This window comes from Salvelinus sp. IW2-2015, linkage group LG4q.2 (genome assembly GCF_002910315.2).
Source record: "Salvelinus sp. IW2-2015 linkage group LG4q.2, ASM291031v2, whole genome shotgun sequence".
Taxonomy (NCBI): Eukaryota; Metazoa; Chordata; class Actinopteri; order Salmoniformes; family Salmonidae; genus Salvelinus; species Salvelinus sp. IW2-2015.
The window spans coordinates 6,799,040-6,857,903 of NC_036843.1; the positions used below are offsets into that span (position 1 = coordinate 6,799,040).

General features: G+C 42.3%; 1 long non-coding RNA gene across 1 annotated transcript; it reads left to right on the top strand.

Moving 5' to 3' along the window:
- The first annotated feature begins 21,518 nt into the window (after window positions 1–21,518).
- On the top strand, window positions 21,519–24,344 carry LOC111963015 (uncharacterized). The gene is made up of 5 exons (XR_002877198.2): window positions 21,519–21,598; window positions 21,714–21,896; window positions 23,534–23,757; window positions 23,838–23,971; window positions 24,254–24,344. It is a non-coding gene; the product is annotated as an uncharacterized lncRNA (long non-coding RNA).
- The last annotated feature ends 34,520 nt before the right edge of the window (window positions 24,345–58,864 follow it).

The following is a 58,864-nucleotide window of genomic DNA, read 5'->3' on the forward strand; positions in this document are numbered from 1 at the left end:
GACGACCGCCGAGCGCCGCCCGAACAGGAAGAGGAACCGCCTTCGGTGTGATTCGTGACACTCTCTTTACTTTCTATTTTCCACTCCCTTTCTCCCGCCTCCCTATGAAGGTGTTAACATAATGAACATATTGAATTTGTTACTGAGGCCAAGTCTTATTTCCCTCCACTCCGTGTAAATAAAATGATACCCCTTTTATTAAAACATATTTAGAAAAATGATATGATAATTAAACCAATTAGGAGTTGTTTATGGGGCTTGGGTTATGGTCACGTTTGAAGTGGTTTGGCTGTTTGGAGGGTCCTGTTAACCGAGATTTTTAAAAAGCTGAGTTTTGAAGCTCTGTCATTTGCCATGCACTCGAGCCCAATCCTCGGGCTCCTGGAAGGCTGAGGGGGACATGATCAAATTTAGCAGAAAAACATACATTCTCTTCTATATTTTGTCAACCAAACTCCCCTCATAAATAGATAGACACAGAGTTCCTTTTTTTCCTGAAGCTTCACTTTTCACTTATTCAACCCACTTGAACATCACCCAAATGTGTTTATCATGTGCATGGTTATATGTAGCTCTGCTGGCAGCAGTGGAGAGGTGTAGTTTATGGTTTTTAATGTATGCCCATTTATGAACCTGAATCAGTCCTTGGAATAATACAGGTTGAATAAAACCAGTATATATGAAACAATTATGAAATAAAACCAGTATATATGAAAGCATTATGAAATAAAACCAGTATATATGAAACCATTATGAAATACAACCAGTAAATATGAAACCATTATGAAATATAACCAGTATATATGAAACCATTATGAAATAAAACCAGTATATATGAAACCATTATGAAATATAACCAGTATATAAGGCAATAGTGCCAAAAAGTTTTGATGAGGAAGTTTGTGTGTCATGACGTTTTCTTTGACATACAGTTTTAATCCTATTATGAACCTTTTATTCTGCACATCTTCAATATTTCCATTTATTTCCAGTTATTTCCTAAATTCAAAAAATCGGAAAGAAATAAACGTAAGTGTAAAAATAAAATAATTGGTGTTCTTTTTGTATCTATCCATATGTCTGCCATAGGTGAACAACCAATCAAAATTATTATCTGTCCCCAGGGCCCTAAGTGAGAACAGTAAGTTGAGACACCGACTGAGTACCTAAAAATAAAACAAAGCGTCCGCTTATGTCGCTTATGGCTGGAGCCGGCCCTGTCTGGCCCAGCTGTCACTCAGTGGCTAAATAGCATACTCCAGATGCATCAATTTTTTATATTTTTATTTCACCTTTATTTAACCAGGTAGGCCAGTTGAAAACAAGTTCTCATATACAACTGCGACCTGGCCAAGATAAAGCAAAGCAGTGCGACAAAAACAACACAGAGTTACACAAGGGATAAACAAACGTACAGTCAATAACACATTAGAAAAATCTGTATACAGTGTGTGCAAATTAAGTAAGGGGGTAAGGCAATAAATAGGCCATAGTGGTGAAGTAATTACAATTTAGCAATTAACACTGGAGTGATAGATGTGCAGATGAGGATGTGCAAGTAGAAATACTGGTATAAATACTGATATGCAAAAGAGCAGAAAAAACTAAAAACAAATATGGGGATGAGGTAGTTTGTTGGATGGGCTATTTACTGATGGGCTGTGTACAGCTGCAGCGATCGGTAAGCTGCTCTGACAGCCGATGCTTGAAGTTAGTGAGGGAGATAAGTCTCCAACTTAAATTAATTCCAGTCATTGGCAGCAGAGAACTGGAAGGAAAGGCAGCCAAAGAGGTGTTGGCTTTGGGGATGACCAGTGAAATATACCTCCAGTGAGCTGAGATAAGGTGGAGCTTTACCTAGCAAAGATTTATAGATGACCTGTAGCCAGTGGGTTTGGCGGCGAATATGTAGCGAGGACCAGCCAACGAGAGCATACAGGTCGCAATGGTGGGTAGTATATGGGGTTTTGGTGACAAAACGGATGGCACTGTGATAGACTGCATCCAATTTGCTGAGTAGAGTGTTGAAGGCTATTTTGTAAATTAGGTCACCGAAGTCAAGGATCGGCACGATAGTCAGTTTTACAAGGTTATGTTTGGCAGCATGAGTGAAGGAGGTTTTGTTGTGAAATAGGAAGCCGATTCTAGATTTAATTTTGGATTGGAGATGCTTAATATGAGTATGGAAAGAGAGTTCAGTCTAGCCAGACACCTAGTTATTTGTAGTTGTCCACATATTCTAAGTCAGAACCGTCCAGATTAGTGATGCTAGTCGGGCGGGTGCGGGCAGCAATCGGTTGAAAGCATGCACTTAGTTTTACTAGCATTTAAYAGCAGTTGGAGGCCATGTAAGGAGTGGTGTATGGCATCGAAGCTCGTTTGGAGGTTTGTTAACACCGTGTCCAAAGAAGGGCCAGATGTATACAGTATGGTGTCGTCCACGTAGAGGTGGATCGAAGAATCACCAGCAGCAAGAGCCACATCATTGATATATACAGAGAAATTATAACAGTGTGTGAAAACTGGGAACTTGACCATTCAGGCCCTCGACAACTTAACTTTTTATGGATTGAATATGAACTATGAGCTGGAATGATGCATGACGAGCAGCTCCTGTCCAGTATCATTCCTTTTACCCCTGTCAATTTCAGAGAATGATTTCACTGACCACTGCTGTAAAGGTGTCTCAAGTTAATGGGCTTCTATTCACACTTGAGACTGAACATAACGAACAAAAAGCACTTATCTCAAAACATCCTTCATTACATCCAAGAGAGACTGGTTTAATAACAGCAAATAACTCCCACACGTCATAAAGTTGTAGATCACAGTAATGTTATCATAAGCGAGTGGAAACAGATTTATACAGTATAATAAACAGACTAACAGCTTTCTACTGGCATCAGATAGAAATAGTTTCACACTACATTATACAGTTTCGTAATGTTTATCAATATTCAGAACAGAGAAAGCACATTGAAACGACAGAATGGGGGAATACAGAACAGCCTAAATAATTACAACCAACAGTCATGTACTGCTAACATTGGCATCCTAATTGAGTGACGAGTGATGACAGCCAAACATTTGTATGAATTTTGTGGTTTTTGTAACAGAAAAAAATCTGTGCTCTTTATTAATTTCTTTGGCATTTTTCTCAAGGGTTTATCGTCGGTGTCATTACTTTGATATCTCATTGCTCCTTAATCTCACTTAAACACGTTTGCTCGACCCCTTTGTTGAGGTCAAGCAATGCACATACATATCCATTAGTTTCTGTGTAGTAGCAGCAATAAGTTGGTACACAAATTTTTTTCAGGGAATTAAAAACGTTCTGTTTACCTTTATTTATGTCATTATGAAAAATATGGTCGAAGACTACTGCAGAATATTTTACTTTACTTATTAAAAAGAAAACCTCCTGCAGTAGTGTGATGATGTTGAAATCATGGTTGTTGTCCAGGCATTTAGAAGTACAAGGACTGTTGTGTGTGTAGAGTATCAAACACTTTTTATTAGACGCTGTGTTAAAATTTAATTTCAGTTGATTCAGTACGCGATATTCTGAATGTTCCTCTTCTTTTTGAGCTGCTATACCATCATCTATATATGTGAATAGAGGAATAGCTGCAGTGACCCCACCGCTGTTGAACACATCATCATTTGCTATGGCTTTCACAACAGCCATCCACAAGTTAACGTTGCTTTTCTCCATCTTCCCATTTTCACATTCATTTTGTGTTAGATGGAGTGCAATTGTGAACTGGCCGCCCCTGTATTAGAAACCCAAACATACAGTAAATCAANAATGTACAGCTGTGTATCGTCCACATAGCAGTTAAAGTTAACATTATGTTTCCGAATGACATCACAAAGAGGTAAAATATATAGTGAAAACAATAGCGGTTCTAAAACAGAACCTTGAGGAACACCGAAATTTACAATTGATTTGACAGAAGACCAACCATCCACAGAGACAAACTGATATCTTTCCGACAGATAAGATCTAAACCAGGCCAGAACTTGTCCGTGTAGACCAATTTGGGTTTCCAACCTCTCCAAAAGAATGTGGTGATCTATGGTATCAAAAGCAGCACTAAGGCCTAGGAGCACGAGGACAGATGCAGAGCCTTGGTCTAACGCCATTAAAAGGTAATTTACCAACTTCACGCGTGCAGTCTCAGTGCTATGATGGGGTCTAAAACCAAACTGAAGCGTTTCGTGTACATTGTTTGTCTTCAGGAAGGCAGTGAGTTGCTGCACAACAGCTTTTTCTAAAATCTTTGGGAGATTCGATATAAGTTTTTTATATTTTCTCGGTCAAGGTTTGGCTTTTTCAATAGAGGCTTTATTACTGCCACTTTTCGTGAGTTTGGTACACATCTGGTGGATAAGGAGACGTTTATTATATTCAACATAAGAAGGCCAAGCACAGGAAGCAGCTCTTTCAGAAATTTAGTTGGAATAGGGTCCAGTATGCAGCTTGAAGGTTTAGAGGCCAAGACTATTTTCATCAATGTGTCAGGAGATATAGTATTAAAAAACTTGAGTGTCTCCCTTGATCCTAGGTCCTGGCAGTGTTGTGCAGACTCAGGACAACAGAGCTTTGGAGAAATACAGAGATTTAAGTTGGAAAAATAGGATGATCGAGCAGCAGTGAGGGCTCTTCGATACTGCACGGTACTGTCTTTCCAAGCTAGACGGAAGACTTCCAGTTTGGTCTAGCGCCATTTCCGTTCCAATTTTCTGGATGCTTGCTTCAGGGCCCGGGTATTTTCTGTATACCAGGGAACTAGTTTATGACAAATGTTTTTTGTTTTAGGGGTGCGACTGCATCTAGGGTATTACGCAAGGTTAAATTGAGTTCCTCAGTTAGGTGGTTAACCGATTTTTGTACTCTGACGTCCTTGGGTAGGTGGAGAGAGTCTGGAAGGGTATTTAGGAATCTTTGGGTTGTCCGATAATTTATAGCACGGCTTTTGATGATCCTTGGTTGGGGTCTGAACAGATTATTTGTTGCGAATGCAAACGTAATAAACTGGTGGTCTGATAGTCCAGGATTATGAGGAAAAACATTAAGATCCACAATATTTATTCCACAGGACAAAACTAGGTCCAGAGTATGACTGTGGCAGTGAGTAGGTCCAGGGACATGTTGGACAAAACCCACTGAGTCAATGATGGCTCCGAAAGCCTTTTGGAGTGGGTCTGTGGACTTTTGCATGTGAATATTAAAGTCACCAAAAATGTGAATATTATCTGCCATGACTACAAGGTCCGATAGGAATTCAGGGAACTCAGTGAGGAACGCTGTATATGGCCCAGGAGGTCTGTAAACAGTAGCTATAAAAAGTGATTGAGTAGGCTGCATAGATTTCATGACTAGAAGCTCAAAAGACAAAAACGCAGTAATTAAAAAATATATATATATTGAAATTTGCTATCGGAATTGTTAGCAACACCTCCACCTTTGTGGGATATGGTCACTAGTGTAACCAGGAGGAGAGGCCTCATTTAACACAGTAAATTCATCAGGCTTAATCCATGATTCAGTCAGGCCAATCATATCAAGATTGTGATAAGTGATTGGTTCGTTGACTATAAGTGGAAGTGAGAGATCTAACATTAATTAGCCCTATTTTGAGATGTGAGATATCACAATCTCTTCAATAATGACAGGAATGGAGTAGGTCTTTATTCCAGTGAGATTTCTGTGGCGAACACCGCCATGTTTAGTTTTGCCCAACCTAGATCGAGGCACAGACACGGTCTCAATGGGGATAGCTGAGTTGACTACACTGACTATGCTAGTGGCAGACTCCACTAAGCTGGCAGAGTGGCTAACAGCCTGCTGCCTGGCCTGCACCCTATCTCATTGTGGAGCTAGAGGAGTTAGACCCCTGTCTATGTTCATAGATAAGATGAGAGCACCCCTCCAGCTAGGATGGAATCCATCACTTCTCAGTAGGCCAGGCTTGGTCCTGTTTGTGGGTGAGTCCCAGAAAGAGGGCCAATTATCTACAAATTCTATKTTTTGGGAGGGGCAGAAAACAGTTTTCAACCAGCGATTGAGTTGTGAGACTGCTGTAGAGCTCATCACTCCCCCTAGCTGGGAGGGGGCCAGAGACAATTACTCGATGCCGACACATCTTTCTAGCTGATTTACACGCTGAAGCTATGTTGCGCTTGGTGACCTCTGACTGTTTCATCCTAAAATCGTTGGTGCCGACGTGGACAACAATACTCCTATACTCTCTGCACTCGCCAGTTTTAGCCTCAGCCAGCACCATCTTCAGATTAGCCTTAACGTCGGTAGCCCTGCCCCCTGGTAAACAGTGTATGATCGCTGGATGATTCGTTTTAAGTCTAATATTGCAGGTAAGGGAGTCCCCATGACTAGGGTGTTCAATTTGTCAGAGCTAATGGTGGGAGGCTTCGGCATCGTAACGGAGGAGGAGAGACCAGCGAAGACTCGGTCTCTGACTCTGACTCACTGCTTAATGTTCTCTGCTGCCAATGACTGGAACGAACACAAAAATCTCTGAAACTGGAAACACTTATCTCCCTCACTAGCTTTAAGCACAGCTGTCAGAGCAGCTCATAGATTACTGCACTGTACATAGCCCATCTATAATTAGCCCAAACAACTACCTCTTTACCTACTGTATTTATTTATTTATTTTGCTCCTTTGCACCCATTATTTCTATCTCTACTTTACACTTTCTTCCACTGCAAACCAACCATTCCAGTGTTTAAAAAAATATATATATATTTTACTTGCTATATGTATTTACTTCGCCACCATGGCCTTTTTATATTTTTATTTATTTATATATATATTTGTTTGCCTTCACCTCCCTTATCTCACCTCACTTGCTCACATTGTATATAGACTTATTTTTCACTGTATTATTGACTGTATGTTTGTTTTACTCTATGTGGAACTATGTGTTGTTATATGTGTCGAACTGCTTTGCTTTATCTTGGCCAGGTCGCAATTGTAAATGAGAACGTGTTCTCAATTTGCCTACCTGGTTAAATAAAGTGAAATAAATAAATAAATAAATTAAAATGGGGAGAACCGGTTGAACGTTTGTCGGCTGAATGAGCGACACTGGTTGAGCATTCCTCAGCATTTCCTTCCAGAAGCCATGAAGAAATTGTCCGCTGCAGGGACTGTGCAAGGGAATTTATACTACTATCTGTACTTATTGGTGGCACATTACGTTGTTTCATCCTGTCCTACTCTTAAATTAACCCTGCCTAACGATTGCGTCTGAACTGGGCTTGCAGCACGGCTATCCTGCCATAAGGCGATCGTTCTCCTGTATATTATAGTGCAGCAACTGCAATAGAAGGCATAATGTTAATGTTACTACTTAGCTTCGGCTGGTGGAGGTGAACCATGTCCAGATAAAGCATCCGGGGGGGGGGGTTAATAAAAAAAAGTCGAGTAGGGAAAAATATAAAACGGTAATTTAAACAAATGTAAGGTTGGCAGGTATTAAAGAAACGTAGCAACAAACCGCACAGCAAACCGCCCCCTTTTTTTATTTATTTTACCATTATTTTACCAGGTAAGTTGACTGAGAACACATTCTCATTTGCAGCAACGACCTGGGGATAGTTACAGGGGAGAGGAGGGGGATGAATGCGCCAATTGTAAACTGGGGATTATTAGGTGACCATGATGGTTTGAGGGCCAGATTGGGAATTTAGCCAGGACACCGGGGTTAACACCCCTACTCTTACAATAAGTGCCATGGGATCTTTAATGACCTCAGAGAGTCAGGACACCCGTTTAACGTCCATCCGAAAGACGGCACTCTACACAGGGCAGTGGCCCTGGGATCCTGGGATGCCAATGCCCTGGGGCATTGGGATATTTTTTTTTTAGACCAGAGGAAAGAGTGCCCTACTGGCCCTCCAACACCACTTCCAGCAGCATCTGGTCTCCCATCCAGGACTGACTAGGTCCAACCCTGCTTAGCTTCAGAAGCAAGCCAGCAGTGGTATGCAGGGTGGTATGCTGCTGCTACTCTGTTATTATCTATGCATAGTCACTTTAATAACTCTACCTACATGTACATATTACCTCAATTACCTCGACACCGGTGCCCCCGCACATTGACTCTGTACCGTACCCCTGTATATAGCCCCGCTATTGTTATTTACTGCTGCTCTCTCTTTTTTGGGGGTATTTTCTTACTGCATTGTTGGTTAAGGGCTTGTAAGTAAGCATTTCACTGTATTCGGCGCATGTGACAAAACAAATTTGATTTGATTTGATCATGACAAACCCAAAACAGGTTTGTAGAAATTGTTGAAAATAAAAACAGAAAACCTTATTTACATAAGTATCAGACCCTTTGCTATAAGACTCGAAATTGAGCTCAGGTGCGTTCGTTGTCCATTCATCATCCTTAAGATGTTTCTACAACTTGATTGGAGTCCATCTGTGGTAAATTCAATTGATTGGACATGATTTGGAAATGCACACAACTGACTATATAATGTCCCACAGCAGAGCAAAAAACAAGCTATGAGGTCGAAGGAATTGTCCGTAGAGCTCGGAGACAGGATTGTGTCGAGGCACAGATCTGGGGAAGGGTACCAAAGCAGCATTGAAGGTCCCCAAGAACACAGTGGTCTCCATCATTCTTAAATGGAAGAAGCTTGGAACCACCAAGACCCTTCCTAGAGCTGTCTGCCCGGCCAAACTGAGCAATCAGAGGAGAAGGGCCTTGGTCAGGGAGGTGACCAAGAACCGGATTCCTAGAGTCCCTCTGTTGAGATGGGAGAACCTTCCTGAAGTATACCCATCTCTGCAACACTCCACCAATCAGGCCTTTATGGTAGAGTGGCCAGACGGAAGCCACTCCTCAGTAAAAGGCACATGACAGCCAGCTTGGAGTTTGCCAAAAGGCACCTAAAGACTCTCAGACCATGAGAAACAAGATTCTCTGGTCTGATGAAACCAAGATTGAACTCTTTGGCCTGAATGCCAAACGCCACGTCTGGAGGATACCTGGCACCATCCCTACGGTGAAGCATGGTGGTGGCAGTATCATGCTGTGGGGATGCTTTTCAACGGCAGGGATTGGGAGACTAGTCAGGATCGAGGGTAAGATGAACAGAGCAAAGTACAGAGAGATCCTTGATGAAAACCTGCTCCAGAGCGTTCAGGACCTCAGACTGGGTTCATCTTCCAACAGGACAACGACCCTAAGCACACAGCCAAGACAACGCAGGAGTGGCTTCGGGACAAGGCTTCTGAATGTCTTTGAGTGGCGCAGCCAGAGCCCGGACTTGAACCCAATCTATCATCTCTGGAGAGACCTGAAAATAGCAACGCTCCCCTTGAGAGGATCTGCAGAGAAGAATGGGAGAAACTCCCGAAATACAGATACCCAAGAAGACTCCATGCTGTAATCGCTGTCAAAGGTGCTTCAACAGGATCTGATACTTATGTAAATGTAATATTTTCGGGTTTTTTAAAATTATAAATTAGTAAAAACCTGTTTTCGCCTTATCATTATTGGCTATTGTGTCGATTGATGAGGGGAAAAAACTATTTAATCTGTTTTAGAATAAGTCTAAGGTAACAAAATGTGGAAAAAGTCAAGGGGTCTGAATACTTTCCGAAGGCACTGTATACTGTTGAATAAAACTGACAGCAGTGGAGAGGTATAGATTATGGTTTTTAATGTATGCCCATTCATAAACCTGAAATGTAATCAGTCCTTGGAATAGTAAAGGTTGAATAAAACCAGTCTATATGAAATTCAACTCAATCTAAGGCAATACTGGCAATTTGTTTTGATGAGGCAGTTTGGGTTTCATTACATTTTCTTTGACATAATTTTAACCCTATTATTAACCATATTAAGCTTGTATTCTGCACATCTTCAATATTTATTTTTTCCAGTTATTTCTCAAATTAAAATAAATGTAAAGAAGTAAACGTAGGTGTAAAAAATTAAATAATTTGTGTTCTATTTGTAGCTGTCCATATGTCTGCCATGGGTTTGTTGATGTTTTGACATTTTCCTGAAGGTGAATAACCAATGCAAATTATTCTCTGGCCCCAGGGCCAGCTCTAGCTTTCTGGGGGCCCTAAGCGAGAACAGTAAGTTGAGACACCGACTGAGTACAAAAAATAAATAAAAAATAAATGGCCTGGGGCCCTAAGCTACCGCTTATGCCTGGAGCCGGGCCTATCTGGCCCAGCTGTCTCTCAGTGACTAAATAGCATACTCCAGATGCATCAATTATGACAGTGTGAAAACTGGGAACTTGACCATTCAGCCCCTCGACAAATAAACTTTTTATGGATTGATTATGAACTACCAGCTGGAATGATGCATGACGAGCAGCTCCTGTCCAGTATCATTCCTTTTACCCCTGTCAATTTCAGAGAATGATTTCACTGACCACTGCTGTAAAGGTGTCTCAAGTTAATGGGCTTCTATTCACACTTGAGACTGAACATAACGAACAAAAAGCACTTATCTCAAAACATCCTTCATTACATCCAAGAGAGACTGGTTTAATAACAGCAAATAACTCCCACACGTCATAAAGTTGTAGATCACAGTAATGTTATCATAAGCGAGTGGAAACAGATTTATACAGTATAATAAACAGACTAACAGCTTTCTACTGGCATCAGATAGAAATAGTTTCACACTACATTATACAGTTTCGTAATGTTTATCAATATTCAGAACAGAGAAAGCACATTGAAACGACAGAATGGGGGAATACAGAACAGCCTAAATAATTACAACCAACAGTCATGTACTGCTAACATTGGCATCCTAATTGAGTGACGAGTGATGACAGCCAAACATTTGTATGAATTTTGTGGTTTTTGTAACAGAAAAAAATCTGTGCTCTTTATTAATTTCTTTGGCATTTTTCTCAAGGGTTTATCGTCGGTGTCATTACTTTGATATCTCATTGCTCCTTAATCTCACTTAAACACGTTTGCTCGACCCCTTTGTTGAGGTCAAGCAATGCACATACATATCCATTAGTTTCTGTGTAGTAGCAGCAATAAGTTGGTACACAAATTTTTTTCAGGGAATTAAAAACGTTCTGTTTACCTTTATTTATGTCATTATGAAAAATATGGTCGAAGACTACTGCAGAATATTTTACTTTACTTATTAAAAAGAAAACCTCCTGCAGTAGTGTGATGATGTTGAAATCATGGTTGTTGTCCAGGCATTTAGAAGTACAAGGACTGTTGTGTGTGTAGAGTATCAAACACTTTTTATTAGACGCTGTGTTAAAATTTAATTTCAGTTGATTCAGTACGCGATATTCTGAATGTTCCTCTTCTTTTTGAGCTGCTATACCATCATCTATATATGTGAATAGAGGAATAGCTGCAGTGACCCCACCGCTGTTGAACACATCATCATTTGCTATGGCTTTCACAACAGCCATCCACAAGTTAACGTTGCTTTTCTCCATCTTCCCATTTTCACATTCATTTTGTGTTAGATGGAGTGCAATTGTGAACTGGCCGCCCCTGTATTAGAAACCCAAACATACAGTAAATCAAGTGCGCTCGAAATGGAAACATTTAAATAGCATTAAATACATAATACAGTCCATGAGAGACCAAGATCATTTAAATATATTTGAGCTACACTGTACATTGTTTTATGAAGACTCAAAGATAGAAGAGCGATAAATGTAGATCCATGCAGAATTGTCGTTTTCCTAATACTGGATGAGTTGTCGTTTTCCTAATACTGGGTTGTAAACCATGGAGTCAGGTCAAATAAATCTAAGTTTATTTGTCAGTGCGCCGAATACAACAGGTGTAGACCTTACAGTGAAATGCTTACTTACAGCTCTAACCAATAGTGCAAAAAAAGGTATTAGGTGAACAATAGGTAAGTAAAGAAATAAAACAACAGTAAAAAGACAGTGAAAAATAACAGTAGCGAGGCTATAACAGTAGTGAGGCTACATACAGGCACCGGTTAGTCAGGCTGATTGAGGTAGTATGTACATGTAGATATTAAAGTGACTATGCATATATGAGAACAAGGAGTAGCAGTGCGTAAAAGAGGGGTTGGGGGATTGCACAATATGAGGATACCGATTGCTCAGCCACAAGAAAAGTCGTTGAAAAAAACATTGTCAGATAATGAGATAGAAGCTCATGGTTGCTAAAAGTAGAAACAAACAAAATGATCTTACGTGGGCTGTCTTGCTGCGTTTGCCTCCTGGTTCTTTGCCGCTATAATTGTTTTCAACTCTTCAGGTTTGAACCTGAATAGGCAATATGGTTATTATCACCACACAGCAGTAGCAGACTATGTGTACTTCGCAGTAAAGTACTGTGTTGGCACTACACGAATCAACATGCAAACATTAAATAAATACATCACTTAAATGTTACCAACCTTGTGTGTATTACGTCTTCAATAACTCTTTTCACATTCTCTATTGTTAAGTCTGACTGCCCTTCTCTCACAAAGACGCTGATGAACACCAGTACGAGAACGTAGATCTTGGCTTCTTTGATAAACATGATAGTATACATCTCTGCTGAATGACACCATTAGAAAATAGACATTAGCAGTTCAAGCAGGGTTGACAAATTACATTAAAACACTGTTCATTCAACCAGTTTGTGCCCAGTGGGCAAGCACTGAGTTTGAGAAAAATTTCTGACAGGAAAGTACTAGCTATATGGGCTCCCGAGGGGTGCAGCGGTCTAAGGCACTGCACTCAGTGTAACACAGTCTCTGGTTCAAATCCAGGCTGTATCACATCCGGCCATGATTGGAGCACAGTGCGTCCGGTTTGGCCGGGGTAGGCCGTCAGTGTAAATAAGAATTGTTTTTAACTGACTTGCCTAGTTAAATAAAGGTTAAATATATATATCATTTTTTTTAAATTCAAGCGACATAGCTATAATGCTAAATCATTTGATTACTGAACTGTAGTTTACTGTATCTGTAATTTGCAATGCATGAAAATAAATTAAAACTACTGTCAGGTATCAGTTACAGTAGGTATTTGAGCTCTCTGAAGAGGTTGACTGGGTTGTGTTTTCAGTTTAAAAAAAGAGTTAAACTCACCAGCTGCAGCTCCTACTTCAATTGAATCTCAGTACAGTTGGTTAGACATCAAGACACCTGTCTGTCTCCTGAGTGAGGCACAGCTTTTATTCCTAACAGTGACGTGTTCCCACCAACAAGGGCAGAATGTTAGCCCAAACATGGACAGCGCATGTCATATTTCATCACTCAGTTATCTTTAATGGTACCCTACCATCTGAGACTGTAAAATATTTGCATAAGGAAAGACACGTACATTCTCTCCCTATTATTACCTTACACAAAACTACTGCCTCTACTTTCTTCATGTGTACATAAGTATAGTTCACAGAGGTCACAAAGGGTAGAAAAGGAAGAAGAAAATGTAATCAGGGAAAGAGAATGCTAAATTATCTTCCTACAGGTGTAGGATCTTCATTTGATCACCCTGTTGCAGAATAACTTTCCTACAATGAAACATTTCAAACTTGTAGTGTATTGAGTTTAAAGGCTTCTGAAGTTATAAATTCCACTTAATTTTCCCTTACTAAAAATGTCACATTTCTGTCATTGAGCAACATGGCATCATATGAATTGCTGTTTAGTTTAGAATAACAAAAGTCCGTCTGTAACATAGTGAACCCAGAAGTCGTCTTGTGTGGAAGGATGCTTTTCTCGCCTCATCTCATACATTTGGTTAACCTTTATCTTACATCAGGTTTGTTGTTGCAGGCAACAGCCCAGATCAGGCCTGAAATAAGTGGTTCATGGGAAATGAGTGCYGCGAGCTGGTTTGGTTGGCTCCAGTCAGATGGCATTASCTGAAACAGCCCCACTAGCACAGCTTGGGGGTATTTTAACTGTCTCCTGTAAATGCCCCATTCAGGTCAGTATCCCCCCACCATTCTAGTAACATCAGCCAGAATACCTTCACTTCTYTGTACACAGGAGGACCACAGTCAAGCCTGCCAGCTGTTAACACACAAGCACAAAGCACACCCACACAATTCTATATACAGACATTCTTCACTCAGTTTGAAGAATATAAATATACGAGAACACACACATATCACATGATTTGGCACAGGGGTGTCTGTGTGTTGGCAGATGAGAGGAACGGAATGTGTRAGCATGGTGCCCACACGTAACGCTGCCGCCCAGGCTGGCACTCCTCTCAGCCGGGAAGTGTACCCAGTGAACAGCAGGAAAGGAATGCAGACAAATATCTGTCTTTATTAAACAATACTGCTGCAATTAAAGTCTCTCTGTCTCAGACCGCTCTTTATACATCTCCCTCTAACACTCCTCCCCGTCCTCGTCCGATGCTGGGCTGATCTGGGAGATAAATGCTCAACAGTGGCAAGATCTGACGAGACAATGATTATCACACTGTTTCACAGGGGAATTAATCATAGTGAGGAGGCAGCTCTCTATATCTCTCTCTTTCTCTCTGGCAATGAATTTCGCACATGCAGTGCGCCATCACCAAGACTAACACAGAGTATTTAAGCAAAACCCCTATCCGGATGTTTCTGGGATAGGACAAAACAACAATAAAATATTTTTGGAGCAGTGTTTGTTTTGTGGAACATAAGGAACTTCACTGGAAATAGCCGCGGGAAGATAATTGGGGGTGGGGATGCTGTGATTCTTTTTGCGGTTGGGGGAGTGCAGAGGCTATGTCTATTCGCTAATACAGGACTAGTAAAGACCCTGTTTACTACTTTTGTGGGAAACATTTTTCTCAATTTTTCTTTAAATGTAGAATTTTTTTTAGGGGGTGCGTCTACATCCTCAGCAACCTTTCTTCCCGTGGCTATGCAACTGGACCTGTAATTCAGACACGTTGTCTTCCTTCCCCCAGAAACTTCCAGATAACCTTTTCTATTGAACAGTGTTGAATGTCAGCCAGTCTATTAGGAGATATGCTCTGTCTCTGTTATTTTTCCTTGTCTATTTAATCTTAATTAATTAATTAAGCTGTGGCTAAGTTGGCCTGTATTTTTAGAGAGGGTGAAAGAGTTGAATGGAGAGAGAAAGGTTTCCCTCCAACCTTTTTATGCAAGCAAAGTACGTCAGATAAAAAATGGCATGACAGTCCTGATGGAAACAGAACATTTGTTGGTACACTTTCCAAATGTTGACAAAACAAAAAACGCACAAAATATTTTATGAGCAATATTAATATAATAACCATATTGAAGTAAACATGGAGTCACGCAATGAAATCTTGTGTGGTCCTCCTACTACGACTCATCAGGAAAGCATGCAGTTTATTAGGCTACAGATGAAATAAGTTGTGATGAACTTCACAGGGGGGTGAAAGTGCAAGGTGATGAGCTTGATGCTCCTTTCCAATAAATATCGAGGGTCTTATTCTGGTGACATGATGATCGATGCTTGGCTGCCGTTTGACAAATACAAATAATCTCGCTCTTTTGTCCATAATAATCTCATCATGTAGACTATATCTGTATCTGCTAGCTGTTGGCTAGAGTGCACTTGCCAATACCAGAGTAGGCACACTCGCTATATATCGCTGAGAAAACCATCAGTAGAGTTGAAWATGCGCTGGAGACCCATTTAACTTGTCTTTTTTATGCGGTACATGTGAATTTAATTGCTAAATAATTTGATTTTTAAACCCCTTTTTCTCTCCAAATTAGTGATATCCAGTTGCGATCTTGTCTCATCTCTGCAACTCTTCAACGGGAGATGCGAAGGTCGAGTCATGCGACCTCTGAAACATTACTCGCCAAACTGCACTTCTTAATACCCGCCCGCTTAACCCGGAAGCCAGCCGCACCAAGATGTCAGAGGAAACACTGTTCAACTGGGGACTGAAGTCAGCCTGCAGGAGCCCGGCCCGCCTCAAGAAATTACTAGAGTGCGATGAACCAAGTTAAGCCCCCCCGGCCGAACCCTCCCCTAGCCCGGACGACGCTTGGCCAATTGTGCGCCACCCTTTGGGACTCCAGGTCACAGCCGGTTAAAACATAGCCTGGGATCAAACCGGGGTCTGTAGTGATGCCTGAAGCACTGCGATGCAGTGCCTTAGATCGCTCCGCCACTCGGGGGCCGCAAAAGGTATTTTTATGTGACCTACGTCATCACGCACAGCCTTTTATCAGCAACAAGTCCATTTGATGGAAACACATATCTGGTAGGAAAATGCACATATTGTTTTTATGCAGATTTTTTTATATTTGCATGAAAATCTGTTGCTAATTGGATAGAAACCTAGCTAGTGACATACTTTCTGTGCATTAGCTCAAATGCTTTTTCAAGCTAAAGTTTGGAGCCATCAGGTTTGGAAAGGTTTGGAGCTATCAGAAAAACAAGATGCACCATTACACCCAACCATTCTTTAATTAATATTGCCTACTTTCTCACTCTGGACCAGTACCACTCCAGATGTGAAAGTTTGATATAGGAGGTTGGCACCCTGACCCTGGCGTTGACCCCTACATATGAGCATTCTTCAAGATAGATCCCTCTCAAGGTCATGTATGCATGATGGCATGAATGAAGCAATAACCATGAGCTGTTCCTGTTTTGTACAGTAATATAGATAAATCGTCATAATTGTACAGTTGTTATATTATTTTCCTCTTACTRCTGCGAATTTGTTGTATTAATAGTAATTATATCAATGATGACAAGTAATTTTTGTCCAACTATCCTGTTTCTATTTCAGTTACCTCACTGATTGGAGCGATTTGCATGTTCCATGTAACAGGGATACAGCTTTCAGGYTATAATTCRTCCATTAATATTTAATTGCCATCAAAGTGTGTTTTCAAAGTCTAGGGTGACGTTCCAGCCTTCCAGCCCAGTCACCGTAGAGCCAATTCCAGACCAGGACGAGGAACGTGGTGTGGTTCCAAAGAGCTGTGTTTTTAGTCATCTTATACCTCTCTCCTCCCATGCTGGCACCTGTAGCGCCTCTCCAGCAACAGTAAATCACGTGACCATTTCCTTGCGAGGAAATKCTAATCCCCGGGTAGATCCGCGGGGCGAGGGCCGCTGCACCAACTCAAGACATGTTGTAACCCGAGGCGACGGTATTAGGAAGGAAAAACGCTAGAAAGTGGTCCCTGTGCGCAATTTGTTTTGTCATCAATGCTCCATTAGTGTCACTTTATTCCGCGCTGCCCCTCCTTCTCCCCTCATTGTGTTTGAGTCAATATCGGGAAAGCCTGCCCGTTTCTGCCCAAATGGTTACAATATACCTTCTTCACACCTAAAGAGCTGACAAAGGTTATTAGGCTGACCTGCGCTGCAGGAGTAAGAGCCATACAGATAAATCGTYTCTGCACCAGCTATGTAATGTCGAGCCRCAAGCCCAGGGAATAGGATGGGGGGTTATCAGATGGGGCAGGAAGTTAGGGAGCAGCCATCTTGACGTACATGTATCACTCATAATAGACCATACACGCAAATAAGATAAATGCAACATCTTCGTAATTATTGGGACAGTAAAGCATTTTTCTTCTTTTGGTGCTATTCTTCAAAAGTTTGGATTTGAAATCAAACAATGAATATGAGGTTAAAGTGCAGACTGTCAGCTTTAATTTCAGGGTATTTTCATCCACAGAAATTACCGCACTTTTTGTAAAAAGTCCACCATTTTAGGGGAGCAAAAGCATTGGGACAAATTCACTTATACTGTATGTATATCAATGTCTTGGGGGTAGAATATTTGTGCATCTGTAACTTTCTCACTCATCATTATTCACGATTCATTCAGTATGATCCATAATCATGGTAGCATCCACATTAATGTAGAAGTGTTTAGAAACATATTATTTTCTATTCCTATTTACAATAAAAGTGACTCCATTAATTTCTATTGGGCACAAAATAATCTGAAACACAACCAAAACAAACAGCAAATGCATCCAACAAATTTGTGGAGTCAAAGCTTGATGTAGTCATTGCGTGCTATGAATACTACTTTAATACACATAAGTGAATTTGTCCCAACAATTTTGCTCCCCTTAAATGGGGGACTATGTACAAAAGTGCTGTAATTTCTAAATGGTTCACCCGATATGGATGAAAATACCCTCAAATGAAAGTTGACAGTCTGCACTTTAACCTCATAGCCATTGTTTGATTTAAAATCAAAACTTCTGGATAGTATAGAGCCAAAAGAAGAAAGATAAATCCCTGTCCCAATAATTACGGAGGGAACTGTATGTCACAGGAGGTTGGTGGCACCTTAATTGGGGAGGACGGGCTCATAGTAATGGCTGGAACTGAATAAATGAAACTCATCAAACACATGGTTTACATGTGAGCTGTCCTCCCCTCAGCAGCTCCCTGTGATCTATAAACACCACACACACACACAACAGGGGCAGTAATAGATCTCTATAATACCCAGCCCTAGAGTCATCTCAGTAGGTCAATAAATAAAGCAAATAGCATTAACAATAACTCAAACTATATGATTSGGGCTCTAATATGATGAAATTAGTATCAGTGTTTTAAGGTTTGGCTATTTAGGTGAAATCCTAAGCCAGAGAGGGAGTAATTTGGACGTAGGGAAATTGATTTTGACCATCAGCACTCTCTCATTTTCAAACAGTGCCTGCGGCTAACCAGGTTTATTTATGCTAAACACATTACACAGGTAGCTTCTCCTTTCCTCCACAATGATTATGTGTCTCGGTTGAGGAATTGATATTTCTTGCAAATAAGAAAATTATCATATTGCATGACTGGACGGAGGAAATTAAGACTGGCAGGAGTCTTAAGACTGGCAGGAGGCAAGGAGTGAAACCTAGAAGTAGTTATTGTATTTTCATTTTTGTGAAAGGTGACGTGCAGGGATCATATTTCTCCTGCTATATTGGAGAATGGCTCTCAGGACTCATCAATAAGAATACAGTGATACAGGCCCACAGTAAGTGGTGCAGGAGGGACCTGGAGCAAGAGGGAGTGGGCCATCCGTTTCAAAGTGATAAAAAGTGCATGCCATTTTCTGAATATATTTACGATTCTATAAGAGAACCAAGAGGACCATTTTTGTTGCTCATTTGACCTTCTCTCATTCAGATATACTTTTCCAGAGCCTATTTGAATTGGAATTGGCCCTTTGCCTGCCGTTAAAGCGTGAGATAACCTGCACTGACCATTAGGTACTATCTTCACAATGAATGCTATATCTTAGCTGGGACTTTTATCTGCTTTTCTAGGCAAACAAGTCAATTTATGAGTAACTGTGATGTTGGGCTAATCAAAGCAGGCTATGTAGCTTTTAAAATGTGTCATACCACCTTACAAGTAATTTACTGACTTGATTGTACCTGCAGGGAAACTTTATTTGCAGTATCATGTATACATTTCAACCGTGTTTAAAAGGGACAAGAAAAGACATATACATTAGAAAAGGTATTTTTTATGATGATATAAATTCATCAGTATATACAGTACGAGGATCAGCCTGCTGTTCTTGATGAGTGGGCAGAGCCATTCAAATAAAGGATATCATACATGGAACAAATGATAGTCTAGGTTTTCCTGCAAGCTGATGTCTACTTTGGCCCTGATGGGAGTAGGTCAAATTCATGGGGATGGCTTGGGTGAGAAAATAATTTCTGGGCTTTGCTAAGGGCCCTAACCTTAAAGCTCTTATCCAAGCCTGTCTGTCAGACTCCCAGTACCTTTCCTGCTGTGGTGATCATTCTTCTCAGCATGTTCTTTTGAGTGAAAATTGCATTACCAAATCACCAGACAATGCAAAGGGATAACCCATTCATCAACCGTCTCTCTTATCAGGCTTAGCCAGCCGACACACCACTGGAGAACAGTAATCGTAACAGCAAGCCACCACGCCACTGGAGAACAGTAATCGTAACAGCAGCCGCCACACCACTGGAAGAACAGTAATGGTAACAGCCAGCGCCACGCCACTGGAGAACAGTAATGGTAACAGCCAGCCGCCACGCCACTGGAGACAGTAATGGTAACAGCCAGCCGCCACGCCACTGAGAACAGTAATGGTAACAGCCAGCCGCCAGCCACTGGAGAACAGTAATGTACAGCCAGCCGCACGCCACTGGGAACAGTAATGGTACAGCAGCCGCCACGCCACTTGGAGAACAGTAATGGTAACAGCCAGCCGCCACGCCACTGGAGAACAGTAATGGTAAAAGCCAGCCCACGCCACTGAGAACAGTATGGTAACAGCAAGCCACCACCACACTGGAGAACAGTATGGTAACAGCCAGCCCCACGCCACTGGAGAACAGTAATGGTAACAGCCAGCCCCCCACTGGAGAACAGTAATGAACAGCCAGCCACCACACACCTGGAGACAGTAATGGTAACAGCAAGCCACCACGCCACTGGAGAACAGTAATGGTAACAGCCAGCCACCACACACTGGAGAACAGTAATGGTAAAGCAGCCACCACGCACTGGAGAACAGTAAGGTAACAGCAAGCCACCACGCCACTGGAGAACAGTAATGGTAACAGCAAGCACCACGCCACTGGAGAACAGTAATGGTAACAGCCAGCCACCACCCCACTGGAGAACAGTAATGGTAACAGCAGCCACCACATCACTGGAGAACAGTAATGTAACAGCAGCCGCCACGCCACTGGAGAACAGTAATGGTAACAGCCAGCCACCACGCCACTGGAGAACAGTAATGGTAACAGCCAGCCGCCACACCACTGGGAAACAGTAATGGTAACAGCTAGCGCGCCACACTACTGGAGACAGTAATGGTAACAGCCAGCCACACACCACTGAAGAACAGTAATGGTAAAGCCAGCCGTCACACCACTGGAGAACGTTAATGTAACAGCCAGCCGTCACACCACTGGAGAACAGTAATGGTAACAGCCAGCCGTCACACCACTGGAGAACAGTAATGGTAACAGCCAGCCGCCACGCCACTGGAGAACAGTAATGGTAACTGGGATCTCCTTTTCATCCTCGTATTATATTGACAAAATAATACTATAATAACAGACATGAAGGGGTATCTGTGCAAAAGTAATGTCCTCATGGTGAGTAACTATAACTTCTTACCATACTATTACCATGTTATTACCACTTTATTCCGTGCTGTAATGTAAAGTGCTTACAGTTTGTTATTCAGAATTTAAGTTGAAGTTGCTGTAGGCTACAACTTTCCAATTACATGAAGAAATATTTTTATTTACAATGATTCGCTACATTATATTCATGCCTTGGGATCCTTTTGAGCCACTCAACCCATACGGAAAAGGACATAACTTCATATCCGAAGTTGTACTCAAATATAATGCAAACATACTTACTTACATCAGATTTCAAATGAGCTGATCTACTTACACAAAATAAGCAGCCAATAGAGTTGAATTGATTAAAATACTTAAAGCTCATTGGTCAGTGTGTGATTTGAAGGCGAGATGTGTTTTGAATAACTGTTGAGGTGTCAAGGAATGAAAGGAACAAAAAGGAAGAAGAGTGCCATCAGGACGACAAGTCATTATGAGGGGATGTGTTCTTCTGTTCATTTTACTCTTGGCTGGTAAGGATTTACTTATTTGAAATGTTTTGCGTTATTGTAGTTCAAAGAACCTTTGCCTTTCCAACGCATACTGTACATTCTTTACCCCTCCTTCCATTCTCTTCTTCTCTCCCAGGTCTTACCTCAGGTGATTCTCACAAGAGAATCCTTGGAGGGGAACCTTGCAATGACAATTATGCTAAGCACTATGTGAAACTCAAGGTCACTAGATGGATGGACGCTTTAGAAAATTGCTGTCACGAGAATGTGGTGGCTGTCTTATTCATCTTACAGCTGAGCACTGCACTAGCTTTGGGAGGTAAAGTGACTGCTAAATGTGACCTACAGGAAGATGAATGTTATATATTGGCATAGCGTGATATGGGTTAATTATGTCGTCTTTTATGTCATTTGTTTTCATGGCAACTAGTTTTGATTTGGTATTCTGCCGATTACCTTGCAAGCTGTTTATGGATTCCTTAATTCATTTGTTTTCATGGCAACTAGTTTTGATTTGGTATTCTGCCGATTACCTTGCAAGCTGTTTATGGATTCCTTAATTCATTTGTTTTTCTCAATCGCATACAAACGTTTTTTGGAACGTCCCTACTGCAGAAAACAATGATCAAATGCTTAAATACATTTGCAGAATATCTGATAATTTATTGCATTTGTACCTTGATTGAATATCTTAGACTCCCTTGTTAAATAAAATTGTCATAAATGAATACAAAATTCAATGTAAAGTGTTCTGTTCACAGAATATGAACACATTGCTTTCATCAGAAGAGAAATGGTTACAAATGTGTTCACCGTTTCCGACAGTCAGTAAATACTGGTGCACAACATTTGAAATGGCTCTATCAGTGTGACATCAGGTACAATATAGGGAACGATCTAGGCAAAGAGGACTGTCAAAGTTTTACGATTTTTTTACAATATTGTGGACATGCAGAGAATGAAGTTGGGTTACTTCTACTTCTAAATAACTTTGGGAACTCCTATGTCATCCTCTCCAACATTGTGACCATCCATTTCAGAGCTATGCTTTAGTGTGGATTGAGACCTACATTCATATCAGTTGTGTTCTTCCAGTGTACTCACCTTTCCTTATTTCTATATTGGATTGTGTTTCACTTGCACATGGAAAGTCTTCCAACCTATGAACAGACTTTGTACTGAATACATGTAACGAAATTGGATTGTGATGATACTGATGAATGAATCCTGCCTTTTTTCCGTTTTCTTTTTGATCAGGAAAAATATTTGTTTTGATGTGTATTCAATTGTTTGGTGAAATAAGCTTAAAAGGAGAGTCATTTCTAATTTCCTATACATGCTGGCATCTTTTGATGAATATAATTTATTGTTTTGAGAAAGCACCTACATTTTAAAAATGCGTTTACTGTTTTGCAAAAGACCAGAGTTCTGTGCCTTAAGAACAGGGTTTTGAAAATCAACATTGTTCCAAGAAATGCTTGTACACGATTGATAAAAACTGTAACTCATCATCTTCGACATTGTGCCCTTCCATTACGAGCTTTGCTTTGGTGTTGGTTGAGGCCTATCCATTCATATCAGCAGTTCTCCACTGTACTCACCTGTCCTCATTTCTACTGGGGATTGGCTTTCTTGCTGTGGTCTACAAACCTGTCAGCAGAGCAGCCTACATATTGAATACATTGGATTGTGATCATACCAATGAATGAATGCTGGATGAATGTATTTGCAATTTTGGCAGTATAGTTTTGATTAAGTATTTGGCTTTTTGAAGAAGGCAACTACATTTTAAATATGCATTTACTGTTTTGCTAAAGGCTACAGAGTTCTGTGTGTTTTGAAAATGGGCAACATTGTTCCAAAKAATGCTTGWACATGATTGAGAAACTCTAACTGATCTTTTATAACCCAAGGTAACAGTGATACACAAACTCTCTTTATACGTCTTCCCTTTAGTACTATAACAGCGACACTGGGTGCACATCCAGGTGGAACACCTAAACCAGAAGAGGTCCAGATTCCTGATGAAACATTATATAGAAAGACCAGTCATGACATCATGCTGCTGAAGCTGCCTAAGGCATACCCTCAGTTCACTACCATTCAGCTTCCTCCCTCTACATGCAAGACACCTGAGTTGAAGGAGAATGTGAGAATTGCAGGCTGGAGTTACACAGAAGGTGAATTACACACAGAGTTGAGTGATGCACAAGAACCTATTTGCAGGTATTATATCATTTTCTCTAATCTAACTCCACAGATGATACAAAGCCAGAGAAACTACAGTGTTAAAAATCAAGAGACCTCCAAGTCACTGAGTGTGACACCACAACGGATGCTGAGATTAATATTCAAATGTGATTCTGAGCAGCATGGAAGATAGACGCCTGCCATGTTAGACTGATTTCAATTGACACGCTTACAATTCCCTGCCTAGTTCCATATCATTTCTGCCCCAAAAATAACAGTGGCGGGTGACTAACTTATTACATTTCCTTTACAGTAAAAGTCAATCGAACAACCTTCATAAGCTTTTATCATTACTTTACCAAATGAAGAGTCTATTACTGAATAATGTGATTAGTGCTGTTGGCATACAAACTGTTTTATTTCTTAATGTAGGCACATCGCATTAAATAGACATTATTTGTGTTTATTCTTCTGTAACTCACACAGGGGGACTCTGGAGGAAGTCTGATGAACAAAGATGACCTCCTGTATGGTGTGAGCTCACGGGGTAGTAAAACAGAGTGTAAAGTTCCAATCACCTTCATGGATGTTTGCAAGTACCGAGAATGGATAATAGAACTCAATAAAGATAATTAATTGGATAGTGAATAAACAAATGATGTACTCCAATTAAAAGGTGTTCTCAGATCTCCTTAAGAATGAGTGAATCCTGGAATATTCTTTGCCTCTTTGTATGTACACAGTCTAGCAGGATTGTAGTGTTTGGGCAGAAAGCCAGTAGTGATGCGTGGGTTAAAAAAAGTCATATTCCAACCTATGTGTAACGGATGTGAAATGGCTAGCTAGTTAGCGGGTACGCGCTAGTAGCGTTTCAATCAGTTACGTCACTTGCTCTGAAACCTAGAAGTAGTGTTGCCCCTTGCTCTGCAAGGGCCGCYGCCTTTGTGGAGCGATGGGTAACGATGCTTCGTGGGCGACCGTTGTTGATGTGTGCAGAGGGTCCCTGGTTCGCGCCCGTGTCGGGGCGAGGGGACGGTCTAAAGTTATACTGTTACATTGATGCTGTTGACCCGGATCACTGGTTGCTGCGGAAAAGGAGGAGGTTGAAAGGGGGGTGAGTGTAACGGATGTGAAATGGCTAGCTAGTTAGCGGGTACGCGCTAGTAGCGTTTCAATCAGTTACGTCACTTGCTCTGAAACCTAGAAGTAGTGTTGCCCCTTGCTCTGCAAGGGCCGCGGCTTTTGTGGAGCGATGGGTAACGATGCTTCGTGGGCGACCGTTGTTGATGTGTGCAGAGGGTCCTTGGTTCGCGCCCGGGTCGGGGTGAGGGGACGCACTAAAGTTATACTGTTACATATGTGTTGTGATAATTGCGTTGTTTGCTCTATAACCTGTTAGTTCATATGCTTTCCGACCGTGATATATAAGCCTAAAGGCCGAGACAATAAGAAGACACAGTGGCATTATAAATTCAACCACACCTTTGTTTCATCACAAAACCGGAGAGCAACCTCTGTCTGGGGAACTCCACAAAGCATTTTGCATGTAACAAACGGTTACATGACCTACAGCATGGTCAAGCAAGTTAATGTTTCCAACATTTTCACTAAACAACTATTGATTTGGAACCACGGAGAGTTACTGCAAGTCGCAAAGAAAACAGGAGCTGCCTCCAATGTTCCAGCACCACCAACTTCAACATTTCAACATAATCAAATCACCTCTGCTTAGTCTACTACAGTGACAACTAAAAGATAACAAAAACTATTTAGTCCAGTCAACGTAAGCTAAATATGATGTGTCTGTTAATGRTTGATTTGGATTTGTGGGTGTGTGCGTTTGAGCAAGTAGAAAAAACATGTTGACTCACCCTACCTGTAGAGAAACGCCAATGCCATCCTCCGCTCTTTCAAGTAGAAGAAACACTGACATACAGTACACACGTTCATATTTTGTTGTCCTAGGCTACTTGACAAAAAATCTTGCTTGCTAGCCTAACTTCCTTTCATGGGTGTTACAAATCCCTTTTGCCCGGCAGTCTAGGGGGGATGGTAACGAGARCCGTAACATGACTCATGCAAAGTATAATAGTGAAAACGTAACAGTGAGAACGAAAAACCACAGACAACTAAATGACCGTCAATCACTCATGGTTTATTTGTAAACACACGATAATGGGGGAGCGGGAAAAGGGGCTGAGCTGGACCCAAGGAAAGAAATAATAAGCATTCAAAAACACCCCTAAGCTAGTCTACCTGCTTCAACAACAGCTAACTAACTAACTAACCAGAAATARAGTGGGTGGTCCACCCAGTTCTAAKTAGTGTATTTAGACAAAGTTTACCTACGGGTAGTGTAGGGCAACTTGTCTTGGTACCCCCTTTCCCACCATCAAACAAACATTCAAACACCATAACAAAACCAATACTCACAGGATAACGGACAAAGTGACATGTAGTTGCAAAAATGGCTCCCAATCAGAGACAACGAAAGGGATCATTTTAGCTAGCTAGCCACCAGAGGACAACACAACCAGTTTAGAGGAGTAATGCCAAATCAATCAATCAAATGTATTTATAAAGCCCTTATTACATCAGCTGATGTCACAAAGTGCTGTACAGAAACCCAGCCTAATACCCCAAACAGCAAGTAATGTAGGTGTAGAAGCACGGTGGCAAGGAAAAACACCCTGGAAAGGCCGGAATCTAGGAAGAAACCTAGAGAGGAACCAGGCTAGGAGGAGTGGCCAGTCCTCTTCTGGCTGTGCCGGGGGAAGATTATAACAGAACATGGCTAAGATGTTCAAATGTTCACAGATGACCAGCAGGGTCAAGTAATAATCACAGTYGTTGTAGAGGGTGCAACAGGTCAGCACCTCAGGAGTAAATGTCAGTTGGCTTTTCATAGCCGATCACTCAGAATATCTCTACCGCTCCTGTTGTCTCTATAGAGTTCAAAACAGCAGGTCTGGGACAGGTAGCAAGTCCGGTGAACAGGTCAGGGTTCCATAGCCGCAGGCAGAACAATTGAACCTGGTGTCACGGTTCTCTAAAGTAGAACCCAGAAGCAGACCAGGACAAGGAGAGTAAGACGAAGGTGAGTATTTATTTACAAGTTTAAATGTAGTGATAGAAAAATCCAAGTAGCYGAGCGGGCAGCGGAGGTGAGTTGATGGAATTGAGTAAGCAGATCCAAGGAAGTAACTGAAGTCACCGACGACCAGGTAGGGATGGGATGAGTGTTCCGGGTGAATGACTGTAGACAGAAAAAARGGAGGTAAGTTCAAGGCAAGCAAGACGTACAAAACAACAAAACAAACTCTATCAAACTGGAGGCTGATACGCTGGCACAACATACTGTTCATGGCTAACGATCCGGCAGGGAATGGATGTCAGGTCAGCGCTTATGAAGTGGAGGGGTGATGATCAGGACCAGGTGTGCAGATAGCTGATGGGATACAGGTGCGGGTACTCAGAGATCCTCCAACTAGCTACGTCGCCCGGCAACCAGACAGGGTGCGTTCCAGGACACCGGAAAAAACACTCCAGGACAGAACACAGGCAAAAACAGACTCAGGAAGCGGYATTCGTGACAGCGTCTCTCACATGGATAGGCAGACCGTTGCATAAAAATGGAGCTCTATAGGAGAAAGCCCTGCCTTTTATCAATGTTACGTAGATGGAAAAAAAGCTGTCCTTGAAACAGTCTTGATATGTTCGTCAGAAGAGAGATCAGGGTCCAGAGTAACGCCGAGGTCCTTCACAGTTTTATTTGAGACGACTGCACAACCATCAAGATTAATTGTCAGATTCAACAGAAGATCTCTTTGTTTCTTGGGACCTAGAACAAGCATCTCTGTTTTGTCCGAGTTTAAAAGTAAAACATTTGCCGCCATCCACTTCCTTATGTCTGAAACACAGGCTTCCAGGGAGGGCAATTTTGGGGCTTCACCATGTTTCATCGAAATGTACAGCTGTGTGTCATCCGCATAGCAGTGAAAGTTAACATTATGTTTCCGATTGACATCACCAAGAGTTAAAATATTTAGTGAAAATAGTGGTCCTAAAACGGAGCCTTAAGGAACACCGAAAGTTACAGTTGATTTGTCAGAGGACAAACCATCTACAGAGACAAACTGATATCTTTCTGACAGATAAGATCTAAACCAGGCCAGAACATGTCCGTGTAGACCATTTTGGGATTCCAATCTCTCCAAAAGAATGTGGTGATCGATGGTATTAAAAAGCAGCACTAAGGTCTAAGAGCACGAGGACAYATGCAGAGCCTCGGTCTGATGCCATTAAAAGGTKATTTACGACCTTCACAAGTGCAGTCTCAGTGCTATGATGGGGTCTAAAACCAGACTGAAGCGTTTCATGTACAGTTTAAGTCGGAAGTTTACATACACTTAGGTTGGAGTCATTAAAGGTTGGAGTCATTAAAACTTGTTTTTTAACTATTCCACAAATTTTGGGTTAACAAACMSTAGGTAAGTCATTATTCCAACAATTGTTTACAGACAGATTATTTCACTTATCACAGTATCACAATTCCAGTGGGTCAGAAGTTTATATACACTAAGTTGACTGTGCCTTTAAACAGCTCAGAAAATTCCAGAAAATGATGTCATAGCTTTAGAAGCTTCATATAGGCTAATTGACATAATTTGAGTCAATTGGAGGTGTACCTGTGGATGTATTTCAAGGCCTACCTTCAAACTCAGTGCCTCTTTGCTTGACATCATGGGAAAATCAAAAGAAATCAGCCAAGACCTTCGAAAAATTATTAGACCTCCACAAGTCTGGTCCATCCTTTGGAGCAATTTCCAAACGCCTGAATGTACCACGTTCATCTGTACAAACAATAGTACGCAAGTATAAACACCATGGGACCACGCAGCCGTCATACGCTCAGAAAGGAGATGCGTTCTGTTTCCTGGAGATGAACGTACTTTGGTGCGAAAAGTGCAAATCAATCCCAGAACAACAGCAAAGGACCTTGTGAAGATGCTGGAGGAAACAGGTACAAAGGTATCTATATCCACAGTAAAACGAGTCCTATATCAACATAACCTGACAGGCCTCTCAGCAAGGAAGAAGCCACTGCCCAAAACCGCAAATAAAAGCCAGACTACGGATTGCAACTGCACATGGGGACAAAGATCGTACATTTTGGAGAAATGTCCTTGTTCTGATGAAACAAAAATAGCCATAAAGAGCATCGTTATGTTTGGAGGAAAAAGGGGGAAGCTTGCAAGCCGAAGAACACCATCCCAACCGTGAAGCACGGGGGTGGCAAGCATCATGTTGTGGGGTGCTTTCCTGCGGAGGGACTGGTGCACTTCACAAAATAGATGGCATCATGAGGGAGAAAAATTATGTGGATATATTGAAGCAACATCTCAAGACATCAGTCAGGAAGCTAAAGCTTGGGCGCAAATGGGTCTTCCGAATGGACAATGACCACAAGCATACTTCCAAAGTTGTGGCAAAATGGCTTGAGGACAACAAAGTCAAAGTATTGGAGTGGCCATCAAAAAGCCCTGACCTCAATCCTATAGAACATTTGTGGGCAGAACTGAAAAAGTGTGTGCGAGCAAGGAAGCCTACAACCTGACTCAGTTACACCAGCTCTGTCAGGAGGAATGGGCCAACATTCAGCCAACTTATTGTGGGAAGCTTGTGGAAGACTACCTGAAAGTTTTCACCCAAGTTAAACAATTTAAAGGAAATGCTACCAAATACTAATTGAGTGTATGTAAACTTCTGACCCACTGGGAATGTGATGAAAGAAATAAAAGCTGAAATAACTATTTCTCTCTACTATTATTCTGACATTTCACGTTCTTAAAACAAATTGGTGAGCCTAACTGACCTAAGACAGGGAACTATTTCAGTAGTTTAGTTGGAATATGGTCCAGTATGCAGCTTGAATGTTTCGAGGCCATGATTATTTTKATCTTGAGTGTCTCCCTTGATCCTAGGTCCTGGCAGAGTTGTGCAGACTCAGGACAACTGAGCTTTGGAGGAAAATGCAGATTTAAAGAGGAGTCCGTAATTTGCTTTCTAATGATCATGAWCTTTTCGTCAAAGAAGATCATGAATTTATTACTGCTGAAGTGAAAGCCATCCTCTCTTGGGGAATGCTGCTTTTTAGTCAGCTTTGCGACAGTATCAAAAATAAATTTTGGATTGTTCTTATTTTCCTCAATTAAGTTGGAAAATAGGATGATCGAGCAGCAGTGAGTGTTCTTCGATACTGCACGGTACTGTCTTTCCAAGCTAGTTGGAAGACATCCAGTTAGGTGTAGCGCCATTTCCATTCCAATTTTCTGGAAGCTTGCTTCAGAGCTCTGGTATTTTCTGTATACCAGGGTGTCACGCCCTGACCTTAGAGAGCCTTTTTATTTCTCCATTTGGTTAGGTCAGGGTGTGATTTGGGTGGGCATTCAAGTTTTCTATTTCTTTGTTGGCCGGGTATGGTTCCCAATCAGAGGCACCTGTCTATCGTTGTCTCTGATTGGGAATCATACTTAGGCAGCCTGTTTTCCACCCTAGTTTGTGGGATCTTGTTTTTGCACAGTTACTAGTTAGCCTGCAGAACGTTACGTTCCTTTATATTTTGTTGTTTTGTCGGTATTTTCAGTATTAAATGTCATGAGCACTTTCCACGCTGCGCTTTGGTCTCATTCATTCAACGGCGGACGTAACACAGGGAGCTAGTTTCTTATGACAAACGTTTTTGGTTTTTAGGGGTGTGACTGCATCTAGGGTATTACACAAGGTTAAATTGAGTTTCTCAGTTAGGTGGTTAACTGTACTCTGACGTCCATGGGTAGGTGGAGGGAGTCTGGAAGGGCATCTAGGAATCTTTGTATTGTACAAGAATTTATAACTCTTTTGATGATCCTTGATTGGGGTCTGAGCAGATTATTTGTTGCGATTGCAAACGTAATAAAATGGTGGTCCGATTGTTCAGGATTATGAGGAAAAACATTAAGATCCACAATATTTATTCTAAGGGACAAAACTAGGTCCAGAGTATGACTGTGGCAGTGAGTAGGTCCGGAGACATGTTGGACAAAACCCACTGAGTCGATGATGGCTCCGAAAGCTTTTTGGAGTGAGTCTGTGGACTTTTCCATGTGAATGTTAAAGTCACCAAAAATGTGAATATTATCTGCCATGACTACAAGGTACGATTGGAATTCAGGGAACTCAGTGAGGAAAGCTGTATTTTGCCAAGGAGGCCTGTAAACAGTAGCTATAAAAAGTGATTGAGTAGGCTGCATAGATTTCATGACTAGAAGCTCTAAAGATGAAAACGCAGCCTTTTTCTTTTTTGGAAATTGAAATGTGCTATGGTAAATGTTAGCAACACCTTCGCCTTTGCGGGATGCGCGGGGGATATGGTCACTAGTGTAACCTGGAGGTGAAGCCTCATTTAAAGCAGTAAATACATCAGGCTTAAGACATGTTTCAGTCAGGCCAATCACATCAAGATTGTGATCAGTGATTAGTTAATTGACTATAACTGCTTTGGAAGTGAGGGATCTAACATTAAGTAGCCCTATTTTGAGATGTGAGATATCACAATCTCTTTCAATAATGACAGGAATGGAGGAGGTCTTTATTCCAGTGAGATTGCTAAGGTGAACACCGCCATGTTGAGTTTTGCCCAARCTAGATCGAGACACAGACACAGTCTCAATGGGAATATCTGAGCTGACTACACTGACTATGCTAGTGGCAGACTCCACTAAGCTTGCAGGGTGGCTAACAGCCTGCTGCCTGGCATGCACCCTATCTCATTGTGGAGCTAGGGGAGTTAGAGCCCTGTCTATGTTSGTAGATAAYATGAGAGRACCCCTCCAGCTAGCATGGAGTCCGTCACTCCTCAGCAGGCCAGGCTTGGTCCTATTTGTGGGTGAGTCCCAGATAGAGGGCCAATTATCTACAAATTATATATTTTGGGAGGGGCAGAAAACTGTTTTCAACCAGCGATTGAGTTGTGAGACTCTGCTGTAGAGCTCATCACTCCCCCTAGCTGGAAGGGGGCCAGAGACAATTACTCGATGCCGACACATCTTTCTAGCTGATTTACACGCTGAAGCTATGTTGCGCTTGGTGACCTCTGACTGTTTCATCCTYACATCGTTGGTGCTTTCCCTTGGCGCTGCTTGAAACTGCTTTTTTTTTTGGTGCCTCAGGACCATTCATAGTTGAGCTCACTCAGTTTAGCTCAACGCTGATTGGCTATTATTTTATGAATTTTTTTATCAAGGGAGGCCAAATGCTTGCTGGCTTCCCTTGCATTCAATGCTACGGGTGGCAACAATGTCATGCTCTTTTGGACCAGAAAGCATCAGATAGATGGCCTACACATACAGAGACCATACAGAGACAGAGGGGCGCTGTTTCACTCGCTCGGATGCCTTCTCTGGTGAGATACATTCAGCCTCTTGTGAATTGAAGGAAAATTATGAAAACAGAGAGACGAAAGATAAAATAATGTATGTATTTTATGGGGGGGTTTTGTCCATTTTTGGGGAAGCCTGGCTTCCCTTGGCATCCATGAATACACGCCACTGAGGCAAGGAACAGATTTTTGAAATAAATTCCACATTTTTGCAAGTGTCTAAACCCTACAACCTATTGATCGGTAGTKATTTTGTGGTTTAAGGGATTTACAGAATGGTAACAGGATGACACACAATGACAGAGTGAACAGAGATGGATTCATATAATTTCGTTTATTTTATGTTTAAAAAATACATATACAGCCAAGAACAATCAGTGTATTAAAGAAAACTATACAGGTTAAAAACAATAGTCTTTTAGTTATACTATTTTCATTTTTGTGAAGGGTGACGTGCAGGGATCAGATTTCTCCTGCTATATTGGAGAATGGCTCTCAGGACTCATCAATAAGAATACAGTGATACAGGCCAACAGTAAGTGGTGCAGGAGGGACCTGGAGGCCAGAGGGAGTGGGCCATCTGTTTCAAACGGAKGAAAACAGAAGTAATGTGCTGTGCATATTTGTGACTCTACGAAAGCTATGATCTTTTTAATATAATTTACTGCTACGTTGACTTGCTCTCATTCAGAGTTGTTTCTCCTGAGCCCATTTGAATTGTCTATTGCCTTGTCGTTAACAATGAGATTGTACATATTAAGTGTTGTTGTCAATTAGTTTACTCCAATTAGGGGAGAGGTGGTAGGGTTAGGGTAAAAATAATAAAGGACATTTTTTTTTTTTTTTACTACAGTACCAGTCAAAAGTTTGAATACAAGTTTTTTTTTTTTTTACTATTTTCTACATTGTAGAATAAGAGTGAAGCCATCAAAACTATGAAATAACACATATGGAATCATGTAGTAACCAAAAAAGTGTTAAACAAATCTAAATATATTCTTCAAAGTAGCCACCCTTTGCCTTYATGACAGCTTTGCACACTCTTGGCATTCTCTCAACCAGCTTCATGAGGTAGTCACTTGGACTGAATTTCAATTAACAGGTGTGCCTTGTTAAAAGTTCATTTGTGGAATGCCTTTCTTAATGCGTTTGAGCCAATCAGTTGTGTTGTGACAAGGTATTTAAAAAATATACTGTATATATAACCTTAATTTAACTAGGCAAGTCAACAAATTATTTTTTTACAATGACGGCCTACCCCGACCAAACCAGGACGATGCTGGACCAATTGTGCACCGCCCTATGGGACTCCCAATCACGGCCGGATGTGATACAGCCTAGATTCGAACCAGGGACTGTAGTACCTCGACTAACCGGTACCCGCGCACATTGACTTTGTACCAATACCCCCTGTATACAGGCTCACTATTGTTATTTTACTGATGCTCTTTAATAATTTATTACTTAATTTTTTTTCTTATCTAATTTTTACTTAACACTTATTTTATCTTAAATATGCATTGTTGGTTAAGGACTTGTAAGTAAGCATTTCACTGTAAGGTCTACACCTGTTGTATTCGGCGCATGTGACAAATACAATTTCATTTTGATTTGATTTGATTTGGAATTCAAGGCACACTTAACTAGCATGGCTACCACAGTATTCTGCAGCGATATGACATCCCATCTGGTTTGCGCTTAGTGAGACTACTGCAGCTCCATCAAAGTTGCCCAACCCTGGTCTAGGTCCMATTCATCCCAGCTGTGGCCTGTCTGCCCGTCTGTGGCCCAGCCAACAGTAGACAGATTGTAGCCGAAGCCCTGGCGGTATAAGTGGAACCACATGGAGGAGAGTGATACTGGTGATGCTGGACCAGAGAAGGAGTTAACCTGGCCAGCCAGCTATTGGCCTTATATGGATGGTGGTTACTGCCACTGATCCTAACCCTCCGCATACCACACAACACACACACACACACACACACACACACACACACACACACACACACACACACACACACACACACACACACACACACACACACAACACACACACACACACACACACACACACACACACACACACACACACACACACACACACACACACACACACACACACACACACATAATATCTCAGGGGTTTCTGTGGCCACAGTGCCTTCCAGAGTGGCTGACCAACGACAAGCATTTACCGTAGGCCAATCGGCATGCTAACAACCAAACACTAATGGGGGAAAGCGAAAGCCACAACCCACAGATATTCAGTAAATGCTTCCTGCTCCATTTGATAGTACAGGTACCCCTCACACAAACCAGGGTTGTGACTTTCTCAAGTCTTTGTGTATTACTGGCTGTGTGGCCGGCTGGCTGCTGTAACTTGAGTGTCTACAGAGCATCCAGGAGGAGAGCATCAGCTACTGTAGGATGATAACACAGTGACATTAACCTGGCTTCTCTGTAACACCCCTCTACCATGATGCATTGGGGCAACAGAGTGAGTTTTAGGGTTGGCCAACCTGTCATCTTCCATTAGGCTGTATGAATATTTGCCCGGCCCCCACCCCCCTTCTCTTTCTCTGTGGTGGTGTGGCCGGAGGCCCCCTGTCGGCTCTGAGAGAGATGGATCTGCTGAGGGTGGAGCCGGTGGCAGCAGGCGAAGCGGCCTCTCATATGTACACTGGGCCATGTGCTACCAGTTAAGGCAGCAGTCGGTCCTGAACAGGGGTTAAGTGAAACTACCTGCTCCTCTGTGTCTGCCGATTACTTGCTTTGTTCACTGTGGTACCAGATCATAAAACACTTGTGTCCACTTCTCCCCCTCTCTCCTAGTCCCTCAGGTCATTAGTGTGAGCAACAGGACATGCTTCTCTGTCATTCTGCATGACAGGGGAAAAGATTGTTTTCACTCACCTCCATCACCAACAATACATACTGTATATAAACAATATTTCAACAAAATATTGTCACATCTTTAAAGATCATTCCAAAATATCTGATGATGGATGGGCTTTTCTTCTTCTACGATGGACACAATATTGATGAAGTTAGTTAGCTTTTATGAAGATAGTAAATAAAGAAAAATMAGGTTACTCTTGGAAAATGAAATGAGACATGAAAGCAGTCCTGAGCTCTGGTTCTAGTTTCCTGTCTGAATCGTTGATAATTCATTTCGCAGACAGAGCTCATAATCATTCACTGGCCTGCTGCTGCCGCCACTCAGCSATCCTACAGGACTACTCATCATGGCCTTGGTTTGCCACTCCACCACTTCTTATGCCCTCTCTCTGTTTCTCTGTCTCTCTCATCTCTCTCACTCACTCAGTTCGCAGGGAAGGTACATCTCAGATCAAGCCATTTTCACCCCRTATCAGTTTTGAAAGCCAGTCGTTCTAAAAAGAAATTCTAAACCAGATGTGATTTATTTTTTCTTCCTCCTTATTTCATTTGTAGGATCTGAACATCAAAAGGGCATTGAGATCTTTTGAGATGAGCCCTAATCGCTTGAGCTCCAGTGCAGTCATTAAATGCAGTATAGTATGCGTGTCTCACCCTGGTGCAAACTCAAAAGGACCTCTCTGCATTTCTGCTCTCTTTAACAGACGCCACTCATGGGGAAACATTGGCGCCTCCCATAGACTGTGATTAAAGTAAATGAATGAAATAAGATACAAGGAAATTAAAATGATTCGTTTTTATAGTAACCACGACTACTGGCAAGGCCCCACTGCCACAGAACAGTGAAGGCTGGGCCAATAAACCAACTGCATTCAACTGTAAAGAAGAATGAAAAAAGAGGAGGATAAGAGCAGGATAGTAGAATAAGACAAAAATTACATTGTTATATATCTATGTATTTATCTTGGAAATATGGTAGGTTTTCAAACATGGTTGAATTTCAGCGGTAAAGTCAAAAATCTCCTAAACAATGTCTGGTTTATATCATTGACAGACACTGACATTTCTGTCATGCAAGAATGTTATTTACTGCAGAACTGTACTTTGACGTCTCCTATTTCTGTCTAAATGTTTAGAAATGTAGAACCTAAAATGTTTAATGAAGGAGGGAGAAAAAAAACTGTGAATTAATGTTCTGAAAATGTTGTAGCTCAATTGAATACTATTACAATACAATTTGAAATGCACCGTGTACTCCTAAAATAATSTATGTACTTTCAAGATCCTTGATTATACACAAGAGAGGATACATACTCAATACACAATTATTCCTATTCATTTCTCGTTCCTCCCTTATCCAACTGTATGTCATACTTATAAAGATATAATGATATCCATTCTCATGTGACTCAACTCTTCATAACTCAAATTACGTTCAAGCCATTTCATAAAAATGTATTTCATGCCATTCAATTTTTGCCATGCCATCATTTTGGGACAGTGCCCTCTGTAAAAGTGAGATGTGCATTCTCTCTCCCATCTCATCCTCTCGACTCAATCCTCTCCCTCTTTCTCTCTGTCCCTCCCTCTGCCCCCCCCCCTTCCCTCACTCCTCCCTCCCTCTACTTTCCTCACTCTCTCTCCAGGCGTGGGTGGAAGGGGACGGTGTTCAGAGTGAGATCGTCACATAAGGAAGCGATCGGACTCTAAACTCCAAATCATCACCTTGTTCTCCTGCTTCCGGTATCTGACCCACTGAGAGGCTGGCAGTTTCTCCCAGTTTGACCACCTTTCTGGGGTTTGGTTTCCAACCCAGAAGCCACAGCCATGGCTGGGAGGCCTGTATKATCACACACTACTGAAGACAACAGGGGCATCTGCATCCTCTCTCCATCCCAGAGATGTGCATCATGTACCAACAATGGCCGCAAGCGAAAACCCCAACTTTAGATATTGAAAACACTATTTCTGAATCCCACCTGCACTCGCTATATCATCTGCAGGCTCACAGGAGCATGTTGTGTAGGGTGGTGTTTAATGACGATCAAAACCTATGTCATTAATGAGATTCATATCATGGGAGGAAATTAAACACAGCAGCTAACAGCTTCAGAAATCAAACATTAATGACTTCAATAACCCTGCCCAGGCAGAGAACTGAGCACTGAGCAGCCCACAGTGGCAGTGGGTGGAAATACCTATAAAGAGAGAGGACAGCACAGGGGAATGGAATGGAGGGGGGTTTCTGGCATGATTCATCTGATCTGATTTAAAACTGTCCACTCAATTTACCCCCCCACCAGCAGCACTCCTCATTGCCTCTGCACTGTTTGATCCCAACCCTGTGTCCACCCACCCCCGGCACAGGAAGAAAGGCTGTCTTAACAGAACCCAGAGTGACCCGGGCCAAGTGGGCCGCGTGCCACCTGTACATTTCCACATTCTCTCATCGCCAGCGCTGCATTTCCTCTCCAGAAGCCATCCATCACCCGCCACACGCCCACAGAGCGCCTGCCCCGCTCCGCCTCGCAACACAACGATAAAGTCCTGGACTAAATTAGAGGGAAGGAGGAGGAGACGTGGGATGAAAGGTAGGAGGAGAGAGAGGAGGAGGAACAGCAATTAACTGAAACTGGGCATACATAATTCCGGACATACGGTATAAAGCTGCCCTCTGAAACGGAAATCATTGGGACGTGGGTTCCTTTGTGGACTGTAGTAGTTTCTGCAGTGGGCAGGGTGGTGGGTGGGGTTGGGGTGTAGATGCCTGGGCTGTGGTGGCTGGATGCCAGGCTGGCAGAAACCAGGCTTGCCAGAAGGGCACAAATTGTCATAGCCATCGCTGGCAAAGCCGAAACCACCATGAACGGGAGGAAGTGACATCATGCGCCATGGCTTGGTAAGCAGTGGTGGTGGTCTTATAATGGGGATGGTGTAGCAGAGGAGGAGAGAGTCAAGAGCCAGTTAACCACAGGGGGAAAGCCATGGGGGTGTACTACAAGCGAGGGAACGGCAGATTGCTCTTTTCTGTCGAGGCGTGTGCCAGAGAAACAATCTACACATCCCCACCCCCAGCAGGATAAACAGTATAGTACTCTGCAGTTTGTTTCTCCAGATAAGGACACAGACCCAACTGATTCAGTCGATACAACCATCACTGTGCAGGATGTAGTGAGATTTTTCGGGGTCACTGTGGCGTACAACCTCACACTATGTACTATACATATTGCTTGTTAAAAAAGATAGATGGGCTGAGAGGCCCGCTTTAGGCCCTGTTTTCAGAACACTGAAGCTCTGCACAGAAAGCTGACACGTGTACATAGATTATACTCCCCAACATCCTGAATGTGTGTTTAGAAACAAGGCTCAATAATATTGTGATCTCTGAGCTGAATCCGATAAATTCTTCCTCTGTCAGTTTAGCTTCCGCTGCAATATAATCTGAAATTACCTCCAGCAGCAAGAGGAGACGAGCACGTCTCTCTCTTTAGTTCACTTACTCTCCCTGTAACTTCATCATAAGAGCTGGACTGGGCTCACAAGGGGATGTGAGTCTGGAAACACCCCAGCCCATTATTCACTCCCAGTCTGGTCTGGAGAGAGTCTAGCCAGCCCGCTAGTTAGAACATGAAGCACGCACCTCCATAGTATAGAATACCCGCATGACCAACACAAGCCTCTCCCTCTGAGGCCTTAGGCTTTAAAGGACTCTGCTAAACACATTCTCTTCCTATATTACCTTGTGATTGGGGGGGATATCTGGTTTCTATGCACTGTTTACACAGTTCTCTCTCTCCTTCTCTCTCTCATTCTCTTTCCCTCTCTCTCTCACATTCTTTGATGGCACTTTCCCCTCATGTATCAGGGGTTAAGAAAGAATTCACACAGACTACTTTACGTAGCGCTCCTTGAGCTCTCCCTAAAGGGCTGGGTTGTAACCCACTGTAGAGGAAACACCTCATACATGCACACACTGAACCAACAACCTCTACATCATGGGAGTGCTCAGAGAGGTGAGACAGTCAGTCCAACAGACCAGGTCAGTTACTCTGGGATGTCAGTCATTGTTCCCCCTGTCCTGCCCCACATGAATGGTAACATTTGGTAGTCATCAAAGACAAGAGTTCAGAGGGGCAGCTGCTTGTTGCACATTAAACAAGCGGTCATGAGCCTCCTCAACGTGTGAAAAACTCAGTCAATAATTGATACCGTTCTTCTCAAAGAAAGATCTAATTTGCCACTTAAACATCAAAGAAGCACCCTGGCAGTAGCTTGTACATCACCAGATTCTATATTAGATCATTGGTGGTGGTGTGTCCTGGAGATAAAAGGACCCATATGTTTTTTACGCGTAGAGAGGTTTGTTAGTGCTCCAAAAGATCTGATGGAAGGAAGCTGGTTTGTGTGCCGCGGTCTGTTGGTTTGATGTTGGGCCTGATTTGCTGCATTGACCAAGGGACAGATAGGAAGGACTTTTCCCCACAAAGCTGTATATCCAGGGACTGTTGGCAAGGCCAGGTCCCTATGCAGCCGTCCACAACAGAGGATTGTGTGGCCAGGTGAGAACTCTACTATCTAGTTAAGGTTGTGGGGAAGTAGGATGGAAACTGAGATGTGGAAGCGCATGACACTCTTGGCCAAGCCAACGGGGGACTCCCTTATTGAACTTGTGTATTTATGATTTTGTTTATTGCCATTATCAATGCAGAGCCTTCAGATTTATCCGTGATTAAGCTTTGATGAGTTTGACACATAAAAGTGGATTTGGGGGCTTATTTCCATGGAGCCCCACTACATGTCATATTTATGGTATACTGTATTTATTGACAATTGCTCTTTACAAGGGAGTCACGATAGGCATTGTTTTTCACCTTGTGTGATATCAACTCTGTACAGGTTTTTTTCCCATTACAAAGTGTTACTCATAAATTGTGTTATTTGTCACCCTCTTGTGGTCATAGGCATCCCCCTACCCACCAAGGCCAATATGACAACTTCGCAACAGAAAAAACTAATGCCCACTCTCTGAGGACAACAATTACAGTGAGCACAGTACCCATCATTTCGTCCTTCGGAAGGATATATCTCCCGAACACTTATAACTCTCAAAGTCCATTTACTGGAAATACCCTAACTGTATTGCTGTCCTCAATATAAGCTGCTCTCTCACTTTAATTTTGATCAGTAATTATGATCATAAAGTTTGTGGATTAGTCTGAGTTTCTTTGGATAACAGCACAGGAGATATCTGTTTACACACAATGATGAGCCTGTGGTGCTGCTTGTGGTTGTTTCTAGTGGAACACCCATAATGGGCCTTAATTGGGACTTTAATTGTGTGTGGTGTGGAAAGAGCATTGATTACAAAACCAGTGGTATTTGAGTGTATACATTCATCTTTGTGTATGTATTACTCTCTAAATCCTCTTATATCGCACACTAAATCATTTTCCACTCGTGGATAATAAAATGCTTCAAGAAGAATCAGAACAGTCATTTCCATGTCAAATCATACATACATAATGTGAGGGTTAGTGTAGGTTTGGCTGAAATTAAGTTGTGTAAAGCATTCATCACCATGTACGTATGCAGATACAAAGATACAAACTTGTGACACATTTTACAAGGAGAGTCAGCTACGTATCCATGTGCAGCCTCCATTCATCGGTGCCCTTTGAATATGTCTGAAGGCAGTGGGAGCCGTGAAATCAATGGGACTGCTAAAGTTGATAATAACGTCCTGTAAGAGCTCATTTCAGTTGATAATTCTGTTTGTGACGTACAGTGCCTTCGGAAAGTATTCAGACCCCTTGACTTTGTCCACATTTTAGTACGTTCCAGCCTTATTCTATTTTAGCACATTTATTAAAAACAAAATACAGAAATACCATATTTACATAAGTATTCAGACCATTTGCTATGAGACTCGAAATTGAGCTCAAGTGCATCCTGTTTCCATTGATCCTTGAAATGTTTCTACAACTTGATTGGAGTCCACCTGTGGTAAATTCAATTGATTGGACATGATTTCGAAAGGCACATAGCATTGTCAACTGTGGGACCTTATATAGACAGAGCAAAAACCAAAACATGAGGTCGAAGGAAGTGTACGTAGAGCTCCGTGACAGGATTGCATCGAGGCACAGATATGGGGAAGGGTACCAAAAAATGTCTGCAGCATTAAATGTCCCCATGTCACCCTGACCATAGAGAGCCCTCAGTGTTCTCTATGGTGTTTAGATCAGGGCATGACTAGGGGGTTTTCTAGTTTTTATTTTCTATGTTGGTGTGAGTYTGGTTCCCAATTGGAGGCAGCTGATGATCGTTGCCTCTAAATGGGGATCATACTTAGTGTGGTCCTTTTCCCACCTGCGTTGTGGGATCGTTTAGTGTTTCGTTTAGTGCTTATGTGCGTTACGTACTGCACGTTTGTTAATTCTTTGTTGTTTTGAAGGTTCACTTTAATAAATATGTGGAACTCTACACACGCTGCGCCTTGGTCCGCTCATTTCTACAATGAACGTGACACACCAAGAACACAGTGGCGTCCAGTTTGGAACCACCAAGACTCTTTCTAGAGCTGACCGCCCGGCCAAACTGAGCAATCGGGGGAGAAGCCGATGGTCACTCTAACAGAGCTCCAGAGTTCCTCTGTGGAGATGGGAGAACCTTCCAGAAAGACAACCATCTCTGCAGCACTCTACCAATTAGACCTTTATGGTAGTGTGGCCAGACGGAAGCCACTCCTCAGTAAAAGACGCATGACAGCCCACTTGGAGTTTGCCAAAAGGCACCTAAAGACTCTCAAACCATGAGAAACGAGATTCTCTGGTCTGATGAAACCAAGATTGAACTCTTTGGCTGGGAATGCCAAGCGTCCTTTTTACAACCGGAAAACGACTCTAAGCACACAGCCAAGAAAACGCAGGAGTGGCTTCGGGACAAGTCTCTGATTGTCCTAGAGTGGCCCAGCCAAAGTCCGGACTTGAACCTGATCGAACATCTCTGGAGAGACCTGAAAACAGCTGTGCAGCAACTCTCCCTATCCAACCTGACAGAGCTTCAGAGAATCTGCAGAGAAAAATGGGAGAAACTCCCTAAATACAGGTGTGCCAAGCTTGTAGCGTCATACCCGTGCTCCTAGACCTTAGTGCTGCTTTTGATACCATCGATCACCACATTCTTTTGGAGAGATTGGAAACCCAAATTGGTCTACACGGACAAGTTCTGGCCTGGTTTAGATCTTATCTGTCGGAAAGATATCAGTTTGTCTCTGTGGATGGTTTGTCCTCTGACAAATCAACTGTAAATGTCGGTGTTCCTCAAGGTTCCGTTTTAGGACCACTATTGTTTTCACTATATATTTTACCTCTTGGGGATGTCATTCGAAAACATAATGTTAACTTTCACTGCTATGCGGATGACACACAGCTGTACATTTCGAGGAAACATGGTGAAGCTCCAAAATTGCTCTCGCTGGAAGCCTGTGTTTGGCTGCAAGTGTTCTACTTCTAAACTCGTACAAAACAGAGATGCTTGTTCTAGGTCCCAAGAAACAATGAGGTCTTCTCTTGAATCTGACAATTAATCTTGATGGTTGTAAAGTCTTCTCAAATAAAACTGTGAAGGACCTCGGCGTTACTCTGGACCCTGATCTCTCTTTTGACGGGTTAGGGTTAGGGTTAGGGTCTCTCTTTTGACGAACATATCAAGACTGTTTCAAGGACAGCTTTTTTCCATCTACGTAACATTGCAAAAATCTGAAATTTTCTGTCCAAAAATGAGAAAGAAAAATTWATCCATGGTTTTGTCACTTCTAGGTTAGACTACTGCAATGCTCTACTACCTGGATAAAGCACTAAATAAACTTCAGTTAGTGCTAAATACGGCTGCTAGAATCCTGACTAAAACCAAAAACTTTGATCATATTACTCCAGTGCTAGCCTCCCTACACTGGCTTCCTGTTAAGGCAAGGGCTGATTTCAAGGTTTTATTGCTAACCTACAAAGCATTACATGGGCTTGCTCCTACCTATCTTTCCGATTTGGTTCTGCAGTACATACCTACACGTACGCTATGGTCACAAGACGCAGGCCTCCTAATTGTCAAAGCAAACAGCTGGAGGCAGGGCTTTCTCCTATAGAGCTCCATTTTTATGGAATGGTCTGCCTACCCATGTGAGAGACGCAGACTCGGTCTCAACCTTTAAGTCTTTACTGAAGATTCATCTCTTCAGTAGGTCCTATGATTGAGTGTAGTCTGGCCCAGGAGTGTGAAGGTGAACGGAAAGGGACTGGTGCAACGAACCGCCCTTGCTGTCTCTGCCTGGCTGGTTCCCCTCTCTCCACTGGGATTATCTGCCTATAACTCTATTACAGGGGCTGAGTCACTGGCTTACTGGTGCTCTTCCATGCCGTCCCTAGGAGGGGTGCGTCACTTGAGTGGGTTGAGTCACTGACGTGYTCTTCCTGTCTGGGTTGGCTTCCCCCCTTGGGTTGTGCCGTGGCGGAGATCTTTGTGGGCTATACTCGGCCTTGTCTCAGGATGGTAAGTTGGTGGTTGAAGATATCCCTCTAGTGGTGTGGGGGCTGTGCTTTGGCGAAGTGGGTGGGTTATATCCTGCCTGTTTGGCCCTGTCCGGGGTATCATCGGATGGGGCCACAGTGTCCTGACCCCTCCTGTCTCAGCCTCCAGTATTTATGCTGCAGTAGTTTATGTGGGGGGCTAGGATCAGTCTGTTATATCTGTAGTCCTGTGTGAATTTAAGTATGCTCTCTCTAATTCTCTCTTTCTCCTTTCTTACTTTCTCTCTCTTGGAGGACCTGAGCCTAGGACCATGCCTCGGGACTACCTGGATGATGACTCCTTGCTGTCCCCAGTCCACCTGGCCGTGCTGCTGCTCCAGTTTCAACTGTTCTGCCTGCGGCTATGGAACCCTGACCTGTTCACCAGACGTGCTACCTGCCAGCCTGCTTTTTTTCAACTCTCTAGAGACAGCAGAGCGGTAGAGATACTCTCAATGATTGGCTATGAAAAGCCAACTGACATTTACTCCTGAGGTGCTGACCTGTTGCACCCTCGACAACTACTGTGATTATTATTATTTGACCATGCTGGTCATTTATGAACATTTGAACATCTTGGCCATGTTCTGTTATAATCTCCACCAGGCAGAAGAGGACTGGCCACCCCTCATAGCCTGGTTCCTCTCTAGGTTTCTTCCAAGGTTTTGGCCTTTCTAGGGAGTTTTTCCTAGCCACCGTGCTTCTAKACCTGCATTGCTTGCTGTTTGGGGTTTTAGGCTTGGTTTCTGTACAGCACTTTGAGATATCAGCTGATCTAAGAAGAGCTATATAAATACATTTATTTGATACCCAAGAAGACGCTGCCAAAGGTGCTTCAAAAAGTACTGAGTAAAGGTTTTGAATATTTAATATTTAAGTTTTATATTTTTTATCAATTTCTTCTAACCCGTTTTTGCTTTGTCATTATGGGGTATTGTGTGTAGATTATGGGATATTGTGTGTAGATGAATACATTTTAGAATAAGGCTGTCACCTAACAAAATGTGGAGAAAGTCAAGGGGTCTAAATACTTTCCGAAGGCACTATATGATAGTATGAGGGTATGTGCTGTGAGAAAATCACATACTCTCACACTATCATACAATTCCTTTGGCCACCAGGCTGGCCACCAGGCAGGACTCCAGGCAGGATATCACCAGGCTGGTCACCACCAGGGCCCTGGCTGTCATCAACACATAGAATCTCAGGCATAGGAGAAACACAGACAGTCAGAGTGTGTGAAAGAAATGAGTGAAAAAAATGTATTGAAGAAAAGCGAGCGGTACTGGGCTGGAGAGAGAAAAACGGCAGGGCAGTCATTAAAGGCATGTGTTGAACATACTGAGAAGCAGTGAAAGAACAAGAGAGAGAGAGAGAGAGAGAGAGAGAGAGAGACAAAACGAGTGGTTGCGCCTGTCATGGTTTTACTGGCTTCAGTGGTGGATTTGGAGGGGATGGAAAACAAGACGCCATTTCGTGTTCTATTAAAATATGCTGCACTATGCCCCCACCCCACCCCACCCACAGGGGGGGAAGAAACCTTGTTCCCTACATGTGGGGTTTCCAGCCCAGTGACAACGCCCTGTAGTCGGGGTGGCGCAGCTTCAGCTTCAGGAGTAGCTCCTCATATTGGAGGAACGTGTTTGTGTTGGCCCAGAATTAATAACTTTTCATTTAGTGCGGAAATGACAGGAATAGTAATTAAGGAAATGGAATGATTTTATTGGACATGATGTTTATATTAAATTCCAGATGTGAGGCAGCTGCTCATGCAGAGAGGCCCTGCCCACAGAGCGATATCACTGGGGTAGAGGAACAGGGGGTGGGTTATTAAAGGAAGATAACACAAGCCAAATGCATTTCCCCATGTAAAAAACATACAGTGCATTCGGAAAGTATTCAGACCCCTTGACTTTTTCCACATTTTGTTYCGTTACAGCCTTATTCRAAAATGGATTTAAAAAAAAAATCCTGATCAATCTACACACAATACCTCATAATGACAAAGCAAAAACAGGTTTTTATACATTTTTGCAAATGTATAAAAAGGAAAGTAAACTGATATCACATTTACATAAGTATTCAGACCCTTTACTCAGTACTTTGTTGAAGCACCTTTGGCAATGATTACAGCCTTGAGTCTTCTTGGGGATGACGCTACAAGCTTGGCACACCTGTATTTGGGGAGTTTCTCCCATTCTTCTCTGCAGATCCCCTCAAGAGCTGTCAGGTTGGATGGGGAGTGTTGCTGCACAGCTATTTTRAGGTTTCTCCAGAGATGTTCGATCAGGTTCAAGTCTGGGCTCTGGCTGGGCCACTCTAGGACATTCAGAGACTTGTCCCGAAGCCACTCCTGCGTTGTCTTGGCTGTGTGCTTAGGGTCGTTGTCCTGTTGGAAGGTGAACCTTCGCCTCAGTCTGAGGTCCTGAGCACTCTGYAGCAGGTTTTCATCAAGGATCTCTCTGTACTTTGCTCCGTTCATCTTTCCCTCGATCCTGACTAGTCTCCCAGTCCTTGCAGCAGAAAAACATCCCCACAGCATGATGCTGCCACCACCATGCTTCACCGTAGGGATGGTGCCAGGTTTCCTCCAGACGTGACGCTTGGCATTCTGGCCAAAGAGTTCAATCTTGGTTTAATCTTACCAGATAATCTTGCTTCTCATGGTCTGAGAGTCCTTTACTTTCCTTTTGGCAAACTCCAAGCTGCCTGTCATGTACCTTTTACTGAGGAGTAGCCATCTGGCCACTCTACCATAAGGGCCTGATTGGTGAAGTTCTGCAAAGATGGTTGTCAATCTGGAAGGTTCTCCCATCTCCACAGAGAAACTCTGGAGCTCTGTCAGAGTGACCATCGGGTTCTTGGTCACCTCCCTGACCAAGGCCCATCTCCCCCCGATTGCTCAGTTTGGCTGGGTGGCCAGCTCTAGGAAGAGTCTTGGTGGTTCCAAACTTTTTCCATTTAAGAATGATGGAGGCCACTGTGTTCTTGGGGACCTTAAATGCTGCAGATATTTTTTGGTACCCTTCCCCAGATCTGTGCCTCAACACAATCCTGTCTCGGCGCTCTACGGACAATTCCTTCAACCTCACAGCTTTTGGTTTTWGCTCTTTTGGTTTTTGCTCTGCTTCTGCACTGTTAACTGTGTTACCTTATATAGACAGGTGTGTGCCTTTCCAAATCATGTCCAATCAATTGAGTTTACCACAGGTGGACTCCAATCAAGTTGTAGAAACAGCTCAAGGATGATCAATGGAAACAGGATGCATCTGAGCTCAATTTCAAATACTTATGTAAATAAGGTAGTTCTATTTTAGTTTTTTWAAATAAATTTGCAACCATTTCTAAATACCTGTTTTCACTTTGTAGTTATGGGGTATTGTGTGTAGATTAATTAGGATTTTTTTTTWWATCYTTTAAAAAATACGACTGTAATGAAACAAKATGTGGAAGAAGGGGTCTGAATAATTTTCCAAATGTACTGTATAACAGTGGTGGATAGCAAATTGGACCAATATCAAGTGCATTTTGATGAATGAGGAAAGATTCTAAAGTACTCTGAAGCCATATGACATATTCATAAACGTGCCCCTGTAGCATAACGTATTTGCACATATCACATTACCCTATTTCAGGCCTGATTTGCCTGACTGGAAAAGTTAATATTGAAGAGTGTTGGTMCAGCATTTTTTGGGTGGCCCAAACCATGGTCGTCCCATCTCCTACTGTTATGGGGGCTCAAAATCCCTTAACAGGCAGTGACAGAACTGCTGATTCTTACTATTGGAGGGCTGTGGGGTACAGGGCCAGCCAGGGTTCCTAATTTAAAGCCCATCAAATGTGAACCCTACTGGGCCCTATTCTCCTGTAAGGCCATAGAAATGACTGACACTGTTGGTTCTAGAATAAGCCATCTTTGTCCACCCTAACCCAGGCCTATTGGAGGTAGCATGCCTGGTAACTGCAACAGCCAGTATGCGTCAACGTGCCTTTTGTCCAGATGGATACTTGGAGTAAACACAATATGGGTGTCCTCCTGGCTCCTGGAGTAATTGTGTCTGATATGTTTTTTCTAAAGCTGATCTCCAAACAGTGTGATTAGAGTAATGGTCCTGAATGTGCTGCTTTAATCAGCCTTTAAAGCTCTGGAAGAGACAGTGATTTATTCAAGAAGGGCTGGAGGAGAAGCAGTCCAAAACATTGGAACATCTAAGGACTCTCTTTTTCTTCCATTGATTTGGGGTGTTCAWGTAATGATGGGGCGGTGAGTCAGAAGCAGGTGTAGGTGAAACTTTTTAATAAAACAACAAAACCAAGAACACGACACTAACATATGGCAGAAGGCCGATACACAAGAACAATACCAACTGGTGAGTGAACCTGGGAGAGTGACATAAAGGGGAGGAAATGATGAGGGTAATGGAGTCCAGGTGTGAATCATAATGATTCACAGGTCCGCGTAATGATGAGTGCCAGGTGTGTGTAATGATGAATCCAAGGACCGGTGGTTAGTACTCTGGAGACGTCGTATGCCGGAGGGGAGGAGCAGGAGCAGACGTGACAGTACCCCSCTCTGATGTGCAGCTCCAGCCGCAGGACGACGCCAACTAGGAGGACGAGGAGCGGGTCGGTCTGGGTGGCGAAGGTGGAAATCACGGATGATGTTGGGGTCCAGAATGTCCTCCACCGGAACCCAACACCGCTCCTCTGGGCCATACCCAGTCCACCAGATACTGGAGCCGACCCCCACGACGTCAGGAGTTCAGTAGGGATCTGACAGAGTACACCGGGCTCCCCTCGATGTCCAGGGGGAGTGGAGGTGTGTGGAGGTGGGGGACAGCATCAGCTAGGGGACCAGGAACCACCGGCATGAGAAGGGAGACAGGTAGCGCGGGTCTWGGAGAATACCTCCCTTAGATCCTGATATTACTCCTGGATATTGGGCTGGAGGTCAACCACAGGACTCTCAACCGACGTGGAACCACAGGGGACAGGAAGCAGGTCTTCCGGCATTCAGGTGACCAGTCGGTGATTCTCATCATTGACAATGAGATGGTAGGGTTATGGCGCTGAAGCCAAGGTAGGCCGAGGATGATCTTGTGAACTGGTGCACTGGTGATGAAYAAGGGATGTTTTCCTGGTGATTGGGCTCCACGGTGAGGGTGGGTGGTTAGGTGATGTGTGTGATGGTTCCGGATCCTAAAGGCTGACAGTCGAGACCTTGAACCGGAAAAGGAGAGGAGAGGGGGTAGGTAGTAATATTGAGAGAGGAGGCAAGGGTCTGATCAATAAAGTTCCCCGCGGCGCCGGAATGCAGGGCATGAGGGACAGTCATCCAGAGTGATGAGTACTAAAAAAAAGAGTCTAACAGGAAGAGCAGTAGACTCCTGGTCCAGGGGATGTAACATCACGTGACCGTCCCTCCTTTTATTTTTTTATTTAACTAGGCAAGTCAGTTAAGAACAAATTCTTATTTACAATGACGGCCTACCAAAAGGCAATAGACCTCCTGCGGGGACGAGAGTTGGGATTAAAAATAAAATAAATTAAAAATAACATAAATATAGAACAAAACACACATCACGACAAGAGAAACAACACAACACTACATAAAGACAGACCTAAGACAACAACATAGCAAGGCAGCAACACATGACAACACAGCATGGTAGCAACACAACATAACAACAACAACATGATAGCAACACAACATGGTAGCAGCACAAAACATGGTACAAACATTATTGGGCACAGACAACAGCACAAAGGGCAATAAGGTAGAGACAACAATTATCACGCAAAGCAGCCACAACTGTCAGTAAGAGTGCCCATGATTGAGTCTTTGAATGAAGAGATTGAGATAAAACTGTCCAGTTTGAGTGTTTGTTGCAGCTCGTTCCAGTCGCTAGCTGCAGCGAACTGAAAAGAGGAGCGACCCAGGGATGTGTGTGCTTTGCGGTCCTTTTAACAGAATGTGACTTGCAGAACGGGTGTTGTATGTGGAGGATGAGGGCTGCAGTAGATATCTCAGATAGGGGGGAGTGAGGCCTAAGAGGGTTTTATAAATAAGCATCAACCAGTGAGTCTTGCGACGGGTATACAGACATGACCAGTTTACAGAAGAGTATAGAGTGCAGTGATGTGTCCTATAAGGAGCATTGGTGGAAAATCTGATGGGCGAACGGTAAAGAACATCTAGCCGCTCGAGAGCACCCTTACCTGCTGATATATACATGATGTCTCCGTAATCTAGCATGGGTAGGATGGTTATCTAAATCAGGGTTAGTTTGGCAGTGGGGTTGAAAGAGGAGTGATTACGATAGAGGAAAGTCTAAATTTAACTTTAGCCTGCAGCTTTGATATGTGCTGAGAGAAGGACAGTGTACTGTCTAGCCATACTCCCAAGTACTTGTATGAGGTGACTACCTCAAGCTCTAAACCCTCAGAGGTAATAATCACACCTGTGGGGAGAGGGGATTTCTTCTTACCAAACCACATGACCTTTGTTTTGGAGGTGTTCAGAACAAGGTTAAGGGTAGAGAAATCTTGTTGGACACTAAGAAAGCTTTGTTGTAGAGATTTTAACAAAAAATCCGGGAAGGGGCCAGCTGAGTATAAGACTGTATCATCTGCATATAAATGGAAGAGAGAGGTTCCTACTGCCTGAGCTTTGTTGTTGATGTAAATTGAGAAGAGTGTGGGGCCTAGGATTGAGCCTTGGGGTACTCCCTTGGTGACAGGCAGTGGCTGAGAGCAGATTTTCTGACTTTATACACTGCACTCTTTGAGAGAGGTAGTTAGCAAAACTGTCCAAAGACCCCTCGGAGACACCAATACTCCTTATCCGGCCCACAAGAATGGAATGGTCTACCGTATCAAAATCTTTGGCCAAGTCAATAAAAATAGCAGCACAACATTGCTTAAAATCAAGGGCAATGGTGACATCACTGAGGACCTTTAAGGTTGCAGTGACACATCCATACCCTGAGCGGAAACCAGATTGCATACCAGAGAGAATACTGTAGACATCAAGATTGCCAGTCAGTTGATTATTGACAAGTTTTTCCAACACTTTCGATAAACAGGGCAAAATAGAAACAGGCCTATAATAGTTAGGATCAGCTTGATCTCCCCCTTTAAATAAAGGACAAACCGTGGCTGCCTTCCAAGCAATGGGAACCTCCCCAGAAAGGAGAGACAGGTTAAAAAGGTCAGAGATAGGCTTGGCAATGATAGGGGCAGCAACCTTAAAGAAGAAAGGGTCTAAACAATCTGACCCAGATTTTTTGGGGGGGTCAAGTTTCAGGAGCTCCTCTAGCACCTCGGACTCAGTGACTGCCTGCAGGGAGAAACTTTGTAGCGGGGCAGYGGGAAAAGAGGGAGAAGCATCGGGGATAGTCGCATTCAAACGGGTTGGAGATGAGGAAATGTTGAACAGGCAAGGAGGCATCGCTGAGTCAAATAGGAATCCTGACTTAATGAAGTAGTGGTTAAAGAGCTCAGCCATTTGCCCCTTGTCAGTAACAACCACATGATCAACTTTAAGGGACATGAGCAGCTGTGAGGAGGAGGGTTTATTCTCCAGGTCTTTAATCGTTTTCCAGAACTTCTTTGGGTTAGACCCACAGAGAGAAAACTGCTCCTTAAAGCAACTAACTTTGGCCTTCCGGATAGCCTGAGTGCACTTATTTCTCATTTGCCTGAACGAGAGCCAGTTAGCCTGAGTATGCGTGTGCCAAGCCTTTCTCAAAATGCAATTCTTGAGATGGAGTAACTCTGCAAGTTCACGGTCGAACCAGGGGCTGAACCTGTTTTTAAATATCATTTTCTTTATGGGGACGTGTTTGTTAACAATACCACTGAAAAAATCTAAAAAGAAGMTCCAAGTGTCTTGGACAGAGGGGATCAAGCTGATTCTATACCATTTTACAGAGGCCAGTTCATGAAGGAAGGCTTGCTCATTAAAATTTTTTWGCAAGCGTCTATGACAAATCAGGACAGGTCATTTCATTGAGCAGCCATTACGAACACAGGCTGTAAAACAGTGATCACTGAGGTCATTACCGAAAACACCAGACTGATACCTATCAGGATTATTTGTGAGAATAACATCAAGAAGAGTAGCCTTTTCTGGGTGGTCTTGGAGTCATACACTTGTGGGATTGGTAATAATCTAGCTCCCCATTGCTTTTTTATAGCAACTTATGTCTGCACGTTTGTGGTTTGTGCACAAGCCATGTCCCGTTTGTATGTGTCACCTCTAAGCAGTGTACCACATTAGACTTTGTGTGTGAGGTGGCCTCAGTGAGATATGTAGCTTGGCAGGTTAGTGGTTACACGCGACCCGGTCGGTTGATGGAGAACAGAAATAGCCCAAAAATCAGCATACATGTCAACAAAGATGCTATTGTAAAGTTTAAAACCAGCAAATCAATTGGTTTGGGGACCAGACTTGGGTTGAGACAACCCGTCAAGCACTGATTTAAAGTGATATTCATTGATTGAAACATCGATGCACTCCCCCCACCTTTGGAAGATCTGTCTGCTTCTTAAAGGTTATTGACACCAGAGATTAACACTTTCCTCTCGTATTCCAAAAACTACTCTTTCTCCTTTACCTCTCTTGACCGCTAGCGCTCGGGCCAGAGCTATTTTATTTTTTTAAATCACTGTGCCTCCCGAAGGATAAACGGACACTAATTTCTCAAGGTCTTAGATCGTTAGCAATATTCCTCTCCGCATCACTAATATTTACTGATAGCATAGAAAACACTCCCAATGTCTTTAATCCAAAATTTGGTCATAAATAATTGCTGCATTTGTAGTAGTATTACATAACGTTGAGTAATCTGGCAGCGATAAGACCAGGCTGGAGGTAGGATGCGTTCCTTTTTGATGGAATCTCTAACCCGGACTTTTATTTTAATCTGTGTTATCTGTTGGCTGCGTATTTTCTTATTACGCTATTTTTAAAGAGGGGGTATAGACTACGACTCAGGATGTAATTTTTTTCACATCACATGGCATTTTTCTCAGGCTGGTGATCGAAGGCGTTTAGACAGATAGTTATACAGTGCTTGTCTCTTATTTCAAGGAATATTTGTCGACGCCCCTGTCTGACTTTTTCAAAAGTAGTCAAGTGTCCTTTGATTAGTCTCTGCACGCGAGAGGGTAGCTCTCCATTTTCTTTTCTCTCTTTATTGAATAGGTTACGGTCCGGTTGAAAATATATCGATTATGTTTGTTAAAAACATCCTGAGGATTGATTATAAAAAACATTTGACATGTTTTCTACAACATTACGGATAACTTTTTGGATTTTTCATCGAACGGAACGAGGCTTTGGTGTTTCTGAACAAAAAAAACCCCCAAATGGCGTTTTTTTTTGTTATAAAAATAATATTTTATCGAACAAAATAAAATTTTATTTGTGTAACTGGGAGTCTCGTAAGTGCAAACATCGAAGATATCAAAGGTAAGCGATTAATTGTTTGCTTTTCTGACTTTCGTGACAAGCTAACCAAGCTAATAATGGCTAACTGTTTCTAGCATGGATTGATACACCACAAAAGCTTGGATTGCTTTCGCTGCAAAGCATATTTTCAAAATCTGACACGATAGGTGGATTAACAACAAGCTAAGCTGTGTTTTGGTATATTTCACTTGTGATTGCATGATTATAAATATTTTTTTTGTAATATTTTTGAATCTGATATGTTTGGGAATTTTCTTCTGCCTTTCAGGACGCGAACGAGGCTGTAGTTTTCTGAACATAACGCGCACACCAAATGGCATTTTTTTGTTATAAAAGTAATATTTATCGAACAAAAATAACATTTATTGTGTAACTGGGAGTCTCGTGAGTGCAAACACCAGAATTATCAAAGTGATTAATTTTATTGCTTTTCCTGACTTTCGTGCACCATGCTATTTGGGGCTAACTGTTCTAGCATTGATTGATACACTCACAAAGCTTGGATTTCTTTCGCTGTAAGCCATTTTCAAAATCTGACACGATAGGTGGATTACAACAAGCTAAGCTGTGTTTTGGTATATTTCACTTGTGATTGCATGATTATAAATTTTTTTTGTAATATTTGCGCCATGCAATTCAGCGGTTGTTTAGGAAAATGATCCCGCTAAAGGATCCGTAGCGCGAGAAGTTAACCACATCTCAGTAACAATCGCACACATCTGGATTGGAGCTCTGAAACCACATTTTCAATTGATCCATTTTAGGTAATAAGCTTCTAGTGTAACGTGCAGAAAACCCAGGCATTTACGGGAGCAGAAATCAGTGAGGAAGGTATCAGAGCACAAGTCAGAATTGGGGATAGCAACAGTAGATGGGCCAGGGTGTACGTGCACATTTCCAGATATCATCAACAGTAATACAATCAAGGCACGGCATAGGACAGGGAGAGCTCTGCAGTGCTGATTTATGACATCTGAATGTGCATCAGATGGCAACAAGATCATARTGTACAGCAATTTCCTCAGGTAACATGATCCGTGATCCACTCTGCTCTAGTGGATCCCAGATTCTGAAGTAACGAACACCACTGGCGCTTGTGCCCTCCCTAGCCACAGTACAGACAGAGCCCCAGCTGCATCCGTCTGCGTCTTTCCGCCGCGGGAAAGCATGTGACCCCTACCTCCATGGGTTCAGGCTCTGATCCCGAACACTCGCCGAAGGAGGGAGAGAAGCGATGTAGATGCCGACYCTCCTGGAGGAGGTTATCCGGCCATCYCAATGAGTGCGTCCAGGATGAGGTTGTCATCTCGGCAGGCCAGTTCCGTCTGGACCTCCTTGTGCAGACCTCTTCTAAATAATGTGCTGAGCGCCGGCTCATTCGATCCACTGGAAGCTGCTATTGTCCCGGAAGGTAAGAGCATACTCAGCAGCCGTCTGATTCKCCTGCTGGAGCTGAAGCAGACGTTGTATGCCGGAGGGGAGGAGCAGGACCAGACGTGACAGTTCACTACTTCAGGTTAGTTGTAATGGTGAACTCCTGAAGGAAGTTATTGGTTAAAGTGTCGTGAGTGTGTGTGTGTGCCTGTGTGAGTATGTGGATGATGTACAACTGAGAATATATCCAGTACCAGTCAAATGTTTTGACACACCTACTCATTCAAGGGTTTTTCTTTATTTTTACTGTTTTCTACATTGTAGAATAATAGTGAAGACATCAAAACTATGAAATAACACATTTGGAATAACGTAGTAACCAGATTTCCACCGGTCTTATGTCAATTGCTCGTGTTTCTTGGCCCAAGCAAGTCTCTTCTTCTTATTGGTGTCCTTTAATAGTGGTTTCTTTGAAGCAATTCAACCATGAAGGCCTGATTCAAGCAGTCTCCTCTGAACAGTTGATGTTGAGATGTGTTTATTACTTGAACTCTGTGAAGCATTTATTTGAGCTGCAATCTGAGGTGCAGTTAACTCTAATGATCTTATCCTRTGRAGCAGAGGTAACTCTGGCTCCTCATGAGAGCACTTGATGGTTTTTGCGACTGCACTACAAGAAACTTTCAAAGTTCTTGAAGTTTTCCGGATTGACTGACCTTCATGTACTAAAGTAATGATGGACTGTTGTTTCTCTTTGTTTATATGAGCTGTTCTTGCCATAATATGGACTTGGTCTTTTACCAAATAGGGCTGTCGTCTGTATACCCCCTACCTTGTCACAACACAACTGATTGGCTGAAACATATTAAGAAGGAACGAAATTCCACAAATGAACTTTTAACAAGGCACACCTGTTAATTGAAATGCATTCCAGGTGACTACCTCATGAAGCTGGTTGAGACAATGCCAAGAGTGTGCAAAGCTGTCATCAAGGCAAAGGGTGGCTACTTTGAAGAATCTCAAATATAAAATATATTCTGATTTGTTTATCCCTTTTTTGGTTACTACATGATTCCATATGTGTTATTTCATAGTTTTGATGTATTCACTATTATTCTACAATGTAGAAAATAGTTTAAGAAAAGAAAAACCCTGGAATGAGTTGATGTGTCCAAACTTTTGACTGGTACTGTATGTGTCAAAATCTGGAAAGATTAATGGCACTGGAGAGATGTATTGCTTTTGAGTAACAACAAAAAGGACATTCCACACGCTCATATTCAAAAGCGCAGATGCTCACATGCATATCATCATTTGCCAGAGTATGAGGAAAACATGGAGTCAAAAGAAGAAATCCTACTAGCCTGAGTCAGGTTACTGTCTCCTTCACTATACCAAATAAATGTTCTCTAAGCCACCATTTTGTGTTCCGTTGCTATTGCTTTTTTCAAGCACTTTGCCCTCTTTTTTATTTCCTGCAATGGCAGGGCCCTGCCCATTACATTAGTGTTGTTTTGCTTCGCTGTGACGTGCTCCCATCTGGTTCCCAGTGAAAATGCATCACTCCATTAACATTGCCTGTGATCTAGGATGCTTTAATCTAAGACTATAAACTACACTTAATTACATCCTAATTAAGTGGAGCTATATTAGTATAATGTAATCAAATAGGGAATACATACATTCTGGCAAGTCAAACATGCTAAAGTTGCAGTTGAAAAGGGTTTACTTCTGTCTTACGATCAGATCTTAAAATCATATTTAATACCTATATTCAGACCTAAGCCTACTGTATACTGTATTGAATTAGCAAAGAAATAGATGCATTGTTAATTGTTATGAGATTCCCTTTCTGTTCAGTGAAAGAGCATAACAACTGAGACTTCAAACAAATCAACAGTCACTGCCATGGTCTCTGGTCTCTGTCGGTGTGGAAATCTGACATCTGACTTTACGTGAAACTGATGTCTGACCTTTCATACTTTCTACTCTATTGCTTCCAGTCATATCTGTAATCACAATATGCGTGAGTGACGCTTATTTCCAATATTTTGTTTGATTAAACATCAAAAGAAAAAAGTAAAAGTCTGGTTTTAATTTCAACACAGATGTTATTATGAAACGCAAGATGCAAAGCAATTACTTTTTTCATGGTGTCACAATAAAAGATTTGGCTCGCACAGAATGACACAATTTGCTATAGTGGTATTTGGTATTTTATTAGGGTTCCCCTTAGCTGTTGAGAAAGCAGCAGCTACTCTTCCTGGGGTCCACACAAAYCCTGAAACATTACATAATACAGAACATTAATAGACAAGGACTGAACTCCATTCATTTTAAAAAGGCACACGTAGCCTACATATCAATACACACACAAACTATCTAGGTCAAATAGGGGAGAGGCGTTGGGCTGTGAGATGTTGCTTTATCTGTTTTTTGAAACCAGGTTTGCTGTTCATTTGAGAAATATGAGATGAAAGGGAGTTCCATGCAATAATGYCTCTATATAATACTGTACGCTTTCTTGAATTTGCTCTGGATTTGGGGACTGTGAAAAGATCCCTGGTGGCATGTCTGGTGGGGTAAGTGTGAGTGTCAGAGCTCTGTGTYAGTTAACTATGCAAACAATTTGGAATTTTCAACACATTCATCTTTTTATAAAAATAAGAAGTGATGCAGTCAGTCTCTCCTCAGCTATTAGCCAAGCGAGACTGGCATGCATAGTATTTATATTAGCCCTCTGATTACAGTGAAGAGCAAGACCTGCCGCTCTGTTCTTTCCTTGCAGCACTCGACCACACGACTAGACAATGATCAAGATAAGACAAAATTAGAGCCTGCCTTGGTTTTTGGAGTGTGGTGTCATAAAAGCAGAGCATCTCTTAATTACGTACAGATCTCTCCCCATCTTTACAACCATTGAATCTACATGTTTTGACCATGACAGTTTACAATCTAAGGTAACACCAAGTAATTTAGTCTCCTCAACTTGTTCAACAGCCACACCATTCATTACCAGATTCAAATGAGGTCTAGAATGATCTAGGGAATGATTTGTACCAAATACAATGCTCTTAGTTTTAGAGATGTTCAGGACCKGTTTATTACTGGCCACCCATTCCAAAACAGACTGCAARTCTATGGTAAGGGTGTCAATTACTTCATTAGTATATGGTTGAATCATCAGCATACATGGACATGCATGCTTTGTTTAATGCCAGTGGCAGGTCATTGGTAAAAATAGAAAAGAGTAGAGGGCCTACAGAGCTGCCCTGAGATACACCACACTTTACATGTTTGATATTAGAGAAGCTTCCATTAAAGAAAACCCTTCGATAGATAGTTCCAAATTCACGATATGACAGATGTTGAAAAGTCATAACACTTAAGTTCTCAACAACAGGTTATGGTCAATAATATCAAAGGCTGCACTGAAATCTAACAGTACAGCTCCCACAATCTTCTAATTATCATTTTATTTCAACCAATAATCAGACATTTGTGTCAGTGGAGTACATGTTGAGTGCCCTTCTCTATAAGCATGCTGAAAGTCTGTTGTTCATGTGTTTACAGAGAAATAGCATTGTATTTGGTCAAACACAACTTTTTCCAACAGTTTACCACTCTTGGGTAGTAGAATGACTTTGACTTTCCTCTAGGCCTGAGGACAAAGACTTTCCTCTAGGCTCAGATTAATACTCAGATAGCTTTCTATCTGTTCATAATTTTACAGGTTTTTGTCATAGTTTGTGCAACTAATGGCTATGTCTCCCTTGAACCAGAATCTGGCCTTAAATTAGACTTTGATATGGGGAATCTCATTTGAGCCCAGGAAGCAGCCATTCAACTTGCCGTTCACCAGCGTTTCAAGCGTAATAATGTCAAAATATGTTCCTTACTCTCCAAATATGGAGTTTCGATTAGCATCTGTCGTCATTTACTGCCGTCACGGCCGGTATGTACTTACAAAAAAAGTCTAAATAAAAATGTACAAACTGAAAAAAAAGCCTATTCGGCACTTTCAATCGCTCACGTTCCAATGATCCCGGATAGCACAGCACTAACCTTATTGCCATGCACAGGTCTTAATAGCTGAAAACATTGATAAGGCCCGAAGAMGATTTTTTTTCAGTTGTATGTAACTATTTCATTTAGACCTTTTTTGGACCGTGACGGCAGGAAAGGACGATAGGTGCTAATCGAAACTCCATATTTTGTGAGTAACAAACTTATTTTGACATGATTAAACTTGACAAGCTGGTGAATACAAATGCTTAATGGGTTTAAAGGATATTCGCAATATCAAACGTCTCCTGTTAGGACAGATTCTGGTTCATGTCTCCCTGACATATCCAATGAGTCACTGT